Genomic DNA, 62,512 nt, shown 5'->3' with positions numbered 1-62,512 from the left:
AACTTACACCGCAGCTGCAGTAACATTGGATCCTTAACTGCTCCAGGCTAGGGATGGAACCGGTGCCTCCCCAGAGACAAGCTGGATCATTAACCCACTGAAGCCACAGCAGGACCCCCCAGCATGATTATTATTACACTCATTTCTAGGTGAGTAAATGGAGGCTGATACGACTGAGTCAAGTTCCGATGCGGGAATGTCAGGGTCTGGAATCCAGACTCTGGTGTTGTCCTATGGTTGCTGGGACTGGCCTCTGTCAGCATCCTCATTAGGACTCCAGGCTTCTCAGGCAGTAGGCTCAGGGTCAGGGACGTCCCTGCTTCCTTGGGGCTTCCAGACTAGCCTGTCTGGGCAGCTGGGCCTGGCTGACCCTCCTGCCCTGGCTTGGCGGGGCCCCAGCCGAGTGTTTCCTGCAGCCGCCTGTCTCTCGCCCCGGTTTCCGTATCCAGGAAATATCGCTCCTTTGTCCCTCCTGACTAGCCTGCCCTAAGCGTGGCGTTGCCAGCCCTGGCTCCTTGTGACTCATCCCTCCCCGTCCAAGGTCCTGGGGGACGGGCTGGGAGGGAATCAAGGTGGGGGGCAGACAAGCTGAAATTCTAGACGACAATTTTTTTTTTTGTCCCAACCAGAGGCATATGGAGGTTCCCAGGCTAGGGGTCAAATCAGAGCCGTAGCCGCCGGCCTGCATCACAGCCACAGCAACGCCAGATCTGAGCTGCATCTGTGACCTACACCACAGCTCACAGCAACGCCGGATCCTTAACCCACTGAGTGAGGCCAGGGATAGAACCCAAATCCTCATGGATACTAGTCGGATTCATTTCCGCTGCACCACAACGGGAACTCCTCCAGACCACGTTTAGACTATTTCCCTAAATGGCCATTTGTTTTGCTTCCTAGAGTTTTTACTGCTCAGGGTAAAGTCTTAGGAGTGGGGTTGTTGAGTCACTAGTTTTGTGTGTCTTTATGTTTATTAAATACTATCAAACTAATTTCCAGAAGGGCCATGATGACATGTGCATTTTTAACAGTCCTATCAAAAAATACCCTTTTCTCTACATCTTCACCAGCAGTAGATATTACGGCTTTTAACTTTTTCCCCCCAGTCTGTTGGGTATGATATGATTTCCTTGTGTTCCTCTAATGTGCAAAATTTCCCCAGTTTCCTGCTAATTTAGCGATGAGTGAGTTGAAGTGCTCCCAAACTGGATGCTGATGCCCTTTCTGACATCTCATTTCCCCACAGAAAAACCCAAAACGAAACAAATGCCTGAGACTTTTGTGATGGTTTTCTGGAATCATTTGGAGAAAAGGAGTTCCTGCAAATCATGATAGACTGTGGCACCTCAACAATTGTTGTCTGTTCCTGGGGGAATCTCTACAAAGTTAGCAAAAACTAAAGCTGCAAAGAGATAATCTGCTTTTTGAGAAATGGCTTATTTGTATTTATTAAAGAAACTGGAGTTCCCGTCCTGGCTCAGTGGTTAACGAACACGACTAGGAACCATGAGTTTCCAAGTTCGATCCCTGGCTTCACTCAGTGGGTTAAGGATCCGGCATTGCCGTGAGCTGTGGTGTAGGTCGCAGACGTGGTTCGGATCTGGTGTTGCTGTGGCTCTGGTGTAGGCCGGTGGCTACAGCTCCGATTAGACCCCTAGCCTGGGAATCTCCATGTGCCATGGGAGCGGCCCTAGAAAAGGTGAAAAGAAAAAAAAAAGAAACTGCCTTTTATTTATTTATTTTTAAATTTTATTTATTCTTTTTTTGTCTTTTTGCCTTTTCTTGAGCTGCTCCTGCATATGGAGGTTCCCAGGCTAGGGGTCTAATCGGAGCTATAGCCACCGGCCTATGCCAGAGCCACAGCAACCCCAGATCCGAACCGCGTCTGCGACCCACACCACAGCTCACAGCAACGCCAGATCCTTAACCCACTGAGCAAGGCCAGGGATCAAATCCGCAACGTCATGGTTCCTAGTCAGATTTATTAACCACTGTGCCACAATGGGAACTCTGAAACTGCCTTTTAAATATCTGCTTTTGGGGGGCAGAGGGCAGGGGTAGGCCACACCAGTGGCATAGGGAGGTTCCTAGGCTGGGGGTCGAACTGGAGCTGGAGCTGCCAGCCTCCGCCACAACCACAGCAACACCAGATCTGAACCAAGTCTGCAACCTACACCACAGGTCACGGTAATGCCAGGTTCTTAACCCACTTAGTGAAGCCAGGGATTGAACCTGCAACCTCATGGATGGTATTAGGATTCGTTACTGCTGAGCCACAATGGGAACTCCAACATCTGCTATTTTAAAGAGACACTAAATTGACAACAATGCTGTAAAACCGGGTTGGCGGGGGGGGGGGGGAGCTTTATAGCCATTTCATGAACCTGTCATTGACTATAATTTTATCATTTCTCTTCACATACAGAAATGCCTAGGTCTTGGGGGAAGCTGGCTTGGGGACACTGGGGACTGGGTTTTCCAGCTTTCTTTTCTTTCTTTTTTTTTTGTCTTTTTGCCTTTTCTAGGGCCGCTCCAGTGGCAAATGGAAGTTTCCAGGCTAGGGGTCTAATCAGAGCTGTAGCCACGGGCCTACGTCAGAGCCACAGAAATGTGGGATCCGAGCTGCATCTGCGACTACACCACAGCTCATGGCAATCCCGGATCCTTAACCCACTGAGCAAGGGCAGGGATCGAACCTGCAACCTCATGGTTCCTAGTCGGATTCGTTAACCACTGTGCCACGGTGGGAACTCCTCCAGCTTTCATTTTATTTCTAGTTCTTTTCTCTTCATAGCCTGGTGGTGCCTTTTCAAAGCAGGAATCATGACACTGGGGTCTTTGAAGGGATTCGATAACATTTATTTTGTGCCACTAACATTTATAAGGGCGGTAGAGGCAGGGCTGAGTATGGAGGGAGGGTGTGAAGGGGCAGCTGCCTTCGTGGGCTCTAAGGAGGCCAGGGGGCTACACTCACCCTTGGACCAGATGTCCCCATCTCGAAGGGGAGCCTGGAAACTCTCTGGGGCAGATGAAGGCAAAAGTCTTCCTGTTCTCACTTCTCCTGGCCTGGAGCGTGGGGATGCTCCAGACACGAGGAACGCTTCGGGTACTTTGGCCCACGTGCGTGGAGGGGCGTGATTTCTCTTGGGGTGTTGGGCAGAAAGGGTGTGTGTGATGTCGCCACATATTCCTGCGATGTCATCATCTAGACAATGTGTGGCGTTACCACCATGTCTATGTGATGTCACTGCATCTGTGACATCGTCATGGCGTCTATGGGTGAGGGACTATGTGGCGCAGGCGCAGCCTGTGAGAGAGTATGCGGGGGTGTGGGGGAGGCGGAGAGGGTGGTGGGTGGGGGCACAGGCCAAGGGTTCCCACTTTAGTGTATGTGCGCGGGAGGTCATCTGACTCGGCCCTGGCTGCATCCCGCGACGTGGGCGTCTCGCTGCACCTTGTCTCCAGACAGGTGAGTCAGGGCCACCCCTCTGTCCTTGGGGCCTGGAGCCGCCTCAGCCACTGGGACAGGAAGGAGATGGGAATACATAGTCAGACAGATGGAAGGATAAACCTCACTTGGGCCTGCCTCTTACCCCGGGTCCCGTCTTGCTCCCGGGAACCCTAGGACTCCTTAGACTTCTACTTGTTGAACCTCTGGGGAATGGCGGGACTGAGAGGTGCACCTGTCCATTATGCAGATGAGGAGACTGAGGTTCAGAGAGGCCATCTGCTATGCTCCAGGCCTCCGCTGCCAGTCTGTCTGACTCTTCCCTTTGTTTCTTAAGGCCCTGAGGATCCTGAGATTTTGCTCAAAGCCCCTGGCCCCCCTTTTCTTTTCTCTTTAGGGCCGCACTGTGGCATATGGAGGTCCCCAGGCTATGGGTCGAATCAGAGCTACAGCTGCCCGCCTACACCACGGCCACAGCAACACCAGATCCAAGCCACGTCTGCAACCTACACCACAGCTTGGGCAACACTGGATCCTTAACCCACTGAACAAAGCCAGGGATTGAACCCATGTCCTCATGGATACTAGTTGGGTTCTTAACCCGCTGAGCCACAACGGGTACTCCCCTCAGTTTCCCTCTTTCGCCTACACAGAACTGACCTAGAGCTTTTTTTTTTGGCTGCCCCCCGTGGCCTGTGGAGTTCCCGGGTCAGGGATCAGAATCAAGCCACAGGATCTGTGGCAACACTGGATCCTTAACCCACTGTGCCGGGGCTGGGGATCTAACCCCGCTCCAGCGTGCGTCCCAGCACTCCAGAGATGCCACAGAACCCACTGTGCCACAGGGGGAACTCCCCCAGGAGAGTTCTTCTAATGAGCCTGCCCCGGTTCACAGGCTTCCATGGCTCCCCAGGGCCCTCAGGACAAAGCCAGATCTTCTCTATCTGGCATCCAAGGCTCCACCCCCACTGCCCCCACCAGGCCTCCCCATGGGGGAATCAAAACCTGCCAAAGTACCCCCCCCCAAGCTCAGGGTCATCGCTTCACTTCCGCCCCTCCCCCTCCTTGCCTTTGCAGGAGCCATTCCACTGGCTGGAATGCCCTTCCCCCTCCCTGGCCTGGCAAAGGTTCTCGTGAGGGGTCAAGAGTTGGCGCAGAGGCTGTTTCCTGATGGGGGAGGTGGGGACCTGAGCCAAGTGCCGCTTCCGCTGGCCCCCTCCCTTCCTTCCCCGGCTCTTCCCTGGGGCCCCCCTGCAGCCTCACGTTCCTTGGCTGGCTCTGGCCACCCCGCACCCCCACCGCCACCCCCCATCCCAGCTCGAGTCTCTGTCTGCTACCAGCATTTGCGGGTGCTGAGCCAGCCCTGACAGACATTCTTGAACCACTCCTGCCTGCCAGCCAGCAAAAGAGGGTCATCCCTGGCCATTTTTAGAGACTGAGGCTCCTAAGCCCTGTTCCTCACCTGGACCCAGATTCCCAATGTCACCCCCTCAACAGCGACCAGAATGAGTCTTGTGAACACCTGAGTCAGGTCATGTGCGCTGCTGTTCGCAGCCCTCCCAGGGTTCCCCAAGTCCTTGCTGTAGCCCTGCCTGATCTGCCGGTCATCACCCTGATTCTCTCCTGGATCACTCCATTCCAGCTGCACCTGCCTCCTCAGTCAAACTCACCAGGCACATGGCAGGTCCTGCCTCAGGGCCTTTGCAGGGCTGTGCTCACTGCCCAGGGCACCCTGCATGGGTCCTCCCTCATCTTTCTCTTCTTTTCTTTTCTTTTTTTTTTTTGTCTTTTTGCCTTTTCTAGGGCCACTCATGTGGCATGTAGAGGTTCCCAGGCTAGGGGTCTAATCAGAGCTACAGCTGCTGGCCTACACCACAGCCATAGCAACGCCAGATCCTTAACCCACTGAGCAAGGCCAGGGATCAAATCCGCAACGTCATGGTTCCTAGTCGGATTCATTAATCACTGTGCCACAATGGGAACTCCCTCCGTCATCTTTCTTTGTTCACTTCTCAAATGTTCACCTCCTCAGTGAAGCCTGCCTTGGCCCCACCGTGGAAAATTCCAACCTCCTCAAGCTCCATCATCCCTTTCTGGTCTCACCCATCACCTAGGGGCCCTGTCCCATTTCATTTATCTGGTTTGTCATCTGTCTTCCCCACTAGACTATGAGCCACACAAGGGTGAAGTTTGAATTTCTGTGGCTTATTTCTTCCTGTGGCCTCAGCACCTGCAGCTGTTCAAAAAATACAGGTTGAATGAAAAAACAAATCATCATAGCAATGGCAGTGAACTTGAATTGACACTCACTATGTGCCCAGCTCAGAGTCAGGGCTGGTCTCCCATCTTCAACCTTCCACACTGTGACTTTTGCCATCTCCAGCCATGTAGCCCCTAAACCAATATTTACTTAATATTTGTCTTCATGTCTATTATGGGGTTTTCTCCTTTGGCCATGCCCACTGCATTCAAAAGCTCCCGGGGCCAGGGATCTAATCCAAGTCACAGCAGCAACCAGAGGCTGTGACAATGCCAGATCCTTAACCTCTGGGTCACCAGGGAACTTCCATTGTGTTTTTATTTTTATTTTTTAACTGAAATAAACTGATTTCCAAGGGACACTCAGTCTTACCAAGTAAAGGAAAGCTGGTGAACTTGCCCTTAACAGAAAATGACTTAAAAAGTGTTCAATTAGGAGTTTCCATTGTGGTTCAGTGGAAATGAACCTGACTAGTATCCATGAGGATGCGGGTTTGATCCCTGGCCTCACTCAGTGGGTTAAGGATCCAGTGTTGCTGCAAGCTATGGCATTAAGTTGCTGACACGGCTTGGATCCTGCGTTGCTATGGTTATGGTATAGGCCGGCAGCTGCAGCTTCAATTTAACCCCTAGCTGGGGAACCTCCATATGCCACAGGTGCAGCCCTAAAAAGAAAAAAAAAAGGTTTTGGAGTTCCTGTCGTGGCGCAGCAAAATGAATCCAACTAGGAACCAAAGGGTTGCGGGTTCGATCCCTGGCCTCGCTCAGGGGGTTAAGGATCTGGTGTTGCTGTGAGCTGTGCTGTAGGTTGCAGACTTGGCTTGGAGCCTTCATTGCTGTGGCTGTGATGTAGGCCGGTGGCTGTAGCTTCAATTCGACCCCTAGCCTGGGAACCTCCATATGCCATGGGTGCAGCCATAAAAAGCGGAAAAAAAAAAAAAGTTTCAATAAAAAAGCAACATCTTTTGCTTTTGCTTTTTCATGATTTGATGCCAGGTTTGGATCTGGGCTCCTACTGGATGCATCTAAAATGTGGATGTTACGATTCACTCACTGGCTGCCCAGTGAGTGACTGGCCAAGTTAGAGTTTGAACTCAGAGCAAAGACCCCAGCCTGCTTGCCCCTGGCCCCTTTCTCAGGAAAAGACGAACTCAAGGCTGGAGCCCGTGGCCCATGAGGCCCTTCCTGCAACCCTGAAGAGAGAGGCAGGAGGGGCCCGGGCTTAAGTACTCATTGTTTCCTTGTCAAAGGGTGGGGACTTTGTCATTTGGGGTAAACAATGTCCAGAGCTTCCCTGTTCTCAGCTGGGACCTAGATAGGCCAGGGCCGGGAGCCTGGCTCCAGCCCTGACTTGCTGACGCATGACCCCAGGCTGATCACTTCCCTGGGGCCTCAGTTCCCTCCTCTGAGAAATGGGGATAATAATAGAACCTCCTTCCTTGCCATATGGCTTCAGGCCAAGGTAGAGGAAAACTCTGTCTTCCCTCAACCCCCCTTGCTTCCCTCTCCTCAGGCCGCTCAAGGCTGAGGGATCTCTCCAGGCAGAGCCATCCGGAGAGAGGGCATTGGTTCTACAAGGGGGTGAGCTCCCCATCAGAGGGGGTATGTAAGAAGAAGTATCGTGGAGATGGAGCTGGATATGGAGGACCCTGGGGATTTGGTGACAGACCTCTGGAAGTCTTTTTGACCCCAAGGGCTTTGTTGAGCACCCTGAGGCTGAAATAGATTTGGTTGACAGTAGCCTGGTGGCAAAACCACTAACAGCACGGGCTTTGTGGTCCAAAGGATCTAAAAAAAAAAACCCAGATGCTTTCCCGAGCCTCAGGTCCTAAACTGCAAACGAGAATGCCCATCCCTGGCTCCTAGGTCACCAGTATGGTTTCAAAGAGGAGGCAGAACTGTGACCCTGGAGGGAGCACAGGGTGTTCTTAAGGTTGTGGCCTGAGTCACCACCCCATGACGCACAGGGTTTGTACAGCGGATGACTGGGCCCCTGGGAGGTGGTGAGGGGGGTGAAGGCAGTGAGCCAGACCCCCTTGATGCTCGCTGCTGAGGCCCTGGGTCCCCTGCTCCAGCCAGCCCTTTACAGTTGGCAACGCATTTCCATGCTCTTGATTTTGGAGACCCCCGTTTTTTGTTTGTTTTTCTAAGGGTCATACAGCTGGCATAAGGAGGTTCCCAGGCTAGGGGTCCAATTGGAGCTGTTGCTGCCGGCCTACACCACAGCCACAGCAATATCAGATCAAAGCCACGTCAACGACCTACACCACAGCTCATGGCAATGCCGGAGCCTTAACCCACTGAGCAAGGCCAGGGATCAAACCTGCCTCCTCATGGATGCTCGTCAGATTTGTTTTGTATTGGTAGAAAGTGAGGCTCAGAAAGGGCCACCCTTGGACGCAGCTTTCCCCTCCTCCCTTTCCTCGGCTCCATTCACTTCTGCCACCCTTATCTGGCTACAGGGCCTTTGCTCTGGCTGTTCTTGCTGCCTGGAGCACTTCCCCCTGCCTTACCCCAGGCTGGGCCCCTGTCCCACCTTCAGCCCAAAGGCTTCTTCCTCACTGAGGCCCTCCTGCCTCTCTGAAGTCTAATCACCTAGGTGTGTCCTAGCTCTGGCTGTGTTACCTGGGGCATGATGCACACCCTCTCTGTGCCTCATTTGCTTCATCCAGAAAGTGGGGATAGCTCACCTATAGGTTAGGATTCTAAGGATTAAATAAATCAATCCAGTAGAGTGCTTAGGACTGTGCTGAGATCACAGTAAGCACCCAGTAATGGAAGTCATCCTTCTTACCCTGCCTCCTCCATTATTTCTCTGGCCCACAACTCATGGAGTTTCATGAATGGAACTTGTGTGTCTTGGTCACAGCTGTGTCCCCTGGGCCCAGCATAGGGCCTGGTATACAGCAGGAGCCCAATTAAGGAAGCAACCTGTGTGAAATAAGCCTCCTCTCACCCTTAGTCCTGTACCCAGCCTTGTCCAAAGTCCTGAGTCTGAAATGTCTCAGCTCGCCCAGAACCTTACCTGGCTGAGGCTATGGCATTGCTGGCAGGGGGTCGCTGGGACTCCAGGATCCTCCTCTTGAATTCCTCCAGGGTAGCTGAGTCTGCCGCGAGAGGGAGGGGTCAGCCCCAACCTGATGCCTTAGTAGCATGCACCCCACCACCACCCATTCCAGTTCCCCTGGGCTAGCACCCTGGGGTACAATGTGGAATCCGCCCCCTCTTTCCTGGCTCTGCCCTCTGTCACTCACCGATCGGAGCGGGGTTGGGGACAGGGCCCACAGGTCTTGGCCCAGGTATCAGCTGAGACTGTGGGAAGAAGGATAAAGGAAGTTGGTGGAAGCCAAGGCCCTTGAACAAGTCCCAGGGAGGCTCCTGCCCCTATATGCCCTTGGAGACCTGAGTTCCTTCCAGGGCAGAGAAACAGACAGATGCCCACGGAGAAGGACACGAGTGATGATGGATATACAATCACTGCAGCCACCTGCCCTCAAAGGATTGGCTTCCCTTGGAAGCCCCACAGAGACCCCACTCTTCAGGGGTCCTGCCTCAGTTTCCGTGACAACCTGACTCCAATCCATGACCCCAGTTGAGTCCATCCACTCAACCCAGCTCCCTGCCAGACTGCAGTTGACCCTCTCTGTAAACTAATGCCATCTCTTGATTCTTTTATTTTTTTTTCTTTTTGTCTTTTTAGGGCCACACCCGTGGCATATGGAGGTTCCCAGGCTAGGGGTCTAATTGGAGCTGTAGCCACTGGCGTACACCACAGCCACAGCAACACCAGATCCAAGCTGTGTCTGCGACGTACACCACAGCTCATGGCAATGCTGGATCCTTAACCCACTGAGCGAGGCCGGGGATGGAACCTGCCACCTCAATGGTTCCTAGCGGGATTCGTCTCAGCTGTGCCTAGATGCATCTCTTGATTCTTAATGCCATCCCTCAAGCAACTCTGAGCTAATTCCCCCAAACCTGAAATCCAAAGCCAGTTCTGAACTCAGTCACCTAAAAGCCAATCCCAGCATGAAAACAGAACCTTCCTCAGAATCAAACACTGACCTAAACCCACTCTCCATGACAAACCTGATCTAACCATAACTTTATATCCCATCCCCTAGACCCAGACACTATGAAAACTCGACACCACTCCCCTTTCCCCCAGCCCTGGGCTCCACTATGGCCACCCATACATAGCTTCCCAACACCGTGCTCAACTCCAGCTCAACCTTGACTCCAGCCTCTACTTGAGTTAGAACCTCAGCCTAGCCCCAGCCAAGATCAACATCCACCCAGCTTCTACTCTAGACCCAGCCTTAACCCTGACCCCAATCCCACTCTAACCCAGGGTCACCTAATCCTTCACCTCAAATATATCCCAACTCAACTCCCCAATCAGCCAAACCTAAACCCTACCCAATCTCAACGCCTAATCCATGGTCAATGCCAATCCCAATCTCATTTGCTCATGAAGTTCTGAATCTACACTTGACCCCAAACTTCTAATCGTCTCTAGACCCATCAGCCACCTACACCCACCTGAGCCTCAACTCCAGTCTCAACACAACCAATCCCAAAACTACTGAAGCCCTAGATCCACTCCTCCCCCAACCCTAGACCCAGCATCCACCCGGACACAACTTTTAACCTTTCCTTACAATACATACTCCAAATTCAACCTAATTCTAAGACTAATGAAATCTTACACAGAACCCCAATCTTAACCCAAACCTTCAGTTCAACTCAAATCCATCCCAACCCTGACATCAACCCTTGAGGAGTACCTGATCCTAACTCCAAGCCAATTTCGAGGTCCACTAGTCAGACTAAACCCCAGTCCTTAACTTTTTTTTTTTCTGGCCACACCCATGGCATGCAGAATTTCCTGGGCCAGGGATCGAACATGTGCCACAGCAGCAACCACGCCAGACCCTTAACCTGCTGCATCACCAGGGAACTCCCCTTAACTCTTTCTTAATGTTGTGCCCAATCTCAAACTTTACCCCAATCCTAATGCCAAAAAATCCTACGTTAATAGAATTATTGGAGTTCCCATAGTGGCTCAGTGGTTAACGAATCCGACTAGGAACCATGAGGTTGGGGGTTCGATCCCTGGCCTTGCTCAGTGGGTTAAGGATCTGGCTTTGCTGTGAGCTGAGGTGCATGTCACTGATGCAGCTTGGATCCTGCATTGCTGTGGCTCTGGTGTAGACCGGCGGCTACAGCTCCAATTCAACCCCTAGCCTGGGAACCTCCACATGCCGTGGGTGCGGCCCTAGAAAAGTCAAAAAAAAAAAAAAGAATTATTAATGTGTATGTTATTCTACACATTATCCTATGTTATCCTACATATTTAGGATTATGGATTACAGTGACCATAATCCTAAAGCCAACTGTAGACTCTCAGCCACCCATGTTTGATCCCAGCCCCCAGTCTAAATCCACCCTCATTGCCCCATTGCCTCAACTCACTCCAAAGCAACTACAGTAGATTTGCCCCCCACTCAACCCTGGACCCGACAGCCACCTCACTTCCAACTCCAGTCTTAACCCCACACCCTTTCTCAAAGCTGATCCCCATTCAAAATGCTGCCCCAATCCTAACATCAATGAAACCAGTTACACTTTTGAGTGAGCCCTAACTATTCCAGCCTAGCCTGGGGAGGCCAAACTCAAAAAACTAAGTTCAAAAAAACAACAGGAGTTCCCATTGTGGCTCAGTGATAACAAACCCAATGAGTATCCATGAGGATGCTAGTGGGTGAAGGATCTGGTGATGCCGCAAGCTGCATCTAGCTTGCAGATGTGGCTGGGATCTGGTGTTGCTGTTGCTGTTGCTGTGGCTGTGACATAGGCCAGCAGCTATGGTTCTGATTTGGACCCCGAGCCTGGGAACTTCCATATGCTGCAGGTGCAGCCCTAAAAAGAAAGAAAAAGAGAAAGAAAACAACAACAACAACAGAAACAAGTTCACATCCAAAGTGAACATCACCACCAACTTGCCCTCCATCCTTGCCCCCAACACAACCCAAATTCAGGGCCCTCCAGCCCACCTTGGCCTTGATGCAGGTGTCCAGTGCCGATTTGCTGATGGCCAGCTCCATCTTGAGGTGCTCAATCTCCCGCTTCTTCTCCTCCAGCTCCTTGGCCAGGTTGTCCTTCTCCTTCCGCAGAGCTGCCTTCTCCTCCAGGGCCAGCTGCGTCTGCCGGGTAGATTCAGCCTGCAGCTTGGCTTCCCGGGCCTGGGCCTCCTTCTCCACCTTCTCCTTGGCCTCCTGAGTGGCGTGCAGGCCCTGCTGGACCTCCAGCTTCTGGCGCTGGAGATCCGAATTCTCTCGGGTCACGCGCTCGATGCCAGCCCGCAGGCTCCGGGCCAGCTCCTCCACCTTGGCGCTCATGAGAGTAGGCATGTGGTCACAGGTTCTCCGGATGGAGGCCAGTTCCGAGCCGAGGGGATGGTACATATTGTAGCCCAGGCTGTCGAGGGATCTCGAGATGATGGAGTCCCTCCACAGGCTTCGCAGCTCCGTCTCAATCTTGTCCTTGTCCAGCAGGAGGCAGAGGGTCTGCACCTTCTGCAGCCGCTCCTCGGCCAGCTGTCGCTCCTGCCGCTGCTGCTCGCGGGCTTTGCTACACTCCACCAGCTGCTCCTCCACGACTCGCTTGCTCAGCACCAGGCTCTCCTTGTCTTTCATACATACCAACTTCTCCTTCGACAACTCTACCTCCAGTGTCTTGACTTTCTGGTTCAGCATAAGGTTCAAATCTGTGGGTATAGGACCATAAGACTCGGGAAGATTGGGGGTTGCCAAGAGACTGGGCGGGGAGTCCACTACCCTGCTCACCACAACCCACACCACTCACCATTGCAGCTTTTGTTTGTCTCCTTGAGTTGCTCTTGGCATTGTTTCTCGCTCAAGATAATCGCAGCCATGTACACCTGGTTGTTCAAGTGTATTGCCTGCCCAGATAGGATACAGGACAGAACTCAGTGTCTAGCTCCTGTGGAAACTCCTTTCCTCTGGCTGTCCAGACCCTGAGGGCTGGGGCCCCAGATCCAGCACCCAGGTGGTCTGTACTTTTACAAGGACATGGCTTCTTTACCGGCTGATCTTCAAAAGCTATAACTATTATAGACAACGGAATACTATTCAGCCTTAGAAAATGAATGAGGAGTTCCTGTCGTGGCGCAGCAGTTAACAAATCTGACCAGGAACCATGAGGTTGTGGGTTCGATCCCTGGCCTTGCTCACTGGGTTAAGGATCCGGCGTTGCTGTTGCCGTGAGCTGTGGCGTAGGTCGCAGACATGGCTCGGATCCTGCAACGCTGTGGCTCTGGCATAGGCTGGTGTCTACAGCTCCGATTAGACCCCTAGCCTGGGAACCTTATGCCAAGGGAGCGGCCCTAGAAAAGGCAAAAAAAAAAAAAAAGAATAAAGCGTTGCCATTTTCAGCAACATGGATGGACTTGGAAGGCATGATGCTAAGTGAAATAAATCAGAGAAAGTGATATGATATCATTTACACGGGGAATCTGAAAAACACAGCAAACTAGTGAATATAACAAAATAGAAGCAGACTCACAGATAAAGGGAACAAACTAGTGGTTACCAGTGGGGAGAGGCAAGGGGGGAGGGGCGGTATAGGGGTAGGGGATTTTAAAAAAGTGTTATTATGGGATTGTATGAAATCATGTTGTGAAACTTAAAAATTGTAAAGCACTATAGAATTTAAAAGGGAGTTCCCATCATGGCTCAGTTAACGAATCCAAGTAGGAACCATGAGGTTGCAGGTTTGATCCCTGGCCTTGCTCAGTGGGTTAAGGATCTGGCATTGCCATGAGCTATGGTGTAGGTTGCAGACTTGGCTCGGATCCCACATCGCTGTGGCTCTGGCGCAGGCCGGCAGCTGTAGCTCTGATTAGACCCCTAGCCTGGGAACCTCCATATGCCGCAGGTGAGGCCCTAGAAAAAGGCAAAAAGACAGAGAAAAAAAAAAAACTTAAAGGATCTCATTTGATTTAAAAAAAAAAGTTAAAAAAAAAATCACTTCTTCTCCAAGGCATTCTAGTTAACCAAGAAAAAAAAAGTTGTTGTGATTAATACTATTTGGCCATAAAAAGGAACAAAGCATTGACAGCATCTAGGATGAATGTTGAAAACATTAATTCTCATTTATGGCCAGTCAAAAACTGATTTTTGACAAGGGTGCTGTTATGGGCTGAATTATGTCCCCCACTCCAAACTCATATGTTGAAGCCTCAACACTCAGGACCTGAGAATACAAGGGTATTTGGAAACAAGGTCTTATTTATCTATCTTTTTGGCCATGGCCATGGCATGCAGAAACTCCCAGGCCAGGGATGAAACCCGTGCTACTGACTTGAGCCACAGCAGTGACAACGCCAGATTCGTAACCTGCTAAGCTATCAGGGAACTCTGGACAGGGTCTTTAGAGAGATGGTTAAGATGAGATGGTGAGAGTGGGCCCTAATCTAATATGACTGGAGTCCTTTTAAGAGGAAATCTGGAAATCTGGATACCCAGACTTGAACAGAGGGAAGATGATTTGAAGACATTAGGAGAAGACAGCCATCTACAAGTCAAGGAGAAAGGCATGGATCCTTCCCCTGATGGCCCTCGGAATGAAGCAATTCTACCAACATCTTGATTTTGTGCGTGCATGAAAATTTCTGATACTTAAGCCGCCTGGTTTGTGGTACATTGTTAAGGCAACCCATGCAAACTAATTCAGGTGTCCAGGTCATTCCATGGGAATGAGGTCTTTTTTTTTTGTACGTCAATGTTTTGTAACCTTTATTTGATTATAAAATATCTTTATTCAGAACAGCTAATTTCAGATAGAAGGCTAAATCAAACCCCAGAATTTTCCTCATTCTTGATGATGCCATAGTGATTCCAGATATAGAAATCCTTTTCTTTGCTGGTTTTTGAAGAGGTGTCTGCCATATAGAAATCTGAAGAAGAGACTGTGGTTGATAAGATTTTTTTTTTTTTTTTTTGCCATTTCTTGGGCCACTCCCTCGGCATATGGGAGGTTCCCAGGCTAGGGGTCTAATCAGAGCTGTAGCCACCGGCCTACACCAGAGCCACAGCAACGCAGGATCCGAGCTGCATCTGTGACCTACACCACAGCTCACGGCAACGCCGGATAGTTAACCCATTGAGCAAGGGCAGGGATCGAACCCGCAACCTCATGGTTCCTAGTCGGATTCGTTAACCACTGCACCACGACGGGAACTCCCGATAAGATTTTTCTAATACAAAGGAAATAAAAGTGTCCCATGGTGAATAACAAATCCTCACTTGCTCAGGTGTCTGCTAAGGAAAGTCTTTGCAGCAAATGTATTAGCACAACTGGATAGCCGCATACTGAGAAATTAATTTAGACTCCAACCTCACACCATATACAAAAATTAGCTCCAAAGAGATCTAAGACCTAAATGTAAGGGCTTAAACTTAAAACTCCTTAGAAGGAAGCACAGGTGTTAACTCTGCAAGACCTTGGATTTGGCACTGGTTTCTTAGATAAGACACCAAAAGCATAAGCAGCCAAAGAAAGAAACCTAAATTGGACTTCATCAAAATTAAAAACTTTTATACTGAAAGGGGAAAAAAATAACCCATAGATGGGAAAAACACTGCAAATCATGAATCTGATGATGAGACTAGTAACCAGAATACATAAAAGTAAAATCAATTTTTGTTATAAAAAGACAACCCGATGGAAAAATGGGAAAAGCATCTGAATAGATTTTTTTCCAGAGAAAATATGCAAAAGTCAATAAGCACATCAAAAGATGTTCACCATCTTCAGTCATGAGGAAATGCAAATGAAAATAACAATGACAAATCACCCCACAACATTTAGGATGGCTATAGATAAAACAAAACCCCAAGAATGAACAGTAACAAGTGTTGGCGAGAATGTGGAGGAAACAGCATTTTCTGTACCAGCGGGAAAATGATCTGGCAGTTTTTCAAAAAGTTAAAGAGAATTACACTATGCTGCAGCAATTCCACTCCTAGGTATATGCCCAGGAGTGGCGGAAGCATATGTTCACACAAAAACTTGCACGCAAATATAGGAGCACTAACCGCAATAGCCAAAAGGTAGAAACAATCCAAGTGTTTCATCAAGAGATGAATGGATAAAATGTGAGCCATCCATATAGGGGACTATTACTCAGCCATAAAAAAGGAATGAAGTACTGCCATATGCTACAACTTGGATGAACCTTGAAAACACCGTGCTGAGTGTGAGAAGCCAGACACAAAAGACCACATGGTGTATGACTCTGTTTTGATGAAATATCTAGAGTAAGCAAATCCATTGAAACAGGAAGCAGATTCTTGGTTACCAGGGGTTGGGGGGAGGGGGAACAGGAAGTGACCCCTAATGGTATTTCTTTTTGGGGTGATTAAACTATTCTTTTTTTGGCTGCACCCAAGGCATAAGGAGGTTCCCAGGCTAGGGGTCCAATCAGAGCGGTAGCCACTGGCCTACGCCACAGCCACAGCAACACCAGATCCGGGCTGAGTCTGCAACCAACACTACATCTCACGGCAATGTTGGATCTTTAATCCGCTAAGCAAGGCCAGGGATCTAACCTGCGTCCTCATGGTTACTAGTTAGATTCACTTCTGCTGAGCCACAACGGGCACTCCGAGAATGTTCTTTGTTTTTGTTTTTGCCCTTTTTGCCATTTTTTGGGCCACTTTCGCGACATGGAGTTTCCCAGGCTAGGGGTCCAAGTGGAGCTGTAGCCGCTGGCCTACATCACAGCCACAGCAATGCAGGATCTGAGCCACGTCTACAATGTATACCACAGCTCACAGCAATGCTGGATCCTTAACCTAGTGAGCAAGGCCAGGGATTGAACCTGAAACTTCATGGTTCCTAGTTGGATTCGTTAACCACTGAGCCACAACGGGAACTCCAAAAATCATTGTTATGTACACTTTTTTGGGGGGGGAGGTACCCGCACCTGCAGCATATGGAGGTTCTCAGGCTAGGGGCTGAATCTGAGCAGCAGCTGCTGGACTATACCACAACCACAGCAATCCCAGATCTGAGCTGCAACTTCGACCTATACCACAGCTGTGGCAATGCCAGATCCTTAACCCACTGTGAGGGCAGGGATTGAACCTGCATCTTCATGGATACCAGTTCCTAACCTGCTAAGCCACAACGGGAACTCTGTTATGTACATTTTATTATTATTATATTATTTTTAGGGGTGCACCTGCAGCATGTGGAAGTTCCCAGGCCAGGGGTCGAATCAAAGCTACAGCTGCCGGCCTATAACACAGCCACAGCAATGCCAGGTCTGAGCTGCACCTGCGACCTACACCACAGCTCATGGCAATGCTGGATGCTTAACCCACTGAGTGAGGCCAGGGATTGAACACGTATCCTCATGAATAGTCTGGTTCTTTACCACTGAGCCACAGCGGGAACTCCTGTCATATGCAATTTACATGGGCCAACTGCATGGCATGTACGTTATGTTTTTATGAAGTTTTAAAGTTTTTTTTAAAACAAAGTTCATGCCTTTGAAACTTTGGAACAGAACCCTCTGCAGAAATATAACAAGGAAAGATATGAAGGGTGAAGAGGGTTTGCCCTTCTGTCACTTCTTGTCCTCACTCCTTTGGAAGCTGGCCCTGTGCTAAAGACCTAGGGCTGGAGGAGGACAGAAATAACTCCAGAAGTTCCAGTGACTTCCTTTTTTTTTTTTTTTTTGGTCTTTTTGGGCCACACCCGAGGCTTATGCAGGTTCCCAGTCTAGGAGTCCAATCGGAGCTACAGTTGCCGGCCTACACCACAGCCACAACAACTCGGGATTTGAGCCGCACCTGTGCCCTGCACCACAGCTCATGGCAACACCAGATCCTTAACCCACTGAGTGAGGCTGGGGATCGAACCCGTGTCTTCATGGATGCTAGTCGGTTCACTAACTGCTGAGTCATGACGGGAACTCCAGTGACTTCCTTTGTAAAAGCCTTACCTGCAGAAGAAGAGCTACTGGTGTCACTGAGAGCCAAAGATGAAGTGAGAAAGAGGTCTTCTTGCAGTTGGAGGAAGTGAAAAAAAATGGCCCCTAAATGCAGTTTCATTCTCCTGCGGGCATCCTGGGTCTAAGTTCAGGCACGTTGACCCCATGCAGGGGTGGGGCGGTCCTTCAAAAAAACCCACTGAGTTGATCTCCCCTTTCTCTTCCAGGGTCTCAGTGCCAGAAATACAGTTGCATTTATAGAGAATTCAAGAAAAAAATCCCTGTTTTGTAGCACCACCAGGATTGGGGAAAGACCAAGATTCGTACTGGTTACCATCCGACATAAGGGGTTGCGGAGCAGGGATGGGGGTTCTTCCTCAGCATCAGCACCGCCTTTCTGGGGGGTCCTTGGTGAAAACCCTGAGGGGTTCCAGGCCAGAGGAATTTGTCAACTTTAAGGGAGATTTTAAAAAAAGCTATAGGAGTTCCTGTTGTGGTGCAGCGGAAACAAATCTGACTAGGAACCATGAGGTTGCAGGTTTGATCCCTGGCCTTGCTCAGTGGGTTAAGGATCTGGCGTTGCCCTGAGCTGTGGTGTAGGTTGCAGATGCGGCTCAGATTCTGTGTTGCTGTGGCTGTGGTGTAGGCCAGCAGTTGTAGTTCTGATTTGACCCCTAGCCTGGGAACCTCCGTATACCACGTGTGGCCCTAAAAAGCAAAAAAAAAAAAAAAAAAAGGAGAAGCTATGATGTTGAAGTTGTAAAGATCCAGATTTGATTTGATTTTCTTTTTGGCCACACCTGCTGCACGCGGAAATTCCCAGGGCCAGGGATTGAACCTGCATCACAGGATCATCCTTGACAACACCAGATCCTTAACCACTAGGGCAACAGGGAACTCACCAGATTCTTAGATTTTTATTATTTTTATTTTTTTGTCTTTTTTAGGGCCGCACCCTTGGCATAAGGAGGTTCCTAGACTAGGGGTCCAATTGGAACTGTAGCCACCGGCCTACGCCAGAGCCACAGCAATGCCAGATCTAAGCCTCGCCTGCGATCTACACCACAGCTCACGGCAGCGCCAGATCCTTAACCCACTGAGCGAGACCAGGGATCAAACCTGCAACCTCATGGTTCCTAGTCGGATTTGCTAACCACTGAGCCGCGACAGGAACTCCTTAGATTTTTAATAGTCTCTGATGGGGACATTCAGGATTCCGAGGTATGTGTGAGTGTCTAAAACTTTATGATTCTGCCCTGCTATACAGCACAAGGAATCATATCCAATCACTTGGGATGGAACATGATGGAAGATAATATGATAAAAAGAATATATATATATATATACATATATACATATATATATATGTGTGTGTGTGTATGTATATATATATATATATATGACTGGGTCACTTTGCTGAAATTGACAATCAACTATAATAAAAAAGTAAAAAAAAACTTTATGATCCTGGGAGTCCTAATGGCTCCTGGACCCAAAAACCTTACAAGTCCTGAAAGATCCAAATGGGCCAATTCCTGGGAAATGGGAAGTGTGCGGGGCCTGCCCTGGTCTGGGGGGATCTTCGGTGGGGACACGGTCCCGCCCTGGGGATCTGAGCGGGGACTCCCCTACTCTAGGGATCTGAGGACAGACCTGCCCTGTCCTGGGGGTAGGAGAGGGGGAGGTGTGACCCTTGCCTGGGCAGTTTTGAGGAGGGGCTGTGCACATCCTTCCTGCCCCAGAAAAGGCCTTCAGCCCTCCACCCCCACCCGACCATCCCCTGCCCCAACCAGCCCAGACCCCTCCTGTGGGAGAAACCAAGGTGCCCCAACCCTCTTCCCTCCCTTTCCCTGCCCCCCGACCCCTGTCCTCTCACTGTGTTCCAGCCAAGGCCTGAGGAGGGGCACCTCCTCAGGGGAATTTCATGTGTGAGAAAATGGGGGACACTGAGTTCGACAGGAGCTGGGGGTGTGAGGGGTAACAGTCTCCACAAAACCTGGGACCCCCCCAACCCCCCCTCCACTCCCCCCCACCCCCCCGGCCCTGGCAATGCCAAACCACCTCTTCTCTTAGGCCTCCGTTTCCCCTCAGCCAAAGGGTTTAAAGCTTCTCCCTACCTCCTGGCATTGGATGAAGAGATAACTTTTCCAAAGCCGACACCTAGCCTCAGGCCAATCTGAGCCATTCATCCTTACTACTGAGTAAGAACCACACGCTCTGAGCATTTATCAAGCCAGTTCTTATTTGCAGTTAGTGTGTGCCAGCACAAGCTGGGGGCTTTGTGTGTATTTTGAGTCACTGGCTCAGGCCTGTTAACAGACCAGATGCCCAGTTAAACTGGAATTCTACCTAGACCACACATCATTTAAAAAAGTTTTTATTTATTAATTTTTTTCTTTTTCTTTCTTTCTTTTTTTTTTTTTAGGGCTGCACCCTTGGCATATGGAGGTTCCCAGACTAGGGGTCGAATCAGAGCTGCAGTCGCCAGCCTATGCCACAGGCTCAGCAACGCCAGATCTGAGCCGCATCTGTGACTTACACCAAAGCTTGCAGCAATGCCAAATCCTTAACCCACTAAGTTGAGGCCAGGAATTGAACCCACATCCTCATGGATACTAGTTGGGTTCTTAACCCACTGAGCCACAAGAGGAACTCTCCACAAATCGTTTTTTTTTTTTTGTCTTTTTGCCATTTTTTGGGGCGCTCCTGCGGCATATGGAGGTTCCCAGGCTAGGGGTCGAATCGGAGCCACAGCCACCGGCCTATGCCTAGAGCCACAGCAACACGGGATCCGAGCCGCATCTGCAACCTATACCACAGCTCACGGCAACGCCGCATCGTTAACCCACTGAGCAAGGGCAGGGACGGAACCCGCAACCTCATGGTTCCTAGTCGGATTCGTTAACCACTGCGCCACGACGGGAACTCCCACAAATCATTTTTTAGTCTAAGTATGTCCCAAATGTTGAATGGGACATATTCAAGCAAAGTATGCATTGCTTCTCTCCATGGGCTCCTCAGGCACTACGGGACTGTCTGGGACTGTTTCGGTCTCTCGGATGAGGAAAGTGAAGCTCAGCGAGGTGAGGTGACCAGCCCCGGGGTCCCCAAGGTGAGTGTCTGGCCTGCAGCCTTACCCGGTCGGCCTGACACTGGCGGAAGCTGGAGTTGATTCGGTCCTGTTCTCGGCGGGCGCTCAGCAGCATCTGCATGATGGCATCTCTGGCGCGTGCGGTGAGGTTGAGCTCCTTGGACAGGTTGGCCTGGGAGGCTGTGAGCCCCACCACCTGGCCGTAGAGACCGTCAGCCCGGCGCTCCGTGGCCTGCAGATTGGACTCGGTACTCACGTGCACGTTGCCGTAGACCATGAAGAGGACAAGGCCCAGGATGATGAGGAATTGGATGAGCGAGAGGAAGAGGAAAAAGTAGCGCATGTAGTACCAGCAGCCTCTCGGACTGCCCCCGGCCCGTGAATAGGGCCCCCCGTGCTCCATGGCCAGGCCCATCTCCTCCCAGGCTCTGCCCGCTGCACCGGTGCTGCTCCGCTGGTTGGCCTGGGCTGGGTGGTGGCTGCTGCCCCTTCTAGACCTCGCCTCGGCGGGGGGGAGGGGGGAGTGTTTATATTACTCCTCTTAATACTTCCTCTGCCTGGCTCCTTCCTGGCCGGGAGGAAACGGGGGCTGTGGGTTATCACAACACTCCCACCCGGGCTGTGAAGGGAAGGGGGAGGGGTGACACCAAGGCCCGACTGGGCCTCTCTGATGAACACTGGGTGGGGCACTGAGCTAGGTGACCAGGCGTCTGTGGCCTGGTTGAGCCTCTGTTTCCCCACCTGCCCCTAATATATGCTGAGTGCTGTTCTCAGCGGCATATGACCTCATTTGAACGTCCCTGTAGTGCAGAGGAGGACACTGGGGCCAGGGAGGAGAAGGGACCACCTTGGCAGGGGGTGGGGGGTGGGGGGGTGTCTCACTCTGCTAGGGGGTGGGGGATGGGGGGGGTCTCTGTTAGTTCATGGAGCTGGACTTACCTCCCCTCTGGGAGGGCTGGCTCCAGATGTGGGCGATTACAGAGGCTAAATTGTGTGGCGTGCTTAGCCCAGGACCAGGCACACAGTCAGTGCTCAGTAGTTGGCACAGGAATGCCTCACCCAGCGCTGATCCCATGGATGGTGGTGGCACAGGCTTCCCAAGTTATCATCCCACCCAATGCCTGGCTCAGATGGGCGCTTAGTAAGTGCTCCCGGAACAGCAACACAAGCGTCAGTGAACTTGGGGCTGGTGTGAGCTTGAGTGAAGGACTTCTCTCTGACTCTTAGTTTCCCCTTCTGTGAGATAAGGTGTAAAGGAGGCGGCTGGGAGAAAGGCTTGGTTGTTGCTCTTGTCATTACCATTTCCTGCTGGAAACCTCCTCTTGAGGCTCTGTCAGAGGGTGAAAGAGAAACACCAGATACTGGGGGTCAAGCTTCACTGTGGGTCACCCCCAGGTGGGGCCTGGAGGGGATTTCAGGACCAAGAAGCAAAGGATTCTGGGTATCCTGCCCATTCCCCCCAGAAGTTTTGGAGAAACCCTCTCAGCTGGGTGATGCCAGAGCCCCCAGGAGCTTCAGGCCTGGACATGGGGGGGGTGGTCCTCAGGCTTGAGCAGACAGAGGGACACAGACCCTAGCCCCATGGGATCAAAGCTGACAAGTGGGAGGGACAGGGAACAGGTAAGGAGATGGAGAGGAGTCTGGATCATGGGTGGGTAACAATAAAACAGTTGCTGTCCCCTGCCTGGGGAGCAGGGGGAACAGCTGGGGGAACAGCTGGATGAAGGCGTCGCCATGAGGACCAATTGCCCTATCAGCCAGGATGATGGAGTTGGGGGTAGTGAAGCGGGGAGGGGTCCTCCAGGGTGGTGTTGATCAAGGAGGCAGGAGTTGGGTCAGGAAGGAGGAAGTTCCCAGGGGTGGGCAGGAAACCCCTGTCTGACCTCTGGCCTTTACAGCTACCCAGTGGTTCCTGATTCCGGACCCTTCCCAGTCACTGCTGGGAGGGAGGAGGGTTGGGGGCTGCAAGTGGTGCCCAACCAGCTATTTCTCCAGGTTGGTCAGGCCCATCCAGATTCCCAGGGGGTGGGTGGGGGTGGGGAGAGGACATCTTGCATCTTCATTAATGGGGGGCCATGTAGGCAGAGTGAATACATGGTTTCAATTTAGATTCTGGAGTCAAGTTCCTGCTCTTCCAACTATTGCTGTGTAACCTGGGACAAGTGACTTCTTGAGCCTCAGTTTTCTCTTGTCTAAAACCAAACACCGTGGCCAGTTGTGAAACACTTGTCATGGTGCCTGGCACACAGCCTTATAATAAATTTTTTTTTTTGTCTTTTTGCTATTTCTTGGGCCACTCCCGTGGCATATGGAGGTTCCCAGGCTAGGGGTCAAATCGGAGCTATAGCTGCCGGTCTATACCAGAGTCACAGCAACATGGGATCCGAGCTACGTGTGAGACCTACACAACAGCTCATGGCAACGCCGGATCCTTAACCCACTGAGCATGGACAGGGATCGAACCTGCAACCTCATGGTTCCTAGTTGGATTCGTTAACCACTGAGCCACAAGGGGAACTCCAATAAATGATATGTTTTTAAGGTGGGAGGAGCTGGATTATGTGCAGCCTCTGCCCGTAGGCTGAGGAGTTGAGACACAGGGGAGGGGCACTGCCCCAGGTGCTACTGGGATCACCAGGTGAAAGGGGCATGACAGGGATAGAGCCTGGGTGACAAGGGTCCAGCTAAGGAGCTCAGACATGGAGGTGGTGCCTGGGCCAATGCCAGGAGGTGTGACAGTCTTGGTAATGTACTTAAGATCCTGACTATTCTTCATGACATATTGAAGATGTTGCCCATATGTATATATGAACATAATATCTGTTGTCAAGAGAAAACAAAAGTATCCATAAACTCCCAGAAAACAAAAAAGCTACTCTAGACCCAATGGTGCTGATGTACTACAATTTTGAGCAATTGTCACAGTGTAAAAACAAGAGTTTTAGGAGTTCCCGTCATGGCGCAGTGGTTAATGAATCTGACTAGGAACCATGAGGTTGCGGTTTTGATCCCTGCCCTTGCTCAGTGGGTTAACGATCCGGCGTTGCCGTGAGTTGTGGTGTAGGTCACAGACACGGCTCAGACCCAGCGTTGCTGTGGCTCTGGCGTAGGCTGGCAGCTACAGCTCCGATTCCACCCCTAGCCTGCGAACTTCCATATGCCATGGGAGCGGCCCAAGAAATGGCAGAAAGACAAAAAAAAAAACCAAAAAAAACCCCAAGAGTTTTAAATATATACACTAAAGTCTTTTGTATCAAGCTCAAAAATAACATTCTGTTTCTTTTTGGCAATTTCATCTCACAGTTTTGATTTGTAATGTTTCTTTTCCCAATAACTTGTTTTAAAATCTAGTTTTTTTTAAATGGAAAAGGGGCGTTCCTGTTGTGGTGCAGCAGAAATGAATCTGACTAGGAACCATGAGGTTGTGGGTTTGATCCTTAGCCTTGCTCAGTGGGTTAAGGATCTGGCGTTGCTATGAGCTGTGATGTAGGTCACAGACACGGCTTGGATCTGGTGTTGCTGTGGCTGTGGTGTAGGCCAGCAGCTATAGCTCCAATTGGACCTCTAGTGTGGGAACCTCCATATGCCGCAGGTGCAGCCCTAAAAAAAAAGCAAAAAAAAAAGGAAAGGTAATGATGAAACCCTTCTTTTGCTCAACATTATGACTTTGAGATGTGTTAAAATTTTTTTTTTTCCTTTTTAGGGATGCACCCACAGCGTATAGAGGTTCCCAGGCTAGGTGTTGAATCAGAGCTGTAGCTGCCGGCCTACGTCACAGCCACAGCAGCGCTGTTGATTTTATTGATTCCTTTTGACGGCTGTTTAGGTTTTCACCATATACATTGCCATAATTATCAATGGGCACTTAGACCATTTCTAAATTTTTTGTTTCAGTGAACAAATCTCCACAAGTGAAGTTGCTAGGTCCTAAAGCAGTAACATTTTTATATTTTGACAGCTGTCACCAATTTGTCCTCCATAGAATTTGTTTTCATTGACACCCCTGCCAGCAAAAGTTCTAAAAACAGACTCTCTGAAGATGTTCTGCCTGCATCCCTGGCCAGAATATTCCAGAGGGAGGGAGCAATGGGTCCTTGCATTCACACGAGGTCAAATGCATCAAGTGATGTGAGTGTTTGGTTTTTTCCTTGAAAACTGTTTATCATGGTCACAGGAAATTTTGTGCATGTATCTCTCTGAATTCCCCTCGACGGTCATCATAAAATCAGACTTTGATTTTAAACTTCTTTTCTAAGCTAGAAACTATCCATTTGGTTTCATTTGATTGTTTAGGCAGAGACAGGAAAGCTTTCATGAGGAAGTCAAGTCCTTGTCACTCTGAAGACTGATACTGAGGATCTTAAGGAGACAGCAGGTTTTAAACAACTCCCACAGAACTTCAGGAAGGTTCTGGAGGAAGTGAGAATTCTGGCAAAGAAAAATTTCAGCAAAGTCCAGAAAACCCCCCACTTGTATGCCAATGTATTTGGTTTTTGGTTCAATGCAAAGGACATTAAGTTTTGGGCCTTTGGAGTTGATGAAGGAGGCAAAGAGCCCTGTAGAGGGGGATGAACCCCTCTTCCCCAGGTGTCCGTGTTCTTGGCTGAAAAAAGCTGAGCTATTTTCTTAACTGGGACTGAGCACCAACAAGATCAGGTTGCTTCTCACCCCAGTGCCCTCCACCCAGTCTGTGCTAGGCCTTCCCTTTCCATCTACCCTCTGACTCCTGTTTCTGCAGCCGTGGAAGAACTCTAGGGTGACCACGAATAGAGGAGGCCAGCACAGGGACCTGGGAGAGTGTGCTGGGGACAAGGTGGAGGCAGAGATAAAGACTCAGAAACAAGGAGTTCCCGCTGTGACACAGTGGGTTAATGATCCAGCTTGTCTCTGTGGAAGTCCCCAGTGCGATCCCTGACCCAGGCCAGTGGGTTAAGGATCCAGCGTTGCTACAGGGTACATGGCAGTGCCCTTGGCCCAGCAACTCCCTTATGCTGCATCTGCAGTCATTAAAAAAAAAAGACGACAACTCAGAGACAGGAGCTCCCGATGTGGTGCAATGGACTCATTGGCATCTTGGCAGTGCTGGGACAAGCATTCGCTCCCCGGTCTGGCACAGTGGGTTAAGGATCTGGCGTGGTCGCCACTGTGGCTTAAGTCTTGAGTATGGTGAGTATGGCTTGGATCTGATCCCTAGCCCAGGAGCTCCATATGCCATGCGGCCAAAAAAAAAAAAGAAAGAAAAACAGAAACACAGACAGAGACTTTGAGTGTTAATCAGACAGGTGGAGACAGAGAGGCAGAAGAGGGCAAGGGAATGCCAGGGTCTACCCCTGTGGGGTAGGAGGCTGGTGGGTCTGGGAGGCTGGGCAGCTGGGGTGTTCTCAGTCCCAGCCAGGGATGGGGGCCTGTTCTCCCCAAGTTGCCTGCAGTTCTCACCTACTCTGTCCTGTGGCCTCCCTTGGGGATCCACAGCCCCCAGCCTCTGTCCTCCTTCTTTTCTCCCAACTCTCATCAGATCTGATGGGTGCCCTTCCTACTCACACACCTGTCACGGCTCCTCATTTCCCTGAAGCTGATCTTCAGGGTTCCGGCAGGTAGGGCCAAGGTGAAGCTAGTAGCATAAGTGAATAATAATGATAATATTTTAGGTCTCTGAGCCCAGCCCTTTCTGTGGATCAGCCTTGGACCCCATAGCTGCACCGTGAGGGGCCTTAAGTCCCTGGGGCCCCACACAATCGGAGAGCAGTCTTCCAGCTTTAGCTGCCTCCAGAAGGAGAAGCCATTTCCTGTTTACTTCTGGGTTTATGCCAGAGTTGGGGGTGGTGGGTAGGGGGTAGGTCGGGTGTTTCAGAGCCATCCTCCCAGCCCCTTAAGGTCTGCGTCCTCAGCCAGCAGCAACTAGGTCTACAGGTTGGGGCGGCTCCTGGTGGCCAGAAACGGAACAAAGCGGTTAGCCCGTCATCCTGCCCCTCAGCCTCACCTCATTTGGTGGGGGGCCTCTCAATTCTGCCCGGCTAAGTGGGCCCTCTCCCAGTAAAGACTCTGACCAGGCACTTCTAAGCCATCTCTAAAGTAGGTGGGAGGATACTGAACAGGACCGGCTGAGAGGGGATCAGAGTTTCAAGGGTTCCAGTTCCCCCCTCTTTACACTGGACCTTTCAGAATTTTTTTGAAACAAATTTTAATTGTTTTAAAGGTAATACATGCACATGAGTTGAAAAATGCAAACTTTACAAAAGTATACAGAGGTACATGAGCCTGTTTCCCTCGCCAATCCCCAGACCCCTGAACCCTTTTCCAGAATTCCTTTTCCACAGCTGTGACCAGTGTTTCCTTCAGAGATATTTGGATGTTTCCCCCAGTCCCCCAATTTTTTTTTTTATGGCATACCCACACCATATGGAAGTTCCCAAGCTAGGGGTTGAATTGGAGCTGTAGCTGCTGGCCTACACCATAGCCACATCTGAGATCCAAGCCACATCTGCAACCTATGCCATAGTTCACAGCAATGGGCCAGATCTTTAACCCACTGAGCGAGGCCTGGGATCGAACCCATATCCTCATGGATACTAGTGAGGTTTGTAACCCACTGATCCACAGTGGGAACTATACCCCCAGTCCCAAATTTTAAAAGATGTATACACATGATCCCTCTCCTGCTTTTTTTTTTTTTGTCTTTTCTAGGGCTGCACCCGCGGCATATGGAGGTTCACAGGTTAGGGGTCTAATCAGAGCTGTAGCCGCCGGTCTACACCAGAGCCACAGTAACGCAGGATCCAAGCCGCAGCTGCAACCTACACCACAGCTCCCACTCTCCTGCTTTTTACACTATTGCCTCTCAGGGAAGATCTGTGCTGGCCTTTTAAACAGTTGTATAGCACTCCATGGTATGGATGGATGGAAGCTCATTTAAATAGTCTCCAGTCGGTGCACACTGAGGTTGTTTCCAATTTTTAGCAATTACCAAGTATGTGATAATGATATCTTCATTTCTCCTCTCCCCACCCTTTTATATTCTTTTATTCTTTTATTTTATTTTATTTGGTTTTTAGGGCCTTACATGCAGCATATGGATGTTCCAGGGCTAGGGGTTAAACTGGAGCTTCGGCTGCCAGCCTATGCCACAGCCATAGTAACTTGGGATCCAAGTTGCATTTGTGACCTACACCACAGCTCATGGCAATGCTGGATCCTTAACTCATTGAGCAAGGCCAGGGACTGAACCTGCATCCTCATGGATACTAGTCAGGTACATTACCTCTGAGCCACAATGGGAGCTCTTCCCAACCCCTTTTTAAAAGTGAACTTTTCTTTTTTGGCTACACCTGAGCAATGCAGAAATTCCTGGGCCAGGGATCAAACCTATACCAGAGCAGTGACCCGAGCCACAACAGTGACAACACTGAATCCTTAACCACTAGGCCACCAGGGAACTCCTAAATGTAAACTTTTTATTTTGGAATAAGTTTTGATGACAGAAAATTTACAGAAATAATACAGAGTTTCTGAATAGCCCTCACACAGCTTCCTCCATCATTAACGTCTTATATACCATGGTTCATTTGCCAAAACTAAGAAATTAATCTTAGTGTATTACTATTAACTAAACTCTCGACTTTATTTCATTTCCTCACTGTTTTTCTCTTCCAGGATTCAACCAAGGATTCTCCATTGCATTTAGTCCATCATTTTGTATGCATTTAAATATGATTGTAGATTAATTTTGTTGTTGTTGTTGTTAGGGCCACACTTGTAGCATATGGAAGTTCCTGGGCTAAGTGTTGAATCGGAGCTGCAGCTGTGACCGCACAGCAGCTTGCAGCAACACCAGATCCTCAACCTACTGATTGAGGCCAGGAATAGAACTTGCATTCTCACAGAGACTAGTCGGGTTCTTAACCTGCTGAGCCACAATGGAATTTCCTAAATTTTTTTTTTAATTTAAAAATATGGTTGCAGAAAAATTGCTTGGAGAGGAATGGATGGGTCAAACAGTAGGTGCACTTTTAATTTTGTTTGTTTGTTTTTGCTTTTTAGGGCCACACTTTCGGGATATGCAACTTCCCAGGTTAAAGGTTGAATTGGAGCTGCAGCTGCTGGCCTACGTCACAGCCACAGCAATGTGGGATCCGAGCTGCATCTGCGACCTACACCACAACTCACGGCAACGCCAAATCCTTAACCCACTGAGTGAGGCCAGGGTTCGAACCTGCATCCTCGTGGATCCTAGTTGGATTAGTTAACCACTGAGCCACAAAGGGAACTCCCTCTGAGTTATTTTTGAAAAATTAATTTAGATAAGATCCTTACATAATAAGGAAAGTAGTTTATTCCTGGATAAAAATCTATCTGAAATGGATCCTTCTTTTCTTCCAAAGGATTTTCTACCTTGTTTAGGTATAGGAAAATTTCCATGAATTCTCCTGGGTTTTCTACATACAGTCATACTACCAGCAGATAATATTGTTAAGTTAAATTGTTTCTGAGGCATTCCTGTGAAAAGTGCCAACCTGAAATGAATCATGAGGCAACATTGCAAAAAAGCCAGACTCAAACACCACAAAATGACTGGCCTGGGCTTTTCCAAAAATAATGCCAATCTCATGAAAGATAAAGACAGATCGAGGAATGATCTAGATCTGTCTTTCCTTGTGGGATTTCCCTTGCGGTGCAGCAGGTTAAGTATCGGGCTTTGTTGCTGCTGTGGCTCAGGTTTGATCCCTGGCTTGGGAACTTCTACATGCCACAGATGCAGAAAAAAAAAACAACCGACAGCAATTCATAGGCCAATATATTATTTAGTTATAAAGGACATTATCAGAATAGTCAGCAAACTCTGATTAAGGTCTGGGGATTAGAACCTAAGTGTTCATTGACAGATGGATGGATAAAATGTAGTATATATATATATGGTATATAGCTATATATTTAAACAATGGAATATTATTCATAATATTCTCATAAAAAAGCAGTCTTTTCATTTGCAGCAACATGGATACATCTAGAGGGTATTATGTTGACTGAAATAAGTCAAACAGAAAGATACAATATAATTTCTTACATGAAATTGTTACTTTGATGACCTTTTCAGATTTTTCTCATTTGATTCATCAGTATGGCGAATTTTATTAACAGACTTCCAAATATTAAGTCATCTCTGCATCTCAGGCATGTCTCTTTGTTATGGCATATTTTAAAAATGTGTTACTTTGTTTTCTGATACAATTTGATTTGGCAGTTTTGTACCCTCCTTATGCGGTAGGGTGAGGGAGGTCTCTGGTTTTCCCATTGTGCCATCTTTGTCAGCTTTTAGTGTCAAGGATCTGCTGGTTCTCATGATTCCAAACACTCATTTTAAAGACAAGGTAGAGTGAGGACCAGAGAGGAGGAGTGACCCCTGCTGGTCACTCCTGGGCCAGGCTGGACCCTAAGTGCTCATGTCTGTGAGATGAGGGCAACGCTGTCCTTAGAGGGGATTAAATCCCAGCTCTGCACTATCTCACCTGGTGACCAAATGGACCTCAGTTTCCCTGTCTGTAGAATAAGCACTAGATGGTCAGGGAGAGAGGGTCGAATCTTCTTTCTCGCGGTTTCCATTAAGGGCGGCTGCTGGGTCAGAAGTCGAGCGTTGATGGTTGTCGACTGAGCACCTTATCCAGCGTGGGCACCTCTACACTTGTCCCCGCAGGGCCCCCAGTGTCTGTCCTCCTGTCCTCGAGCCCTCATCCTGCTGAGGGCTGACTCACCCTCGTGCGCGCCGCGCTGGCCGCCGGCAGCCCCCCGAGGTTCCCGGACGAGAGCGCGAGCGGGGGCTGGGCCGAGGTCGGGACCCCGAGCGGGTCCGGGAGTGTGGCACTCTGCGCTGGGGGCCCGTCTGGGCTTCCAGGGCGTTACTGCCGGGCAGTGGGGAGGGGCCTGTCAGCACCTGAATCCAGGTCCCCAGAGACCCTCCGGCATTCTTCTGCCCCTCCTGAAAACCCCACTCTCCAGAGAGCGTATGCTCCAGGATCTCCATCTCTGGCCAGTTTTGGGACTCCTCCTCAGGGACTCCCAGCCTTCCTCCCAGAAACTCCGCCTCCAGGCCCCCCAGGCCCTCCCTCGAAATTAACTTTTTCTTGCAACTTTCACTTCCGCTCCCCTCCCTCCCCGGTGCGCCCGACCCCTGGGACCCAGGTGTCCAGAGTGCCAGCCCCAAAGTGGCGATTCCTGCCCCCAAAAAGCCCACACCTCCTCCTAGGTTCTAACACCTGGACCTTCATGAAGACCCTCCCCAAGACCCCGCCCACACGGCACGCCACGCCCCCTCCACTCGCCCACCCCTCACTCACAATCGCTTCCGCAGCGCCGCCTCGCGGGCTGCGCAGGCTTCGCCCTCGGCCTCCGCCGCGCTTGCGCGCCGCTGCGCCTCGTCCAGCCGCTGCGCAGACTCTGTGGCCGCTGCCTCCCAGCGCGCCAGGGCTTCTGCGGGTGCGGGGAGCCGGGTCAGGCTGGAGAGCAGGCTCCCGTCCCGCTCACACCGGTTTATAGTCTGCATACTAATTGCGTGATTTGTTTTATTTAAGTCTGTGTGCTGTTTGCATGAGTTTCACGTGCCATTTGCATAGCTTTTCATAGCTTTTGGGAGCCCCAACGCAGAGTATGCATGTTTTGGGGCACTTGCACTGTTTTTTTTTTTTTTTGTCTTTTCTAGAGCCGCTCCCACGGCATATGGAGGTTCCCAGGCTAGGAGTCTAATCGGAGCTGTAGCCACCAGCCTACACCAGAGCCACAGCAATGTGGCATCCGAGCCGTGTCTGCAACCTACACCACAGCTCACGGCAATGCCGGTTCCTTAACCCACTGAGCAAGGCCAGGGATTGAACCCGCAACCTCATGGTTCCTAGTCGGATTCATTAACCACTGAGCCACGATGGGAACTCCCACTTGCACTGTTGTGAGACATCTGTATGAACTTTGCATGTTATGTGCATTTCTTTCACAAATTTTCTCGTTCAATTGGATTACGTTTGACCCGTGTGTGTCATTTGCATAGCTAGTAACCTTGTAGGCTCCTCCCATCCCTAGCCCTGCCCACCCCTTTGCCCCCCAACGCACCTGTCAGCGCCCCATTCTCAGCCCCCATCTGAGTCTCCTGTGCCTTGGCCTCGTCCATCTCGGTCTTCAGTGTCATCAGTTGGGTCTGAAGCTGACTCTGTGGAGTGGGAGGGAAGTGATGGGGGAACGGAGGAGGGGAGGAGTGAATCAACCTCGCCCTTTCTAGGGGAAGCTGAACCCGAGTTCCTTGAGCTGTATTTGGAGTGTCCTTTGAGGTCCTGCAGTTGTAAACACAGAAGTGGCCTCTGAAGTCCGGGGTATGGAGAGGTAACAGGTGCCTGCATGGAAGGAGATTGCTGCCCTGGTCCACAGGCCCCAACTCGAGGCCAAGGGGAGGTAGAAAAAATTGAGCTCTGGGGACAGATTCTGGCTCCAATCCCAGCTGTATCTAAACTTGCAGACAGGGGTTTCAGACCAAAACAAGTCAATGTGGTGGTTGACAGTTGGGTTGCTAGGGTATACTTAGTCACCTCTGTGAGACATTCTGCAAAACTACCCGCCTGGCTTCCTCAGAATCTTTCACTGAGGGGCAGGGTCAGAATCTGAACTGCAAGCTGCTCAAGGCCTGAGAGGCATAAGGGTCTGTTTTGATTTCTAAAATTCACTCGCCGCTCAGACCTCTGCTGGGCCTGGTACCCAGAGATACAGGTAGTTACAGGTACAGGTACAGTTACTCAATAAATCTGAATGAGAGTTCCTGTCGTGGCACAGCAGAAACAAATCTGACTAGGAACCATGAAGTTGCAGGTTCGATCCCTGGCCTTGCTCAGTGGGTTAAGGATCTGGCATTGCTGTGGCTGTGGTGTAGGCCGGCAGCTGTAGCTCAAATTGGACCCCTAGCCCGGGAACTTCCATGTGCCATGGGTGCGGCCCTAAAAGGCAAAAAGACGAAAAAAAAAAAAAATAAAAAATAAAAATTAATGGCTGGGACTTTAAGGGTGCTTTTCTGCAAGGCCCAGGCCTGGGAGGGGTTAAGAAAGAGTTGGAAGGAGGTGGCAAGAGGAAAAGGGAGGACCTGGCTGGTACCTCCTCCAAGAGGCCAACTTTAGCCTCCTAATTACAGGTGACATACATGTCCCTTCTCAAAATAGGGCTGCTGGACACTGGTTGTTGGGGAGGGGGAGTTAAGTGGATACCTGGGGGGAGGATTAGCACAGGGCCTCCTCAGGTGGGCTCAGGAGTCTGAGGCTTCCCTAGCCTCCACCACTGATCTGGCACATAGCAGAGGACAGTGGAGCCTTCTTGGTCAGAAGGTAGACTCAAGGATGAACTGGCATTGTAGGAGTTGGCATTTGCCTCCCTTGAATGAAGAGTGGGAAAAACCAAGGCAGGGGTGGGGACCCCAAGGATGTATGTGCCCTGTCCCCACATATTCTGGATTCCTCAGCCCCTCACCCAATCCACTTACCTGGTGGCCCTCACAAGCCTTTAAGGCCTCCTCCAGCTCCCGGCGAACAACTTCAGCCTGGTTCAGCTGCCTGGTCAGGGCCTCCTCACGCTGGGCAGCCTCTGCCAGCTGGCGCTGCAGATCCTTGACTTCAGGTGCCGGGTCCTCAGGCAGCTCTGTGATGTTGGTTCCTGGTTCTGGGCAGCGAGGCCTCCGGGAGGCCGAGGCGGCCAGATTCCAGGCCAGCAAGGCTGCTCCAGCTGCCACCACTGCGAGGAACACAGCAGCCCCGCACAGGGCAAAGACCCGCCAGGCGCGCCCAGGCTCCAGCCTGGGCTCCAGCCCCGGCTCGGCCATGCCGCTGTCCAGAGCTCTGGCCCCAGACAGCCACGAGCATTTAATTGGCACCTTGGGGCACCAGGGACACCCACGGTTCCGCCCAGCCTGGCCATCGCCCGGCTGTGGCTTTGAGTTTGTTGGGAGGGGCTGGACCCATGCCAGCGGCCAGCCCAGGCTACCGAGCCCAGAAGAGGATTGGGGGTCCTGGGTTCCAGTCTTGTCTCTACATCCCGCCTGTTGCCCTCTGAGCCTCAGTTTCCCCCTCTGTGAAGAGGAGATGACAGTAGGTCCTGCCCATAGGACTCTGTGGCTATCACCTCAGCACATCTGCAGAGTACCCCATGTGTACAGAAGTTAGCTTGGCAAGGGTCTGGGGGCATTTTGTCCCCATTCTGTTAATGGAGAAACTGAGGCTAGAAGACGAGAGGCTATTCGAGCAACTGAGGTTGGCCTGGCTCAGGCTGCCACACTTTTCATGACTGTGAGAGGGCCAGAGAGAGGGTAGAAGCAGAGGTGGACCAGCCCTGTCTCCCTGCCAGTTCTCCATTATGCCACCAGGGGGCGATCTTACAATGTGACTCAGATCCAGCTGCGGTTACATGGGTCCCTGACTCCCCTTCAGTCTGAGTCAAACCCTCCTCCTCCCTCTCTCTTGGCTCGGATCGTCAGTGTCCGAACATGAGACACACGAACATGGGCAGATTTGGACAAGGCTTTGACTTCTGCAGAAGGGCAGGATGCTCAAAAAGCGTGCCAAGAAGACCCCGCCTATTTATCCCTAAAGCAGGTGGTGTATCTGTCTCCTTCCCATTGGTCAGGTCAGGGGGCACATTCTTCTCAGTTGGCTAATTTGAAACAAATTGTTACTGGGAGAAGAGGGAAGAGGGGTGGGGCTCGGAGGAGAGTGTCTCAGAGGACACAGGAACAAAATGGAGTAACCAAGGCTTGCTTTGATAGAAAAGACTTACCTTAGTTCCCACACTCTCTGCCCATCCTCTTGCCCCTTCATCTCCACCTGGCTGTCTTCCATTTCCCTCTCCCCCTCTTCCTCCTTATCACCCCTCTTTTTCTCCTCCTCCTCTATTTCATCCTCTACCTAACCCCCCTTCCTAGGAACCCCGCCCCCTCCCACCAGGCCCAGCAAGTCTTTGATATCATTTCCAGCTGTTGGCTCCCTCCAGCCCTCAGTATTCCATAGGCCAGAGCATTCCAACTCCAGGGCCTTTGCATTGGCGGTTCCTTCCACCCGAGGGCCCTCTCCTTCCTCTTTGCCCAGCTAACTGCTCCTTATCAGCTCTCCCCTGTCCACCATCTTCTTCAGACTCCTCTTTTCCCCACTAACTCAGGCCTCTTTTGATCAGTTCTCTCAGCTCTGCTATAAATTTACGTTTTATGTGTTTGACTGATTTCTGGCTGCCTCTCCCATTAGACTGGGTGAGTCCCTAAAAAAGCAAAGCCTGCACTTGCCTCCTTCCCACTGCAGGCCTGGCACACAGCGATTGTGCTGTAAATGTGAGCTGAGTGAACACTATGAACTAGAATCTGTGTCCCTCCTTAAAACACCCTAATGCCCCTTGCCCCCCAATGCCATTCCATATGAAGAAACTGGAGCTCAGAGAGGTTGAGTCTCAGGGCAGGGACACACAGCAGCCATTGGTCACTGCCAGATTCTTGCTGGAGCTGAAATCCCCACGGGCCTACCGCACCCCTCAGGCCCTGGTTTCCAACCGCTGGTGGGGTCACAGCCAGCCAGGGAAGAGGGACAATTTTAGGAAGGAGAGAAGCTTATACCCTGGGGACATTGGGTGGGGATTTGGTAGGAGAAATTGAACAGGTCAAACCTGTAATATTGGGCACATCTGCCCCATTCCAGCAGCAAAACATAGCCCAGCATGGTGGGGGAGGTCAGGACTGTTTCAGGACTTTCCAATGGCCCCAGCTGGGAGGGAGGATGAGAGGAGGATGTCCTGGTGGGGTTGGGAAAGGACTGAGGTCATGTGAGAAGGGTTTGTTTCCTGGCAGTCAAGAGAAAATGCTGAGGGCAGAGGATTCCACTGCCTGAGAAACACTGAGCAAGTCCAGTCGTTGGGTCTCACTTTCCTCATGTTAGGTGGGGCTGTTGGTGGAGGTAAAATGAACTCGCGGGTCGAATCGGAGCTGCAGCTGCTGGCCTATGCCAGAGCCACAGCAACACAGTATCTGAGCCACGTCTGCAACCTACACCACAGCTCACGTCAATGCCAGATCCTTAACTCACTGAGCAAGGCCAGGGATCGAACCCACAACTTCATGGTTCATAGTCGGATACATTAACCACTGCACCATGACAGGAACTCCGAGCCTCATCCTTTTGAGCTGAGGTTCTCACTGGAATGGACTGTGCTCCCTGGGGGAAACTTGGTAATGTCTCCAGCCATTTATTTTCTTTTTTTGGCCCCACCCTCGGCATATGGAAGTTCCCAGGCCCAGGATCCAATCTGAGCTGTAGCTGTGACCTATGCCATAGGGGCGGTACTGTGCAGGCATTTTTTTTTTTCTTCCTTGGGTCACAACCTGGGGATAAGGTGCTATGGGCATTTAGTAGCTGGAGGCCGGGGATGTTGCCCACATCCTCCAGTGCACAGGGCAGTCCTTACTGCAGAGAATGATCAAGCCCAAATGTCAAGAGTTCAGAGGCTCAGAAACCCTACCCTTGAACTTCAGAATGAGGAGCTGGTGCTCCAAGCAGCTAGTTGAGACAGGCCAAGACCCTGAGGCAACAAGGAACTTTTTTTTTTTTTTTTTGGCCCAAACAGGAAGTTGCCTGGACAATAGTTGGGATTCTAAGAGAATTTGAAGGAAGTAAGATAAGAGAGGAGGAGGGAATTCCAGCCTGTGGGAGGATCCAAGAAAGTGGGTTGAAGGGCCTGTGGGATGGTAGCTTCAATTTTGAGAAGCAGAATGGCTCCCTGGCTGAGGGGTTCCCAGCACTGGGTACTGCAGGATGAAGAAGAGTTTGGCAAAAAAAAAAAAAAAAAGAAAACAAAAGAAGAGTTTGGGGGATGGAGAAGGTGGGGGTAGGTGAGCATGGTGACATAGGTCAGTCCTGTGTGTGTCTGCAGATCCAGGTTTGAATCCCAGTCCCCCACTTTCTGTGGGAAGGAACTGGGAACCAGGACAAAGTGGGGTGGTGACTGCGGGAACCCCAGGGATTCCTGAAAATATTCTAGAGCAAAGAAGGCTGGGTGTGGATGTCAGTGAGTGTCCACCCTTGCCTGAAGGGCAGGCCCCGGATTCTTGGAGGTGACACAACAACACTCCAAATACTTGAGAGTAAGGTTTTTTCCCCTCAAAAGGAGTGTTTACTTTTTGGAGCCCAAAGACCCCAGAAGAAAGTGACCTAGAAACCGTGACATCAAGAAATGGGTGCCCCTACTCCCTGCACCCCTGCCATGCCCTCCCCAAGCATTCCTCTAGGCTTGCCCCACAGACCCCTGCTTCCCTATGCCCCCCTCCTCCCCACGACGGAGTTCCATGTGGTCTCCCCTTAGCTGGCCAGGTCAGGAAGCCTCGAAAGGTGAAGTAGAGCAGGAAGCAGGCCAGTCCAGGTTGTGGCCTAAAAAACAGCAAAACAGACTCTGGAGCAGATAGAACTTGGACTCCTCCCCTCTCTCTGGAAGCCCCGCCCCTTCTGAGCCTAAGGTGGGGTTTTTTTGTTTTTTTTTTTTAGGGCCACACCTGGGGCATATGGACGTTCCAAGGATCCACTTGTCAGAACTGCAGCTGCCACCTATGCCACAGCAACACCAGATTCAAGCCAAGCCCGGGACCTAAACCACAGCTCACCCCTTTGAGGGATCCTTAACCCACTGAGCGAGGCCATCGATGGAACCCTCATCCTTGTGGATAGTAGTTGGACTAGTTGGGTTCGTGACCGCTGAGCCAGGACGGGAACTCCTGCAGGGTGTTTTTTTGTTGGTGGTGGTGGTTTTTTGGGTTTTTTTTGCACGAAGCATGTGGCCAGGCCAGGGATGTAACCTGAACCACAGCAGTGGCGATGCGGCGTCCTGAGTCTTAAGCTGCAGACCATCAGGGAACTTCCCAAGATCCTTTCCCTGGGGGCCCAGTCCTCTGCCCCACGGCAGGCCACCTCTTAGACCCTGACTCATCCCTGACTCCTAGCCTTTCCCAGTTTTCTTCTCCGCGCAGCTGCCCCCTCCTTACCAGACGGCTTCCGGAGACCTCAGGTCAGCAGAGCATTGAGGCCCAGGACCACGACTGCAATGAACAGGAGGCTCGAAGAGCTGGAGCAGCTGAAGCTGCCGGAGTTGACTGTGGTTTTCCCGAACGCCTTCCTTCATTTGGAATAGAGATGGGGGTAACTCAGGCAGCTGCCAGGCGGGATCCAGCAGCTCTAGGCTTTGCTTCTAAGAATCTCCACTCCTTCCCCACCACGTCTCTGGGGAGGAGAGTGGGCAGTGGCCACCCCATGGCTGTGTGACCCAAGGGACAAGTCTAGGACTTAAACTTTGCCCCCTGAGCAGCGGGGGTTTTTCTGGGTCAAGGGGGTCCGGAGTCTTGGGGGGTGGGGAGGGGGAAAGGGGCGTGGCTGCGGGGGGGTTCGTCTCGGACCTTAGTCGCTCCGCCTCTTCCGAAGCCTGCTGCAGCTTCTGATTCAATCTCTTGATCTCTCCTGGTTGGAGTGGGTACAGAATGAGGGGAGGTGTCTGCTCAGTGACGCCCACTCACCTGGCCCCACCCTGGGAAGGACCCCGCTTCTAGCCCCTCCCCTTCCGGCCCCAGCTGGGAGACCCGGCGGACTCTCTCCTCCGCACTCCAGGTGGAGTCTACCCGCTTCCCTCTCTCCCAACCCCAACCCTGGGATGCTCCCTCCCTACGCCTTTTCGATCCCTAGCCCACCCCTCCCAGCCCCCTCAGTGGAAGCCTGGCCTTGTGCTTTTCTCACCCTGAAGCTCCTTCAGCTGCTTCTGACTTTGCGTCTTCTCCATCTCCAGAGAATCTCGTAGGTTCTCCTGGGAAGAGCGTGGGGTGGAGTGGGATGGGTGTGGGCAACTAGACTTTTGTCCCTGGCCCCTGGACTCCTCCATAGGCCCTGGGATCAGAGGAGCTCAGGCACAAACCCCCTTCAGTTTCCCCGACAACTCTCTCCTACACCTCAATCTCCCACCTTAAAGAATGCCCACAACCTCCCATCCTCCCAGGGCCACAGGAAAGGATGTAATCCTTGAAATGGGAGTTTTGAGGGCCCCCCCGGAATTTGGAGGCTTCCTATGCCCAAACTCTAGAAGTTTCCAGATCCCTGGGCTATTGCCCAAGAGGAACTGAGCAGGATCCCCATGGGGCCTTCCCCCATACCCTCTGCTTTAGCACCTCTCTCAAGAACTTAGATAACAGTATTTAATGCACAATCCTGAGTTGTTGTTGTTTGGGGGCTGCACTTGCGGCGTCTGGAAGTTCCTGGGCTAAGGATGGAATCCTAGTCACAGCTGCAGCAAGGGTGAATACTTAACCTTCTGTGTGGGGCTGGGGATCCAACCCATGCTACCACAAAGATAACGCCAGATTTTAACCCACTGCACCACAGCAGGAATTCCAATCCTGAGTTGTTTTACGGAAGCAATTAGCCACTTGGTGGGCATGAGCATGGTCAGCCCCCAGAACTACTGGCACCTAAGTGTTGATAAAGTTAAACCCTGTGAGGAGTCCCTGTTAACCTCCTCAACCAATCAGAGGCTTGTGCAGGAGTGAATCACATACCCTGTGACTTGCCCCCCACTTAGCTTTTAAAAATGCTTTGCTGAAAATAAAATAAAATCAAGTTAAAATAAATAAAATAAAAAGGAGTTCCTGTTGTGGCTCCTCAGAAATGAATTTGACTAGAAACCATGAGGTTGCCGGTTGGATCCCTGGCCTCACTCAGTGGGTTAAGGATCTGGCGTTGCTGTGAGCTGTGGTCACAGACACGGCTTGGATTCTGCATTGCTGTGGCTGTGGTGTAGGCTGGCAGCTGTAGCTGTGATTAGACCCCTAGCCTGGGAACCTCCATATGCCATGGGTGTGGCTCTAAAAAGCAAAAAAAAAAAAAAGTAAAAATGCTTTGCTGGGAGTTCCCTTCGTGGCTCAGCACTCGACAGGCCCGACTAGCATCCATGAGGATGGCCCTAAAAAAATAAAAATTAAAAAATAAAAAATAAAAAATAAAGCTTTGCTGAAACCCTTTAGGGAGTTGGGGATTTTGCAGGGGGTGGGGCGGTGGGGCACAAGCCATCCATCTCCTTACACAGCCCTGCAATAAACCTTACTCTACTCCAGTCTCTGACATCTCTGTTCATTTGGCCTCACTGTGCATCAGGCACATAAACTTGTGCCTACACAAGAAGAAGACTGAGAGGTCTTCCCCAAACCAGAATATTGTGGGGGAGGGGGAGCCCAAGTTTGAGGCCCAGTGGGAGTTTCAAGGCCCCCCATACAGGGAAGCAAGTTAAAGTTTCAGTCTGTCAGGAAGTAGCAGATGTATGGAGAGCCCCTCCTTTCTTACCGACCTGGTGAGGTTTTCCGTCCCAACCTGCAGAGAGGACTTCGGCTCCCCACCCCTCCACTGGAGCCTGAAGGGAGTTTCTAGCTTCTCACACAAGTGCCAGGGAGTTTGGACATTCCCCCACATCCTAGCAGGGATATTGAGGCACCCTGATTTGGGTGCTCTGGGGAGTTTTAAGGCCCCACCCCACCCCAGGACCCTCGAAAGTGTTTCACAGTCCCCAAATCCCAGTGGAAACATTCAGGGGGCAGTTTCAGGGTCTATCTTGATTGCCATGTAGACACTGTGAGAGCCCCCCAACCCCACCCCAAGCCCAGGGCCCTCTCTAGGGGATGTGGTGACTTACCACAGTCTGGTTGCAAACGGTGTACTGGGCCTTGGTCCTCTGTAAGACCTCCTGGGCCACAGTTAGCTGGTGCTGCAGATGGTCCGTGTGGTTTTGACATTCCTGCTGTGCTCGGAGGCCATCCTTGCAGCCCTTGCTGTTGGCCTTGACAGCAAAGATGATCAGAGACACCAGCTGACCCACCACCAACAGGCAGAGCAGGAAGACCAGCCACAGCAGTGGCCTGCTGTCTCGCAGCTTTGACTCCCTCAAGCAGCTGACCATGGGTAAAGGGCTGTAGGAATACAAACTAGGTGACATCTGGGTCTGTGCGGAGGGAGTCTGGGCAAGAGTTAGGCAAGAGTGCCTTCTAGGGGCTGGGGCTGCCCCCTTATTAGCATAGGAGCTGTGAGAACCAATGACAAGTTGCTGGAAAAACCCCTGACTTGGAGATGATTGAATGGGGCTACTACAGGCAGAGGACAGCCCAGGCTTTTAGTTTCGGTTTATTTTTTCGTTTTTCCAGAAAAAAAGGTGAGTCGTTTCTGCCAAATTATGGCCTCAGGCTGAATGCTCGCCAGTAGGATCCTGTGGGAGGGGAGTTGCGGCTGCCTCAAACACCCCATGTCAAGTTCCTGCCCTTCTCCTCCAAGTTTCTGAGGGTGACAATTGCAGTTACTGAGCATCCGGTGCATGCCAGCTTTGTGTTCATCTGTCCCATGACCGGAAGAGGCCTACGGCATTTTCTGTCCAGTCCCCAGCTGGGGAAAGTGAGGCTGAGAGGTGTGTTGGCGGGCTGGGGGCAGGGCCCGGGGGTGATGGAGGAGACTGGGATTTGAGCTCAGGGGTCTCCGTAGTGACCTAGCAGGTGTTGATTTAGCATCCCTGCCCTGTGGAAAGGACCACAGGGAGCCACCGAGGGTGTGAGAGCCTGCGGGGAAGCCGGAGAAGAGCGGGAGGGACCCACGTGACCAAGGCTGCGGTTCCCACTTTTGGCCACTTGAGGTCAGCCCAGTCAACAGGCTCCAGCCAGGAACAGGCTCATACTTCCAGAATCCGCTCCTGCCACCTGAGAGATCATATATTTGCCCGCATGTCAGTTATCAGAGGATGTCCCAGTCCTCAGCGATTGCAGCCACCTCTAAACTGGCGAGCCAGTGAGCCCTGAGGGAACTCAGGAAGGAAAGAAAGAATACCTGCCACCTAGCAGCCATCAGACTGCAGCCACTTCTTAAGGTGAGCCCTGAGGAAGATCAGGAGGTGAAAACACAGGATACTGGCCCCAGATGGCTGAGGTGCACATTGAAGGAATGGTTTCAGTGAGCCCAGACCTTGCATAATCTTCCTGTACACAGAAAAGCACTACATTCCTAAACTTGAGGTATCTAGTTTTTTGTTTTTTTGGTTGGTTTTCTTTCTTTCTTTTTTTTTTTTTTGTCTTTTTAGGGCTGCACCGGAGGCATATGGAGGTTCCCAGGCTAGGGGTCTAATCTGAGCTGTAGCCGCCGTCCTATCCCAGAGCCACAGCAATGTGGGATCCGAGCCATGTCTGCAACCTACACCACAGCTCATGGCAACGCCAGATCCTTAACCCACTGAGCAAGGCCAGGGATCGAACCCGAAACCCCATGGTTCCTAGTTGGATTTGTTAACAAATGAGCTACAACCGGAACTCCTCTAGTTCTCTTTTATTAGCAGTAGTCTTTTTTCCCTACTGCCTGCCCGTTGTTACCAAACTCCTATATATCCTAGCTCCCCCACCTCCTCTGAGCAGTTTTTTCAGGGTTACTTAAGATGCTGACTTCAGGAGTGCCTGTGGTGGCGCAGTGGAAACCGGAAACGTGCCTGCAGTGGGTGTGGCCCTATAAAGACAGAAAAGACAAAAGACAAAAGACAAAAAAAAAAGATGCTGACTTCAGGGCCTAACTCCTCATTTCACCCCCAATAAACTTAACTTTCAACTTTCAGGCTGTGCCTATTTGGTCTTTGTCTTTTTTTTTTTTTTTTTTTCCTTTTTGGTTGCAGCCTTGGCATATGGAAGTTCCCAGGCTAGGGGTAGAATCGGCTGCTGTAGCTGCCAGCCTACACCACAGCTCACAGCTACACCAGATCCTTAACCCAATGAGCAAGGCCAGGGATCGAACCCAAGTCCTCATGAATACTAGTTGAGTTTGTTATCGCTGAGCCGTGAAGGGAACACTCAGGTTGTGCGTATTTTTTTAAGTTGACACAACTTAGGATTCCAGGTAAACTTACTGAATTTCAGTTTCCTCATCTGTAAAGTGGGGCCATAACAGAAGCAGCCTCATCAGGAGGAGCTTTTGAATAAAGAGGAGTTTTGAATAAAGTGCCTCAGCATCCAGTAGGTGTCCAATGGATGTGCAGCCCGGTCTGTGGCTCAGGGCAGAAGGAGAGGTGGATAATGTGGAAACATGGCTACAGAATGAGGAGCTTGTTTTGAGGGAGGACAATCCGATCCATTTGTCTTTCTTTCTTTCTTTTTTTTTTTTTTTAAGGGCTGCACCTGTGGCATATGGAAGTTCCCAAGCTAGGGGTAGAATTGGAGCTGTAGCAGCCAGCCTGCATCACAGTCACAGCAATGTGGGATCCAAGCCAGGTCTGTGACCTACTCCACAGCCCATGGCAATATCAGATCCTTAACCTACAGAGCAAGGCCAGGGATTGAACCTGCATCATCATAGATGCTAGTAAGATTCATTTCTGCTGAGCCATGACAGGGACTCCTAATCTGGTCCATTTGGGAGACACTGAACCCAAAGGGGTTGGGGAGCCTCTGGGGATGAGGTAGGAGGTAGCTGGGCCCCTGGGCTGAGAATAGCTGAGACGTGTTAGGCAGAGTAAATTGGGCCTTGCTTCTCTTTGACATTTAAAGGATAAAGCTGAGCTCTGCTGGAGTAGAACGATAAGAGGACCACTTTAATCACTCCTGGGGTCAAGGAGAGCTCCCCAATTACACATGCGCAGAAAGACTCCTAGGGGTCAAAAAGGGAGGGGCGCCAGACCGTCATAAGTCCTGCTACCATCCCAGAACCCCTTGCTCTGGAATCCAACTTTGCCAAAAGATGAGCACGTATATCAGGGAGGGCCCTGGGCCCATTCAGGGTGAGAGATAAAACAAGATGACTGGCCAAAGGAAAACAAAGCCTGGGAAGAACTGTCCTACATAAGTGATTTAAATCACCTCCTGGGTGCTCGCCTCATGAAGGAAGAGGCCTGTACCCACCCTCCTCTTTTGGGTGTGTACTACTATCTTGCTTCCTTCTTAAATAAACTACTTCTCTGTGTGTTTTCCCATACGTTGTACTGTGTCTAAAATAATAAACTTCATACCAATTTCTACAATCTTTGACTCCTTGAAACATTCTTGCTTTCAATGGGAGCAAGAATCAGGGCAATTCTTCTAGCTTCTAGCTGGTCTGGGGTTAGGATTTCTGGTTTTCACTCTGGCTCCCCAGGCTCAATTCCTGAGCAGAGAATTACGATCTGGCTTCAAGCCATCACTCACTGCTGTCTCTCTGAGATCAGGGAGAGGTCCCCAAAGGGGGTTGCACCCTGGAGGGAGGCTCAGAAGACTCAGGCTGCGCTCCCCTCCCCTCCAAGGGACCAAGGGAACCCAGAGCTTCCTGCTAGAAACCAGCCTGATTACAGGCTTCCGGTTGCCTGCCGAGACCTCTGGAAGGCAGCGTTGTGCTCTTTCCTGTGGCTTCTTTAGCCACAGTCTGGCCACAGCTCAGATTCTGTTGAGTCAGCCATTTGAGTTTGGGGGTCAAACGGTTGGCAGGGCCGAAGCCAGGGACCCAGGCCCCCAGTTGGACATCCCTCTGCCTAGAAGCCCCTCCCCCATTATTAAGCCACTCAGCAGCCAAATGACAATGTTTCTAGGATGATCTTGCTAAGGAGACCCCAGGAGAGCCTCTGCTTTCCATGAGCAGGGGCTCCCCACCATTGTGCACTGTGTGTGCGGGTTACAAAGAAGAAATTTCCAGATTCAAAGCAAAGTGAAGAAAAGACAAGTTTATTGAGGCAAGACACTCTATTAACACATCGGGCCGACTTCCTGATAATCAGGGAGAGCCAACCCTGAAGAGAAAGAAGATATGTTTTTTTCCTTTTAGGGTGGCACCCGATGAATGTGGAAGGTTCCCAGGCTAGGGGTGGAATCAGAGCTGTAGCTGATGGCCTACACCACAGCTGCAGCAACTTGGCATCCAAGCTGAGTCTTTGACCTGCATCACAGCTCAGGGAAATGCTGGATCCTTTAACCCATTGAGTGAGGCCAGGGATTGAACCCACATCCTCACGGATACTAGCTGGATTTGTTTCCGCTGAGCCATGATGGGCACTCTGAAAAAGAAGATTTTATTTATTTATTTATTTTTACTTAATGAATTTTATTATATTTATGGTGTACAACAATCATCACAACCCAATTTTACAGCATTATCATCCCTCAGTGAATCCCCCCACCCCCCAACCGCTCTCCTTTGGAAACCATAAGTTTTTCAAAGTCTGTGAGTCAGTATCTGCTCTGCAAAGAAGTTCATTTTGTCCTTTTTTCAGATTCCACATGTAAGTGATAGCATTTGATGTTGGTGTCTCATTGTCTGACTGACTTCACTTAGCATGATAATTTCTAGGTCCATCCATGTTGCTAAAAATGCTGTTATTCCGTTGCTTTTAATGGCTGAGTAATATTCCATTGTGTATATGTACCACATCTTCTGGATCCACTCCTCTGTCGATGGACATTTAAGTTGTTTCCATGTCTTGGCTATTGCAAATAGTGCTGCAATGAACACTGGAGTACATGTGTCTTTTCGAGTCATGGTTTTCTCTGGATAGATGCCCAGGAGTGGGGCAGCTGGATCAAATGGTAGTTCTATTTTGAGTCTTCTGAGGACTCTCCATACTGTTTTCCACAGTGGTTGCACCAATTTACAGTCCCACCAACAGTGTACTAGGGTTCCTTTTTCTCCGCAGCCTCTCCAGCACTTATTGTTTGCAGACTTTTTGAAGATGGCCATTCTGGCTGGTGTAAGGTGGTACCTCAGAGTGGTTTTGATTTGCATTTCTCTGGTAATGAGTGATGTTGAACCTCTTTTCATGTGTTTTTTGGCCATCCGTATGTCTTCTCTGGAGAATTGTCTGTTTAGATCTTCTGCCCATTTTTTGATGGGGTTGTTTGTTTTTTTGGTATGGAGATGCAGAAGGTAGTTATAAGTTTTGGAGATTAATCCCTTGTCAGTTGGTTCATTTGCAAATCTTTTCTTCCATTCTGTGAGTTGTCTTTTCATTTTGTGTAGGGTTTCTTTTGCTGTGCAGAAACTTTTAAGTTTGATTAGGTCCCACTTGTTTGTTTTTGTTTTTACTGTCGTTACTCTAAGAGGTGGATTTGAGAAGATGTTGCTGTCATTTATGTCAGAGAGTGTTTGGCCTATGTTTTCCTCTAAGAGTTTTATAGCGTCTGGTCTTATATCTAGGTCTTTAATCCATTTGGAGTTTATTTTTGTGTATGGTGTTAGGGAGTGTTCTAATTTCATTCTTTTACATGTGGCTGGGTGCTCTACACGTTCAGAGAAATTTCTCTGGTCACAAACTATAGAAATGATCCCTGAAAGTATAGTCTTCCATCCTTCTGGTTTTAGCTTTACTATTTTTTTTTACATTTTATTTTGGAATAGTTTTAGATTTGCAGAAAATTAGCGAAGATATTACAGAAATATTCTATATTCCGTAGATCCCATTTCCCCTAGTTTTACCATCATACATCTGTATGGTACATTTGTTACAATTAACGAAGCATTACTGACTGATAACATTTTGAACAGAAGTCCATGTGTTGCAAGAAGGGGGAGCCCTTCCGGGGCCTGAGAATGGTCTCTAGTCTAACACTTAGAAATGAATGGTGGAGTTCCCGTCGTGGCGCTGTGGTTAACGAATCCGACTAGGAACAATGAGGTTGTGGGTTCGATCCCTGGCCTTGCTCAGTGGGTTAAGGATCTGGCGTTGCCGTGAGCTGTGGTGTAGGTTGCAGACGTGGCTCGGATCCCATGTTGCTGTGGCTGTGGTGTAGGCCAGTGGCTGCAGCTCCAATTGGACCCCTAGCCTGGGAACCTCCATGTGCCGCGGGAGCGGCCCTAGAAAAGGCAAAAAGACAAAAATAAAATAACATAAACTTCTTTTAAAAAAAAAAAAGGAAAAAGAAATGAATGATCCCAGGAGACACAGGTGCTGACAAAGCAAAAGACTTTATTGGGAAGGGGCACCCAGCCGGAGAACAGCAGGGTAAGGGCACCCAGGGGAACTGCTGTGCCATGTGGCTTGCAGCCTCAGGTTTTATGGAATGGGGTTTGTTTCTGGGTTGTCTCTGGCCAGTTGTCTTGCTTGGCCGTACTTGGTATGGCTCAGGGTCCTTCTTGGTGGTGTGCATCTCTCAGCCAAGATGGATTCCAGTGCCAAGGATCCTGGGAGGTTTGTTGTCTCCTCCCTTCCACTGGCCTTGCCCACATCATCTTGGTTAGTCTTCAGGGCCGCACCATGTGCCTTTGCGGGGCCTCCTGCTGTGAGACATCTCCTGCAAATGGGCTGTTGTTGTACTTGGCCAAGATGGACAGTTTTGGTCAATGGTCCCCTAGCACATGCATTATTCAGATCTCCTCAGTTTTTCTTTAATGTTCTTTTTGCTGTCCCAGGATCCCATTGTTACATTTAGTTGTCATGTCTCTGTAGGCTCCTCTAGGCTGAGACAGTTTCTTAGGTTTTCTTGGTTGTTTTGCTTTCTTTTCTTTCTTTCTTTTTTTTTTTTTTTTTTTTGCATTTTAGGGCTGCGCCTGAGGCATATGGAAGTTCCCAGGCTAGGGGTTGAATCGGAGCTACAGCTGTCAGCCTACACCACAGCCACAGCAACAACAATCCCAGCTGCGTCTGTGACCTACACTGCAGCTCATGGCAATGCTGGATCCTTAACCCACTGAGTGAGGCCAGGGATCGAACCCGCATCCTCAGGGATACTAGTCGGGTTCTTAACCCACTGAGCCACCACAGGATCTCCAGGCTTTCTAGGTTTTGATGACCTGGACAGTTTTGAAGAGAACTGATCAGGTGTTTTACAGGATGACCCTCACCTGGGATATGTCTGGTGTTTTTCTCATGATTGGACCAGGATGAGGGGCTTGGGGAGGACCACAGAGGCAAAGCCCCTTTCTCATCACACCAGGTCCAGGGCTCATGCCGTCAAGGTAAGCTTATCACTGTGATGTTGACCTTGATTGCCTGGCTGAGGTTGTGTCTGTCAGATGTAAAGCTATCCCCTCCCCCCCTTTCTGTGCTGTGCCCTTCAGAAAGAAGTCACTATTTACAGGCTATGCCTAAGAATGAGAAGTCACGTTCCACCTCCTTGAGGGCAGAGCATCTGTGTAAATCATTTGGGATTCTTCTGCCTGGGAGATTTGTCTCTTCTCATTGATTTATTTATTGAGTCATTTGTTTATTTATAACGATTTTTATTTTTTCCATTATAGCTGGTATAAGTGTTCCGTCAATTTTCTACTGCACAGCAAGGTGACCCAGTTACACATACATGTATACATTCTTTTTTTTTTTTTACTGCTAATACAATAGTATACTATGACAATTAATACAATACGGCTAATATAATAGTATATCACAACCAATCATGTATACATTCTTCTTTTTTTTTAAAAATCAGTCTTTTTTTTGTCTTTTTCCCTTTTTCTAGGGCCATTCTCGAGGCATATGGAGGTTCCCAGCTAAGGGTCTAATCAGAGCTATAGCTGCCGGCCTACGCCACAGTCACAGCAACTCAGGATCTGAGCCGCGTCTGCAACCTACACCACAGCTCACAGCAACTCGGGATCCTTAACCCACTGAGCAAGGGCAGGGACCAAACCCACAACCTCATGGTTCCTAGTCGGATTCGTTAACCACTGCACCACGACGGGAACTCCCATGTATACATTCTTGAATCATTTCTTTATATCCCTGTCAACTCATGGATTTTTTTTTATACTTTCTGTTATTGTGTCATTTGAATGGTTCCAACTTTGGTAAACTTGTTACTTTTGACAAACTTAGTTCCACAAGAACATTCTGGAACATTCCCTGTAGGCAAGCAGAAACCAGGGGCTTATAAGGGGCTCAGTTAGGAGAAGGCTGTCCTCACACCCAGGGGCAGGTAGGGAGGAGACATGGTTTTAGGAGCAGGGAGCACCCACATGGGAGATTTTTCTTTTCATGGTTAATGTTAAAGAGGATAATGTAAGAGACATTAACAAAACACATTTTGTGAAGAAGAAACGGGTCATCGGTAACCCTGCTTCCTTCATTCAATTTTTATTTTTTTAATTTTTTTTTCATTAAACCGCACATATATTTCTCTGCATCATGAGACAATACATGCCTGCTAAGCTTAATGATGTAGTGGCTGGGAAAATTAATAAACAGAACCTTATCTAAAATGGAATAGATTTCCTGTCATGGCTCAGTGGTTAACGAACCTGATTAGCATCCATAACAACTTGGGTTGATCCCTGGCCTCGCTCAGTGGGTTAAGGATCTGGCATTGCCGTGAGCTGTGGTGTAGGTCACAGATACAGCTCAGATCACGAGTTGCTGTAGCTATGGCGTAGGCTGGCAGCTACAGCTCTGATTCGTCCCCTAGCCTGGGAACCTCCATATGCTGCCAGTGCGGCTCGAAAAGACAAAATGACAAAAATAAATAAATAAATAATAAATAAATAAAGTGGAATAGAGAGGTCAGAATGGTGAGCTCTTATGCCCTACCCCTCAAAATCAGTTCTAACAGAGAAAGAGATGATACTTTTGCATGACCAACAGGAAGGAGATTACTACTTTTTTTTGGGGGGGGGTGCAGCACCTGTGGCATGCAGAAGTTCCTGGGCCAGGGATCAAACCGATGCCACAGCAGTGATCTCAGCCACAGAAGTGACAATGCTGGATCCTTAACCCACTGAGCCACAAGGGAACTTCTCAGGTTTGATATTTAAGGTACCCGATCTCTGAACAGGACTACACTTGGATCCTGGTAGGTTTCATGGCACCTTGAACTTCTCCAAACCTCAAACTAAGCACCAATTCCAAGGTTTTTCTCAGGTCAGCTGGCTACTGTTGAAATTGAATTCCAAATTTCTCTCTTATGGTCCAGCCCATATATGCTTCATTCAAAAACAGCACACCTGGAGTTCCCATCATGGTTAACGAATCTGACTAGTATCCATGAGGACACATGTTCAATCCCTGGCCTTGATCAGTGGGTTCAGGATCCAGCACTGCCGTGAGCTGTGGTGTAGGTCACAGATGCAGCTCGGATCCTGTGTTGCTGTGGCTGTGGTGTAGGCTGGCAGCTACAGCTCCAATTCGACCCCTAACCTGGGAAATTCCACATGCTGCAGGGCCCTAAAAAGCAAAAACAAAAACAAAAACCACAGCAAACTTGACTCCGTTATTTGGGGAGGTCAAGATGACCTCATTCTTGGAGACTTAAAGAAAAGCACAATTAGGAGTTCCTGTCGTGGCACAGTGGTTAACAAATCCGACTAGGAACCATGAGGTTTCGGGTTCTACCCCTGGCCTTGCTCAGTGGGTTAAGGACTCGGCATTGCCGTGAGCTGTGGTGTAGGTCGCAGACGCGGTGCAGATCTGGGGTCACTGTGGTTGTGGCGTAGGCTGGTGTCTACAGCTCCGATTAGACCCCTAGCCTGGGAACCTCCATATGTTGCAGGAAGCGGCCCTAGAAAAGGCGAAAAGACAAAAAAAAAGAAAAACACAATTAGGCCACCTGCCCTTGGGCATCCTAATTATCAGCTTCCTTTTTTCCTCTCTGTATTTGAGAAGGAAGGGAATGTCCTTTGGAGGATGTACCCCAAAACACAGGGCCTGTCATTGACCCAGAGGGTATTATAACCAAGATCTGGACCCTTGTGACACAAGACTACTCCTAGTCTCAGATCTGCTCCTTCCATTCTTCTTCTGATTAAGGTCACCAAAAAATAATCATGGGATTGTCTTTGACCACCTTTGTACCTGGCAGTGGAAGCCCTCCTCAATTCCCATCACACTCAATACTTTTCAATCGCCTCACCTGCTATGAAGTCATTTTGCTAACTGCTTTCCCCATAACTCTTTCAAATTGTAATCACCTCAACCCTGCTATTTCTCTCCTGTCCGTCACTGACACATCCGCTCATGACACTTTAACACCGACCGATTACCTTCGGACTCCCTGTAATACTTTCCAAGAGACTCCTCTAACCACTAATGGTTCCTAATTGAAGGATGATGATGGTAAACATGGAGCTGGATGTGCCATTACCCCTCTTAAAGTTGTTTTGGCAGCACATTTACCTTTGGCCACTTTGACCCAACAGGCTGAATTATACACTCTCGTTCAGGCTTGTACTTTGGCCAAAGGCAAAACTGCAAACATTTATACATATATCCAATATGCCTTTGGGGTAGCCCATGATTTTGAGATACTATGGAAACAGTGAGGTTTCCTTATCTCTAGTGGGGAAAATGTTTAAAATGGCTCTTATGGAGTTCCCGTCGTGGGTCAAGTGGTTAACAATCCTGACTAGTATCCATGTGGATGCGGGTTTGATCCCTGGCCTTGCTCAGTGGGTTAAGGATCCGGCGTTGCCGTAACTGTGGTATAGGTTGCAGACACGGCTCAGATCCCACGTGGCTGTGGCTGTGGCTGTGGTGTAGGCCAGCAGCTATAGTTCCAATTGGACAGCTAGCCTGGGAACCCCCATATGCCTCAGGTGTGGCCCTAAAAAGACAAAAGATGAAATAATAATAATAAAATGGCTCTTATATCCCAAACACATTAGATGCCATACTTTTACCAGCTGCATTGGCTACCATTAAGATCCCTGGGTAGTTCAAGCTTGACTCCCTAGAGGCAAAAGGAAACCAGCTCACTGACATTTCTGCCAAAGATGTTGCTCTCAGAGGAACCAATGGTCAAACCTCTGTCATAGCCCAAAGGGGTGCTTCCTAAGGTAACAATCCAAAAAAGTAGACTAGATATGCCCAACAACTGGCCCCAGAAAAGTAAAGGCAATGTTGAAAATCTAGTAACTGTTGGTTTGATAAAAAGAAAGAACTCTGATTTGGGTCAAATAACAAATAAATCCTACCAGAGAGGATTACCACTCCTTTTATATATAATAAAGGAGTGAAAAAAATATAAATTATATATAAATAATACATTATATATTATTATATATTATATATAAATATATAATATATAAACAGTGTATTATATTAGTATTTAATACACTAGACTATATTAAATTCAAATGATACACAATCCCTACTTCTTACATTAAATCAATGTATTAAACCATTGACCCACTGACAAAATAATACACATGAACCAATATTAGTGGGGAAAGATGACTAAGGCTGTAAAAGATGCTTACTTCTCCTGTCTCATTTGTCCAAGCTACAATCCAAGGAAACTGTTCATGCTGCTCCTGGACATTTTGAATTGCCTAACGGCCCACTGGAGGTTTGGGAAATGGATTTCATGCAGCTGCTGCCATCTCATGGATATAAATATATTTTAGTCATGGTCTGTATGTTCTCTCACTGAACTGAAGCTTTCCCTTGTAGACTGGCCACAGCCTGTGTGGCTAAAATTTTGTTGGAAAAGATTATTCCTGCCTGGCGAGCCCTTCCTGAACTTTATATGATAGAGGAACTCATTTTACAGGTCAGGTTTTTCGACAAAGCTGTATTTTTGTTTGTTTGTTTGTTTGTTTTTGTTTTTTTGACTATATCCCTCAAATCTCTTTTATTTTTTCATTACTCAATGAATTTATTACATTTGTAGTTGTACAATGATCATCACAATCCAATTTTATAGGATTTCCATCCCACAACCCAAGCACATCCCCCCACCTCCCAAACTGTCTCCTTTGGAGACCATAAGTTTTTCAAATCTGTATTGTTTAGCCAGTTTACAACACTTTGGCTGTGCTCAATCCTCATTTCATCGGAGTTAGTTAAGCGTACTACCAGCACTATAAAGATTCAAAATTTGTGGATCCCCTTCAGATGTCTTGACCAAAAGCATTGCTGTTGGTCCTTCTAAATCTCAGATATGAAGTTCCCATTGTGGTGAAGTGGAAACTAATTTGACAATTATCTGTGAGGATGTGGGTTCGATCCCTGGCCTCGCTCAGTGGGTTGGGGATCCGGCGTTGCTCTGAGTTGTGTAGGTTGCAGACATGGCTTGGATCCTGTGTTGCTGTGGCTGTGGTGTAGGCCTATCACCGTAGCTTGGATTCGACCCCTAGCCTGGGAACTTCCCTATGCTGCAAGTGCAGCCCTAAAAAGCAAAAAACAAAAAAACCAAAAAAAAACCCCTTGGATACGTGGGAGTTCCCGTCATGGCTTAGTGGTAATGAACCTGACTAGGATCCATAAGGACATGGGTTTGATCCTTGGCCTAGCTTAATGGGTTAAGGATTTGGCATTGCTGTGGTTGTGTGTAGGCTGGCAGCTGCAGCTCAGATTTGACCCTAGCCTGGGAACCTCCATATGCCGCGGGTACAACCTTAAAAATGAAAAAACAAAACAAAACAAAACCCTCAGATACACCCTCTTTGGAGTTCATAAACTCCCACCCTTTGAGATAATCACAGAACACTCAATGGCCCCCATCTCTTTTGATATGTGGTTGATAAAAGTACTTACACTTCAGGAGTTTCCATCGTGGTGCAGTGGTTAACGAATCCGACTAGGAACCATGAGGTTTTGGGTTCGATCCCTGTCCTTGCTCAGTGGGTTAAGGATCTGGTGTTGCCATGAGCTGTGGTGTAGGTTGCAGACATGGCTCGGATCTGGTGGTGTTGTGGCTCTGGGGTAGGCTGGCAGCTACAGTTCTGAAGCGTGCGACCCCTAACCTGGGAACCTCCATGTGCCGCGGGAGCGGCCCTAGAAAAGGCAAAAAGACAAAAAAAAAAAAGTAAATACACTTCAATATTGTAAAGGCCTGATTGCTTCTATTAAAAATAACCATGCTCTGGTAGAACAATCTTTTCACAGTGCGTTCCAAGGACAGGAAAACTTTAGGCATTAGACCTTGCAACCTGGAGAATTCATCTTTTGGAAAAGTCACCTTCCGAAGGATTCTCTTCAACCTTGCTGGAAAGGCCCTTATCATAGACGGCTAACCAACCCTTGTGCCACCACACTCCAGGGAATAGATTCTTGGATTCATCTGACACATTTAAGAAAACGCCAAACCCTGACTGGTCCTGTACACCATCTGGTGACCTGAAGGTAAAAATATCCCAGAATTGAAGCAGATGACATCTGGTGAGACATCTTTCCCAAGATATCCAGGAGTTCCCACTGGGGTGCAATGGGGTCAGTGGCATCTTGGGAGCGCTGGGACACAGTTTCAATCCCCAGCCCAGCACGGTGGGTTGGGAATCCTGTGTTGCTGCAGCTGTGGCTTAGATTGCAATTGCGGCTCATTTCAGATCTGATCCCTTCCTGGCCAGGAATTCCATATGCCATAGGGCAGCAAAATAAATAAATAAATAAATAAATAAATAAATAAAAATAAACAAGCAAAAAAACAAACCCAAGATATCCAGGTGCAAAGTTTTACAATTCAAAGAAATCTCTTTCACTTGGACTGTTAACTGATTCTGGATTTTTATCCCAATCCACGGTCTTTGAATTTGCATACCACAGGCTGGATTGCTGGAGTTCCCGTTGTGGCATAGAGGAAACTAATCTGACTAGCATCCACGAGGCTGCAGGTTCAATCCCTGGCCTTGCTCAGTGGGTTAAGGATCGGCGTTGCTGTGGGCTGTGGTGTAGGTCCCAGACACTGCTCGGATCTGGTGTTGCTGTGTCTGTGGCGAAGGCTGGCGGTTACAGCTCCGATTGCACCCCTAGCCTGGGAACCTCCATGTGCCGTGGGTACGGCCCTAATTTAAAAAAAAAAAAAAGGGAAACACAGGCTGGATCGTTGATAAAACATTTGGTTTTGTAATCGAGCAGGACCCTGTGAGGGCTTCCCAGAGTGCAGACACCCCCCCCACACTCATAGCCACCATTTGCCTTTTTATCTATAGAAAAACTTTAGTCCAAGAACCAATTTAACCAGGGAAGTGAAAAAAAAATACAGAGAAAAAAGAAAACAGCAATAATAATTCAGCCATTCAACAAATTCAAGGACCTGCAGTTCCGCAAAGACTGTAGATCGTACTGAGCCATGTCCTTGAAGCTGTTTTGCAGGTACTGAAGCCCCCACCAGGTGGAAGAGGTCACCTCTATGGCATCCACCAGCACTGTAGACCCCAGACCAGTTGGAGCCAGAAGGTTGATGACACTGACTCTCAAGCACCTCACCACCCACCCATCAGGAAAATGTCCATGAGCTGACAATGCCCCCCTCCCCAAACACTATAAGACCCCTCACTACCCCCTCTAAGAGGGGCGGGGCACAGTCCTCAGGCATTAGACTGCTGTGTTCCCCTCTTTGCCTGGCAACCAAAGCTTCTTTTACTGTTTCCTCCAACTCTGGCTCATAGTTTCTATTTGGCATCGGTGTACAGAGGCAGCCAGTATTTCAGCAACAGTTCTTTTGAGATACCTACATTATTATTATTTTATTTTGCCCACTCCCATGGTATATGGAAGTTTCCAGGGCCAGGGACTGAATCAGAGCCACAGCTGTGACCTACACCACAGCTGAAGCAACACAAGACCCTTAACCCACTGTGCTGGGCCAAAGATCAAATCCACACCTCAGCATTGATCTGAACTGCTGCAGAGACAACAATAGATCCTTAACTTGCTGTGCCACAGCAGGCACTCCTCATGATACTTTTTAAAATGTTTTTAGAAGTTCCCATTGTGAAGCAGTGGAAATGACTCCAGCTAGTAACCATGAAGTTGTGGGTTTGATCCCTGGCCTTGCTCAGTGGGTTAAGGATCCAGCATTTCTGTGAGCTGTGGTGTAGGTTGCAGATGCGGCTCTGATCTGGGATTGCTGTGGCTGTGGTGTAGGCTGGCGGCTACAGCTCCGATTAGACCCCTATCTTGGGAACCTCCATATGCCTCAGGTGTGGCCCTAAAAAGACAAAAGCCAAAAAAAAAAAAAAAAAAAGGAATCAAGAGGCCAGAATAGGGAGCTTTCATGTCCAACTACTCCATGGCAATTACAAACCCAACAGGAAGAGACAATACCTTTGCATCTGCAAGAGGAAGAAAGTTACTACTTTGCTACCCAGCAGGAAGAAGAAAGAATTTCTCCTTGCCTCCAAACAACCTGGTCAATGAGAAACTGTGTTACAACCCAGCCGATGAAAAGCCACTACAAATTCAAACTCCCAGTTTCCTCTAATAGGAAGGAAGGGAAATTTATTTATTTATTTTAATTTTTTAATTTTTTTTGTCTTTTTGCCATTTCTTGGGCTGCTCCTGCGGCACATGGAGGTTCCCAGGCTAGGGGTCAAATCGGAGCTGTAGCCACTGGCCTACACCAGAGCCACAGCAATGCAGGATCCGAGCCGCGTCTGCGACCTACACCACAGCTCACGGCAACGCTGGATCGTCAACCCACTGAGCAAGGGCAGGGACCGAACCCGCAACCTCATGGTTCCTAGTCGGATTCGTTAACCACTGCGCCACGACGGGAACTCCATGGAAGGGAAATTTATAACAGACCTTCCCAACTCCCTCTGCTCTATGAAAGAACAATCTTCTCCTTTGTTTTCTGGACTTGCCTATGGTTCATCACACATTGCACATCTTGAAAGGAAATTTATTATTTTTTTGTCTTTTTAGGGCCACTCCCGCAGCACATGGAGGTTCCCAGGCTAGGGGTCAAATTTGGAGCTACAGCTGCTGGCCTATGCCACACCCACAGCAATGGCAGATCCAAGCTGCATCTGTGACCTACACCACAGCTCATGGCAACGACGGATCCTTAACCCACTGAGCGAGGCCAGGGATGGCAACTGCATCCTCATGGATGCTAGTCAGATTCATTTCCACTGAGCCACGACAGGAACTCCTGAATGGCAATTTTTTACTGTTCCCAAATAAGCACATTTCATTGGTAAAATAACTGGCTATTTCACTGTTTAGCCAAGTTCCAGCAAGAGGTGAAGAAAAGTATCCAGGTATGTTAAGGGCAGCTATGGGCTACAGGGGGCAATGGCATTTCTCTGACTGGGCAGGAGGCAACATCTGTGTGGCACTCCGGAGGCTCAAGGGGGTTCACTCCTTTATAGATTGGATTATTCCAGCCTGCAGGGAGGCTTGGTGCAAAGAGGGGACTCTCCCTGGGCACATGGGATCCTGGAAATATATAGAAGGAAGTACAACAAATGCTTAGAAAGCTGGGAATGAGGCAGGCCATCTATGTCCTTGTCTTTTTTTTAGCCTTATTTTATTTTTTTTTATTATAATCGATTTGCAATGTTCTGTCAATTTCTGTTGTTCAGCAAAGTGACCCAGCTATACATATATATATTCACACAGACACACACACACACACACACACATTCTTTTTCTATTATCTTCTATCATGTTCTATCACAAGTGATTGGATATAGTTCCCTGTATAAGAAAGTGGGACATCATTGCCTATCCATTCTAAACGTAATAGTTGGCATCCACTAACCCTAAACTCCCATCCCATCTCACTCCTTCCCCCTCCCCTTTGGCAACCATGAGTCTATTCTCTTTGTACATGAGTCTATTTCTCTTCTGTAGATAGGTTCATTTGTGCCACATTTTAGATTCCACATATAAGTTATATCATATGGTATTTGTCTTTCTCTTTCTGACTTACTTCACTTAGTATGAGAATCTCTAGTTCCATCCATGTTGCTGCAAATGGCACTAGTTTGTCCTTTTTTATGGCCTAGTAGTATTCCATTGTGTATATGTACCACATCTTCTCAATCCATTCATGTGTCAATGGACATCTAGGTTGTTACCATGTCTTGGCTATTGTGAACAGTGCTAAAATGAACATAGGAGTGTTTGCATCTTTTTGAATGAAAGTTTTGTTTAGATGTATGTCCAGGGTGAGATTTATGCCCTTGTCTTTGAGGGTCCTAATCGGGCTACGTTCACTGCAGAAATGAAAGCCAAGGTACTCCAGTTCACCCCAGCATCTGGTACTGGATGCTGATAGCTATGCTAAGCTAAGTCATAGGAATGGGTACAGGCTGTGGGAAAGACCTGTGGCAGAGAGCGAACTCGAGATGGTATCCCAGGGGCTGTAAAGGATCTGATAAAAGTAATCCAGAAGCAAATGTGGTTTGACCTCCTTGCTTTTCAGGACCTCACCCGAAAAGATAGACTAGCAACTGAATGCTGTGTTAGCCTGTGGACAGCCTTAAAACCTGAACAACAGTTCAGACCTGCCCTGCCAGCTTCCACAGAAGCCTCAGCAGTACAGTCCTATTCAGGATGGGTGTCTCCCGTGGCCCAGGTTTAGGATGGAGGCCAAGCTCACCTCCAAGTCAGGACTACTGGAAGCGATCAGAGGCTCCAAACTGAACTCACTTTTCACTGGTCCCCTTGAAATAAATAAAAGATGACAGCTCTGGTTGACACGGAAGCTGAATATACTCCAATACCTAGTCACGCTCAGAAATTCTCTGGTCCCCTCGATGCCATTAATGGTTAGGAAGGGCAATGGCTTCTGGTCAGAGGAGTTTCTTTGACACTGTAAGTTGGGTGTTCTCCCCACTGAGAACATGAGCTCTTTATCCCTCCAACACCAGGGGACGTTCTGGGTATTGACATCCTACAAGGTCAAAGTCTATAGATCTCTGGCAGTGAATTCCACTTTGGGGTTAGAGTAATCAAACCAGTGCTGAGGGGAAATGCCACCTGGGAACCAGTAAGTCTATCCGCCCCCTCAAAGAGTGGAAATTATAAAATAATGTAAATTGCCTAGAAGGCATACATAAATTAGAGAAACTGGCAGAGCCTCCGTGCCTGCCCCACTTGCATCTCTCGCAAGCATCCTATCTTTTTTTTTTATGTCTTTTTGCCATTTTTTTGGGGGGCTGCTCCCACAGCATATGGAGGTTCCCAGGCTAGGGGTTGAATTGGAGCTGTAGCCGCTGGCCTACACCAGAGCCACAGCAATGCAGGATCCAAGCCGCGTCTGCGACCGACACCACAGCTCACAGCAACATCGGATCCTTAACCCACTGAGCAAGGCCAGGGATCGAACCCGAAACCTCATGGTTCCTAATCGGATTCGTTAACCACTGAGCCACGACGGGAACTCCAAGCATCCTATCTTAATAAATCAATTTCTTGCCTGTCACTATGTCTCTTACTGAATGCCTTCTGTGCGGAGGCTTGAAGAACTTGAACCTCAGTAAATCCAGACACCTGATGCTGAAACCCCCATGAAATGGAAGATGTTAACTACTTGATGACCAGAGCGCCCCAGACCTAATGGTGCTTGAGGATTGATGATGTCAACCTTTGACCCCACCCTGCTGCCTCACCATCAACCAATGAGAGAACTGTGCACAACCTGATCACATGCCCTGTGACACTCCACCCCCATCCTGGCCTTTAGCAATGCTTTGCTGTAACCCATCAGGGTGTCAGGCCTGGAGCACCAGCTGCCTGGACTCCTTGTGTGGCTCCTGCAATAAACACTACTCTTTCCTTCCTCACCGGAAAAAAAAAAAAAAGAAAGAAAGAAAGAAAAGAAAAAAAAAAGAAATTAGAGAAACTATTCCCGAACTGCACCGAGTTGGTATTATCCACCCTACCCAAAGTGCTTCCAACAGCCTGGTGTGGCTGGTGAGAAAGCCAGACAGCTAAGAGCGAGTGACCATGGACAACCAAGAATTGAACAAGGTGGTGTCCCCCAATCCATGCGGTTGGGCCCCAAATTGACACCATCTAGGATAATGTGGCCACAGTCCTGAGAGTGTACCATGCTGTGCTGAACTTAGCAAATGCTTTTTTCAATCTCCCCCTGGCCACTGAGCAATTTGCCTTCAGTTGGGAGGGGCAACAATGGACCTTTCAAGCACGTCCCCAGGGTCACCTGTGCAGTCCTACTGGATGTCATGGGATGGGAGCCCCAGACCTGTCTCTGTTCTGCTTCTGGACATCACTAAAATGGGCCTGTTGCATTGCAAATATAATGCTGACATGTGGAGACTTGCTTCTGCAGCAGTATACTCTGCAGACTTAGCTGGAACACCTGTGAGGGAGACGACAGTGTGGTTGAACACAAAGGGAATTCAAGTCTCACTCATCGCTGTAAAGCTTCCGGGAGTTGGATGGTTGGGTAAGAGGCACGTTTCCCTGGAAGCTGTGACTGATTAGGGCCAAGCCTATCCAACCCCTAAGAACGGGAAAGAACTGCAAGCTTTTGTAGGATTTGGAAGATTTTCATCCCCCACTTGGCATAATGCCTCCATCCTTTATCCTACTTTTTTTTTTTTTCTTTTTAGGGCCAAACCTGCAGCATATAGAGGCTCCCAGACCAGAGGTTGAATTGGAGCTGTAGTGTGGGCCTATACCACAGCCAGAGCAATGCCAGATCCAAGTGGAATCTGTGACCTACACCATAGCTCACGGCAATGCCAGATCCTTAACCCACTGAGGAAGGCCAGGGATTGAACCCTTGTCTTCATGGATACTAGTCAGGTTCATTACTGCTGAGCCACAATGGGAACTCCATATCCCATCTTTTTTCTTTTTCTTTTTTTTCAATCACATGGCTGCACCTGCTGTTTATGGAATTTCCTGGGCCAGGAATTCAATCTGAGCTGCAGCTGCAACCTATGCTGAATACTTTAACCCACTGCGCCAGGCAGGAGATCGAATTTGCACCTCCCCAGTGACCTGAGATGATGTAGCAGATTCTTAACCCACTGTGCCACAGCCAGAATTCCTATACAACTTTAATTTAATTAATTAATTTAATTTTTGCTTTTTAGGGCTGCACCTGTGGCATATGGAAATTCCCAAGCTAGGCATTGAAACAGAGCTGTAGCCGTCAGCCTACACCACAGCAACATGGGATCAGAGCTGCATCTGCGACCTACACCACAGCTCTTGGCAATGCTGGATCCTTAACCCACTGATCGAGACCAGGGATCAAACCTGCATCCTCATGGATGCTAGTCAGATTTGTTTTTGCTGAGCCATGACGGGAACTCCCTATACCACTTTTAAAGTAAAGAAAGGGAACATGTGGGATCAGGGATTAGAGCAACAAGCCACCTTTGAGAAGACAAAAATAGTAAGGAAGCAAATTAAAGCTCTAGGCATCTCCCAAGCGGGGCTACTGTTTGAGTTAGATGTATCTGTGACTCCTCCTTTGGGTGTGTATTACTGCTTTGCTTCTCCCTTAGGTAGACTACCTCTCTGTGAGCGCTCCCACATGTTGGCTGTGTCTCTAACAATCAACTTTGTTTTCACAGTCTTTGCCTCCTTGAAACATTCTTGCTTGCAACAGGGGGGAAGAATCAGGGCAATTTTTCTTTGAGCCTCTAGCTAGTCTAATGGTTAGGATTCCTGCTATTCATCTGGGCTGCCCAGGTTCAGTTCCAGAGCAGAGAAATGAAATCTCACTTCAAGGCATCACTCATGTTAGGTGGTAACTGTAAAATGGAGAGGAACTCTAATGCAGCAAACCCAGACGGGCTGACGCAGGAGGCATTTATAATTAGATGTTCTCCAAACCATGGTTATGGTTGATGGCCCTGGAACAAAGGCTTCATGAACCTCGAAGCCTCCAGATAAACATAGATGTAGGAACTATTAAATTTTAACAATATGACCTACACTTTCCTTTTCCTGGTTTCCCCATTCCCTACCCTACTTCCATACCAGTACGTGACTAAGACCCTCCTCCTTACATATATAAGAAGTCCCTTGCCTGTACCGTGGGGAGCCTGAGTGTCCTCTTGACTCTGCTTCTGGCCACACTGCTGGTCAGTAAACTGGCTTGAGAGCTCACGTTCTTTGGTCTTCGGCCTCTTATAATTCTCACAACTCACTGCTGTCTCTCCGAGATCAGTAAGAACATCCCTTCCTGTCAAGGACCCACCATGGGAGTTCTCATTGTGGCTCAGTGGTTAATGAATCCGACTAGGAAGCATGGGGTTGCAGGTTCGATCCCTGGCCTTGCTCAGTGAGTTAAGGATCCGGTGTTGCCGTGAACTGTGGTGTAGGTCACAGATGCAGCTTGGAGCCCGCGTTGCTGTGGCTCTGGCGTAGGCCAGTGGCTACAGCTCTGATTCGACCCCTAGTAGCCTGGGAACCTCCATATGCCGCAGGAGCGGCCCAAGAAATGGCAAAAAGACAAAAAGACCAAAAAAAAAAAAAAGAACCCACCATGGACCCACCACGGACCCACCTCTGCTACGGCTCAAACTTCCATATTGACTGAGTGATGTTTCTATGTACAGAGGAAGAGCACCCATGCGGCCAGCCAATTGTCTCTAGGGGATTAGAGAAACAGTACAAATTCCTTCTTTGAATAGATAGCTCCCAGAGTCACAGGGTTTTTTTTTGTTTTTTTGTGTGTTTTTTTGTTTTTTTTTTTTGGTTTTTTTTTTGTATTTTTATCTTTTCTAGGGCCACATACGCAGCATATGGAGGTTCCCAGGCTAGAGGTTGAATCGGAGCTGTAGCCGCTGGCCTATGTCAGAGCCACAGCAATGCAGGATCTGAGCCGAGTCTTCGATCTACACCACAGCTAATGGCAACGCCAGATCCTTAACCCACTGAGTGAGGCCAGGGATTGAACCTGCAACCTCATGGATTCATTTCTGCTGCACCACACAGGAACTCCCTATCCCAGGCTTTAATACATTTAAATGATCAGCCAGAAGGGTCTGTTGCCCCATATTGCCAGGCTAGGGAGCCCTGCTGAGACACCCAACGCTGTAAAGGTACAGAAGGGGTGGGAGAC

General features: G+C 49.2%; 3 protein-coding genes and 1 pseudogene across 3 annotated transcripts; all 4 read right to left on the bottom strand.

Moving 5' to 3' along the window:
- Positions 1–2,837: 2,837 nt before the first annotated feature.
- Positions 2,838–21,336, bottom strand: PLVAP (plasmalemma vesicle associated protein). Its single transcript, XM_047776647.1, has 6 exons — positions 20,867–21,336; positions 12,575–12,671; positions 11,764–12,476; positions 8,962–9,019; positions 8,733–8,814; positions 2,838–3,519 (listed from the first exon to the last, which is right to left on the bottom strand). Exons 1-6 carry the CDS (start codon positions 21,233–21,235, stop codon positions 3,513–3,515), a joined length of 1,326 nt encoding a protein of 441 aa, XP_047632603.1. The 5' UTR covers positions 21,236–21,336; the 3' UTR covers positions 2,838–3,512.
- Positions 21,337–29,937: 8,601 nt separating this feature from the next.
- CCDC194 (coiled-coil domain containing 194) lies at positions 29,938–34,668 on the bottom strand. Its single transcript, XM_047776646.1, has 4 exons — positions 33,323–34,668; positions 31,915–32,011; positions 31,149–31,281; positions 29,938–30,713 (listed from the first exon to the last, which is right to left on the bottom strand). Exons 1-4 carry the CDS (start codon positions 33,656–33,658, stop codon positions 30,563–30,565), a joined length of 717 nt encoding a protein of 238 aa, XP_047632602.1. The 5' UTR covers positions 33,659–34,668; the 3' UTR covers positions 29,938–30,562.
- A 2,285-nt stretch (positions 34,669–36,953) lies between these two features.
- Positions 36,954–40,882, bottom strand: BST2 (bone marrow stromal cell antigen 2). Its single transcript, XM_047776645.1, has 5 exons — positions 40,525–40,882; positions 38,586–38,652; positions 38,252–38,312; positions 37,844–37,974; positions 36,954–37,235 (listed from the first exon to the last, which is right to left on the bottom strand). Exons 1-4 carry the CDS (start codon positions 40,822–40,824, stop codon positions 37,863–37,865), a joined length of 540 nt encoding a protein of 179 aa, XP_047632601.1. The 5' UTR covers positions 40,825–40,882; the 3' UTR covers positions 36,954–37,235; positions 37,844–37,862.
- Positions 40,883–46,070: 5,188 nt separating this feature from the next.
- LOC125126625 (uncharacterized) lies at positions 46,071–46,151 on the bottom strand (annotated as a pseudogene).
- Between the last annotated feature and the right edge of the window lie 16,361 nt (positions 46,152–62,512).

This window comes from Phacochoerus africanus, chromosome 4 (genome assembly GCF_016906955.1).
Source record: "Phacochoerus africanus isolate WHEZ1 chromosome 4, ROS_Pafr_v1, whole genome shotgun sequence".
NCBI classification, from domain to species: domain Eukaryota; kingdom Metazoa; phylum Chordata; class Mammalia; order Artiodactyla; family Suidae; genus Phacochoerus; species Phacochoerus africanus.
This window is presented reverse-complemented; position numbering and strand designations above follow the sequence as displayed.

Bases quoted from the DNA above. Each gene is read 5' to 3' on its own strand.
- CCDC194 (XM_047776646.1), bottom strand. From the start codon at position 33,658: ATGGCCGAGCCGGGGCTGGAGCCCAGGCTGGAGCCTGGGCGCGCCTGG. The intron at 32,012-33,322 runs GTAAGTGGATTG...CCCACTCCACAG, and splicing joins AGGCTTGTGAGGGCCACCAG to AGTCAGCTTCAGACCCAACT. The intron at 31,282-31,914 runs GTGCGTTGGGGG...CCGCACCCGCAG, and splicing joins TGAGAATGGGGCGCTGACAG to AAGCCCTGGCGCGCTGGGAG.
- PLVAP (XM_047776647.1), bottom strand. From the start codon at position 21,235: ATGGGCCTGGCCATGGAGCACGGGGGGCCCTATTCACGGGCCGGGGGC. The intron at 12,477-12,574 runs GTGAGTGGTGTG...CTATACCCACAG, and splicing joins GACAAACAAAAGCTGCAATG to ATTTGAACCTTATGCTGAAC. The intron at 8,815-8,961 runs GTGAGTGACAGA...CTCTCGCGGCAG, and splicing joins CCCCAACCCCGCTCCGATCG to ACTCAGCTACCCTGGAGGAA.
- BST2 (XM_047776645.1), bottom strand. From the start codon at position 40,824: ATGTCACCTAGTTTGTATTCCTACAGCCCTTTACCCATGGTCAGCTGC. The intron at 38,313-38,585 runs GTGAGAAAAGCA...CACTCCAACCAG, and splicing joins GCAGCTGAAGGAGCTTCAGG to GAGAGATCAAGAGATTGAAT. The intron at 37,975-38,251 runs GTCCGAGACGAA...TTCCAAATGAAG, and splicing joins GAAGAGGCGGAGCGACTAAG to GAAGGCGTTCGGGAAAACCA.